The sequence below is a fragment of the Heterodontus francisci genome, chromosome 35 (genome assembly GCF_036365525.1).
Source record: "Heterodontus francisci isolate sHetFra1 chromosome 35, sHetFra1.hap1, whole genome shotgun sequence".
NCBI classification, from domain to species: domain Eukaryota; kingdom Metazoa; phylum Chordata; class Chondrichthyes; order Heterodontiformes; family Heterodontidae; genus Heterodontus; species Heterodontus francisci.
This window is the reverse complement of record NC_090405.1, coordinates 26,778,598-26,850,686: the sequence shown is the minus strand read 5'-3', so window position 1 is coordinate 26,850,686 and position 72,089 is coordinate 26,778,598. Positions and strand designations below refer to the sequence as shown.

At 45.6% G+C, this 72,089-nt stretch overlaps 4 non-coding genes across 4 annotated transcripts; 2 read left to right on the top strand and 2 right to left on the bottom strand.

Moving 5' to 3' along the window:
• The first annotated feature begins 13,077 nt into the window (after positions 1 to 13,077).
• trnat-agu (transfer RNA threonine (anticodon AGU)) lies at positions 13,078 to 13,151 on the top strand. The gene has a single exon. It is a non-coding gene; the product is annotated as a tRNA-Thr (tRNA).
• Positions 13,152 to 22,486: 9,335 nt separating this feature from the next.
• On the top strand, positions 22,487 to 22,575 carry trnar-ucg (transfer RNA arginine (anticodon UCG)). The gene is given in 2 exon segments: positions 22,487 to 22,523; positions 22,540 to 22,575. It is a non-coding gene; the product is annotated as a tRNA-Arg (tRNA).
• A 13,036-nt stretch (positions 22,576 to 35,611) lies between these two features.
• Positions 35,612 to 35,700, bottom strand: trnar-ucg (transfer RNA arginine (anticodon UCG)). The gene is given in 2 exon segments: positions 35,612 to 35,647; positions 35,664 to 35,700. It is a non-coding gene; the product is annotated as a tRNA-Arg (tRNA).
• A 25,339-nt stretch (positions 35,701 to 61,039) lies between these two features.
• Positions 61,040 to 61,111, bottom strand: trnat-ugu (transfer RNA threonine (anticodon UGU)). The gene has a single exon. It is a non-coding gene; the product is annotated as a tRNA-Thr (tRNA).
• Between the last annotated feature and the right edge of the window lie 10,978 nt (positions 61,112 to 72,089).

Below are 72,089 nucleotides of genomic sequence, written 5' to 3'. Positions count from 1 at the left end.
TGTATATTTTCTCTGCTGATGCCCCCTGAATATCTTTGAGAAAATGGTGATGAGGATGAGATAAAAGTCTGTAAATATAGGCAGCAAACAGCAGCAGGGACTGAAGTGAACAAGATCAGCCAGCTCCTGGTGACCTACCTGTTCGGATGGTGGAGAATTTGGGTGGATTGTGTAAAGCCTGGGCCACACACTGTCTCCTCAGTTGAATGAGATGTTGCAGGGTCTTAGTGTGCATCAGATTCAAAGTGATTATTTGGGACAATATGGCTGAACTCATGGGATATATCGGAAGGCTAGGAACATATGAAAGGGCTCGAGAACGATGTAGTTGATATATTGAAAGAATGGACATGTTTTTCAGAGCTAATAACATATTGGAATGTGAAGATGAAAATAAAGAGGTCAAGACTCAGAATGAGGCAATTCTTGAGGGCAAGAAAGCAATTTTGCGAATGGAAATTAGCCTGGAAGTGTATGACATGCTAACAAAGCTTCCTGCTCCTATCAAGGCAAAAGATGTGCCATTCAAAACAATCATCACCAAGTTGGAGGAACATTTCAACCCTCAGCCACTAGAGATCACGGCAAGCTAGAAATTTTGAACCAGAAAGCAGAAAACTGGTGAAACAGTTGGTGAGTACATTGTGGCACTGAAGAATTTATCACTACATTGCAACTTTGGCACATTCTTAGACTGTACATTATGAGACAGATTTGTGCTTATATTGGTGGATGAGAAAAGATACTAAACACACAAAATCCTACATTTGAGCTAACGTGTAAGATTGCTCTTTCCATGGAGATTGCATCAAAGAATGCTCGGGAATTTCATCCTGTGCCAGTGATAATAACACACTTCAGGGGAACTTCAAAAAACTAGTAAAATGGGCTTTCACATGGCAGATAAAATTTACACAGAAAATTGTGAAGAGATACAATTTGGGAGGAAGAATAAGGAGAGGCCATATAAATGAAATGGTACTATTCTAAAATGGGTGCAGGAACAAAGTGACAATGTACTCCAATCTTAGAAGGTTTGAAAAGGCTTCAAAGAGCAAACAGGACACTTGGCTTTATTAATAGAGGCATAGAGTAAAAGTAAATAAGTTATGATAAACCTTTATAAAATACTGGGTCTGAATGGCCTACTCCTGTACCTCCACAGAAAGCTTCCATTCCAGGTTTACACACACTTGTCAGGATCACTCTCCACAGATCCCACCACTCCAGGCTCGGACACCCTCTTCAGGATCACTCTCCATAGATCCCACCACTCCACGCATGGATATCTCCCTCACGATCAGATCACAGGTCCTTAGTCCTACCACATCCAGTCATGAATGGAGGTGGACAGATGAGATGAGGAGGCTCCAAAAACATCCCCATCCTCAATGATGCTGGAGCCAAAGCTGAAGCATTTCTAACAATCTTCTGTCAGAAATTGCTCAGTGGATGATTCATCTCGGCCTCCTGAGGTCCCCAGCATCACAGTTTCCAGTCTCCAGCCAATTCGATTCACTCCACATGATAGTCAGAAACAGCTGAAGTCACTCGATACAGCAAAGACTATGGGCCCTAACAACATCCCGGTTCCAGTACCGAAGATTTGTGCTCCAGAACTAGCTGCGCCCTCAGCCAAGCTGTTCCAGTAGAGCTACAACACAGGCATCTACTGGACAATGTGGAAAATTGCCCAGGTGTGCCCTGTCCGTAAAAAAAAGCAGGACAAATCCAATCTGACCAATTGCCGCCCCATCAGTCTACTACCAATCATCAGCAAAGTGATGGAAGATGTCACCAACAGTGCTATCAAGCACCAGACACTTAGAATTCCTTAGGAACTTTTTTCCAATTATTTCTGAGGACCTGCTCACCGATGCTCAGTTTGGGTTCCGCCAGGACCACTCAGTTCCTGACCTCATTATGGCCTTGGCCCAAATCTGGGCAAAAGAGCTGAATTCAGGAGGTGAGATGAGGTAACAGTGACTGCTCTTGCCAAGGGCATCAAGGAGCCCTTGCAAAATTGAAGTCAATGTCAATCAGGGAAAAACTCTCCACTTGTTGGAGTCATACCTAGCGCAAAGGAATCTGGCAGCTCAAAACTGGGCATCCATGAGGCACTGTGGGCCATCAGCAGCAGCAGAATTGTAGTTAAACACAATATGTTACCTCATAGCCTGACATATCCCTCACTCTACCATTACCATCAAGCCAAGGGAACAATAGTGGTTCAATGAAGTGTGCAGGAGGGCATGTCAGGAGCAGCACCAAGCAGACCTAAAAATGAGGTGTCAACCTGGTGAAGCTGCAACACAGGATTACTTGCATGTCAAACAGCGGAAGCAGCATGCAATAAGCAGCACTTACACAGTCATAACCTGCTCATCGATGCTCAGTTTGGGTTCCGCCAGAGCAACTCAGTTCCTGACCTTTATATGGCCTTGGCCCAAATATGGGTAAAAGAGCTGAATTCCGGAGGTGAGGTGAGGTAACAGTGACTGTTCTTGCCAAGGGCATCAAGGAGCCCTTGCAAAATTGAAGTCAATGTCAATCAGGAGGAAACTCTCCACTGGTTGGAGTCATACCTTGCGCAAAGGAATATGGTGATGGTTGTTGGTGGCCAATCATCTCAGTCCCAGAACATTGCTCAAGAGTTCCTCAGGGTCACGTCCTAGGCCCCAACCATCTTCAGCTGCTTCATCAGTGACCTTCCCTGTATCATAAGGTCAGAAGTGGGGATGTTCACTGATGATTGCAAAATGTTCAGTCGCATTAGCAACTCCTCAGATACTAAAGCAGTCCATGTCCACATTTGGAGAGACCGGGACAACATTGGGCTTGGGCTGATAAGTGGCAAGTAACATACATGCCACAAAAAGGTGGCTCTGTGGTGCAATGGATCGCATGTTGAACTTCGAAATGATGAGAAAAATTACCTTGATAGGTTGTGGGTTCGAATCCCACCAAAGTCAGATTTTAGGGTGGCGCAGTGGTTAACACCGCAGCCTCACAGCTCCAATGACCCGTGTTTGTTCCTGGGTACTGCCTGTGCTGAGTTTGCTGGTTCTCCCGGTGACCGTGTGGGTTTTTGCAAATCATGTGAGGATTCCTTTGCAGTAGAGAAACAAGCAGAATACAGAAAGTGCAGAGGAGAGCTGAAAAAGGAAATGAGATCAGCAAGAGAGTGTATGAGAACAGATTAGCAGGTCACATAACTGGGAACACTGAAGTCTTTTACCAACATATGGACAGTCAATGAAAGGGTGGGTCAATTAGAGATCCTGTGGAGGCAGAGGGTGTGGCTGAGGTACTAATTAAGTACATTTCATCTGTCATCACAAAATAAGTGGATGCTGCAAATGTCACAGTAAAGGAGGAGGTTGTGGAGAATTTGGAGGGGATGAAAATAGATAAAGAGGAGACAATTACAAGGTTAGCAGTGCTCACAGTGGAAAAGTCACCCGGTCTGGATGGGCTGCATCCTGGGTTGCTGAGGGAAGTAAAGGTGGAAATAGCGGAGACTCGAACCACAATCTTTCAATCCTCCTTGAATATGGGAATGATGCCAGAGGACTGGAGGATGCAGGTAAGCTTGGGTAGTTCGATCTCAGTTTAACTTGACCGTTTTTATAATGTATCCATTGTAATAACGAACAAGGTTAAGAAAGCTATTTTATAATTAACACATGACCAAAGGAGCCATTTTGTGTTCAGTACTAACGTTTATATCCTGTATAATTAATGAGTAGCTACCCATCATGAAACAGATGATTGTAAAAGTAATGAACCATGATTGAGTTATAATTAATGAATCAATAATCATTTTAGAGAGAATGGGTTTTCATTTAAAGTTAGTTCAATCTAATTACTGTGAGTTTCTGTGTCTTTGTGGGAAAGGGCAGTTTCAGCGAAATGTATTTAAACAATGGACCTTTCTCGGACCCCTGATAAAACCCATGGTATGGTACATCGTGACCTTCAGGAGTCTCGATTTAATGAATAGGCAACTTGTTTCAGATCAGATTGGGAGACAGTGTGAAACCACTCCATTGTACTCATGTCTGAGATTCTGAGGACAGGTGGCTCTTAGTGGAAGACATCATTAAGAACTAATTAAATGTACCGAGCAACAGATAGGAGCAATTATTATTTTACAAGGCGGTGTGATGGCCATCCAGGGGTTAAAAGTAGGGATCTTGTAAGGTTTCAGTGTGCAGGAACACTAGAAGATCTCAGGGGTAAAGGCTCAGATCATCATCCAAGTTCTCCACCTGACGAGGGATCTAGGCTGGACAAAGAGGACCGTGACACTCTGAGACCAAGCTCGACCAGTCCACACACCTGCTAGAGCTGTAAAGTTATATTGTCCAAGTTTGTTAAATATAATTTTACTTTCAATTATTAAGTACTATTTTACTCTCAATAAATGTTCAGGACTTATTAATCAATTATCCTGTTGCCTTAATTGGTTAAAGTCATACCCAAAGAGATTGTCCACAATAGACTTTCCAGAATTGAAAGATACATCTGCAAGGATTGCTAATTTTACAGCCCTGTTTAAAAAGGGAGATAAACCCAGGAACTACAGACCAGTTAGTCTAAAGTCGGTGGTGGGGAAAATTTTAGAGACAATTATCCAGGAGAAAATTAACTGTCACTTGGTAGAACATGGGCTAATAAATGACAGCCAGTACAGATTGGTTAACAGAAGATTGTGTCTGAAATAATTAATTCATTTCTTTGATGAAGTTTCACAGAGAGTTGACCAGGGTGGTGAGGTTGATGGTGTGTGTCTGGACTTCAAAATTGTGTTTGAAAAAGTACCATAAAATAGACTTGTTAACAAAATTGGAGCAGATGGGATTAAAGGGGCAGTGGCAGTGTAGATACAAAATTGGCTGAGGGGCAGAAAGCATAAAGTAGGGTGAATGCTTGTTTTTCAGAATGGAGGGACTAATACAGTAATGTCACTGTTGTTGTAGTGTGTGCAGTGTCTGACCCTGAGCTGTTTTAGGGTGGGGGCTGTTTGTGATGTTCCTGTGGGGTGTATTATCATCAGGGTATCTCTCTGAGCTGTCACAGGGATGGGGCAGTGTGTGATATCCTTGTGCATGTCATGCAGGCCCACTGGCTTGCGGTTCCATCCTGATGCCAAGAAACAGAGCCCCATCGATGGGCAAAAAGTCTCACTTCTCTTTGGGTGTCTTGAGAGAAAAGCAGGGTTAGGGAGTAAACCTGGATAGTAAATCCGGAGTGGAGTCCTGGAGGCGGTTACCTGTTACTTATCAGGCAGTTTTCCAGCAACTCCTGTCGCAGAGCTGGTACCAAACAGTACTGGTTTTTCCCTTTCCTTTGGACAATACTAGCAATGCTGAGAGGGGGTCCTGATGCTCAGGGTCTCCATACTATTTGCCCAGGAGAGGACACTCCAGCTTTGTGGTTAAACATTAACACAACATGGGAAGAAACAGTTACCGATTATAAGCTCTCATTCAATTGGTGTAGAGTATGAGCACCAGGGGTGACTTCCGACGGTGGGAGAGAACATCAGATCTCATTGGATAACTACCACCCACTCCAAGCTGGGCAGCCCCCAGTCAGTTAGTTGCTATCCTGCCACGACCTGCTTACTTCAATGGGTGCTTGGAGCTCAGAGAGTCATTTCTCAACAGGTGGATGGATAATCTATGCACCAGGCAAGACAAACTCAACACAGAAGACACCAGTCCTTCGCATCACAAGCTGGAATGTAAGGACCATGTGTCCTGGCCTCACCGACAATCTTCTGCAGGTTGAAGACACACACAAGACAGCTGTGATGGACAAAGAACTCACAAGACTCAATGTGGACATTGCTGTGCTGCAAGAAACTAGACTCGTTCAAAGTGGATCCCTCAAAGAGAAACACTACACCTTCTTCTGGCAGGGGAAAGCCCAAGAGGCAACTCGTGAGCATGGAGTGGGTTTCACAGTAAAAAACACGGCACTTGCGATGAGTGAACCACCCACAGTAGGCTCAGAGAGACTTCTTACTTTTCACTTGTCAATAAGTGTGGGCCCAGTTAATCTCATGTGCATCTATGTCCCGACACTCACCTCCACCCCAGATGTCAAGGATCAATTCTCTGTGACACTTGACACTGCCATCAGTAGAATTCCCAGCACTGAGGGACTGTACCTTCTAGGAGACTTCAACACAAGCTTGGATACTGACTATAGCTTGGCCAATGAGCATAGAGCACCAGGGGATTGGCAAGATCAACAAAAATGGACAGAGGTTTCTGGAGCTATGCTGTCACCATGGACTCTGTGCGATGAACAGCTACTTCCAGGTCAAGCTGTGCTACAAGGTGTCCTGGAGACATCCGAGATCACGCCACTGGCACCAGCTAGACCTTATCATCACCAGACATAACACCCTCAGCAGTGTCCTCATCACTCGCAGCTATCACAGCGCTGACTGCGACACTGATCACTCCCTGGTGTGTAACAAGGTCAGGCTTCAGACAAGGAAGCTTCATCCATCCATGAAGAAAGGTCATCCTCTGATCAACACTTGCCGAATCACTGATCCAGAAAGGACACAGGAGTTCCTCAACATCCTCGATCAGGCTCTTTCAAACAACAATGCTCAAGGCCTCAGTGCAGTGTCAAAGTGGAATCATCTGCACACCACCATCTATAACTCTGCACTCACTGTGTATGGGAAAAGAGATGGGAGGAATGCTGACTGGTTTGAGGCTTATTGGACTGAAATAGAGTCAGTTATTGCAACTAAGAGGAGAGCCCTCATGAACTACAAACCAGTCCCCAGCAAACAACATCTAGATGCTCTCAGAGCTGCCAGAAACAAGTCTCTGCAGACTGCTCGGCCCACCTCCTTCTGGAATGTGTCTTTGCAAAGCAGGTGTGGAAGTGATGCAGTGGTTTTTGTCGAGGTTCATCCCAAGCAGCTCGGTAACTCAGGAGTCTGTGCTCTACGGCTGTTCCCAGGGACGCACACTGAGACAAACATCAACTGCTGCTGGAACACTATCAATTTGGTGAAAGACGCCCTTTGGTCTGCCAGAAACTTGCTGGTCTTCCAGAGCAAAGAGTTGTCCACGACCGAATGTTGCAGACTGGCACATTCCAAGGTCCAGGACTACGTGCTGAGGGACGCACTAAAGCTTGGGGCAGCCGCAGCAAAGGCTCAATGGGGAAAGACAACTGTGTAAGGTCCCCCCACCAAGCTGAACTGAGGAGCTGGATCCATGGGAAACCACTTGAACTGTATTGGGAAAATTTTCATTTGCTGTAAAATGTAAAAATGTATATGGCATGACAAATGAAATGGAAGGGTTGTGAGGCAACTCATGATTGTATTGAAGGAAACTGATCTCCCTTGCGCTGTTTGCATTTTTTGACTTGGTGCTGTTTGAAACTGTTTGGTGATGTATTTTTTACAGATTTTTTATGAATAAAGTATATTTTGGAAATTTAGAAGAACTGCTCGGCACTGCACCAATCAATACTGGTTAAAACTCTGCAGCAGCATACAATCTGCTGCTGAATCCGGGGATGCTAGAGGGATGTATGAAGGAATTAAGAAAGCAATGAGAGCAGCAGTAACTAAATCAGCACCTTTGGAGACAAAGACAGGGACGATCATCACTGAACCTAACAAGCAGATGGAAAGGTGAGTGGAGCATTACCTTGAACTCTACATAACGGAGAACATTGTCATTGAAGTAGCTCTCAGCGCCATTCCAGACTTCCCTGTCATGGAGGAGCTGGACAGTGAGTCCACTATAATAGAGCTCAACAAGGCCATTGACCGTCTTGCCAATGGTAAAGCGCCGGGAAATGATGGTATTCCACCTGGAATCATCGAAAGTGCAAAAGCGGCACAGCTGTAGCATCTCCATGAACTTCTGTGTCTCTGTTGGAAGGAGAGATCTGCGCCTCTCAACATGCGTGATGCAAACATTGTCACCTTGTCCAAAAATAAGGGGGAATCGCAGTGACTGCAGAAATTACCAAGGCATCTCCTTGCTAAGTATTGTGGGGAAGGTCTTTGCTCACATTGCTCTGACCAGATTGCAGACCCTGACATCACACATCTATCCTGAGTCTCAGTGCAACTTCAGAGCTGGTAGATTGACAGTTGACATGGTTTTCACACTTCGGCAGTTACAGGAGAAGTACTGTGAACAGTACAGAGCACTCTACATTTTCTTTATAGACATCACCAAGGCCTTGGATCTTGTCAGCAAAGAAAGACTCTTCAAACTGCTATGGAAACAAGGCTGCCCTCCTGAACTCTTGGGCCTCATCGCTTCTTTCTACGAAAACATGCACAGTTCCGTCAGTTACAATGGAGCAACATCAGACGCTTTCACGATCAGCAGTGGGATAAAGCAGGTTGCGTCCTGGTGCCAACTCTCTTCGGATCATAGGAGGAGGCCATTCAGCCTGTCCAGCCTGCTCTGTCATTCAATGATCATGGCTGATCATCTACCTCAACACTGCTTTCCCATGCTATCCCCATATCCCTTGAAGTCATGAGTATCAAGATTTCTATCAATTTCTGTCTTGAACATGCTCAATGATTGAACTTCCACATACCCCTGGGGTAGAGAATTCCAAAGATTCACCACCCTCTGAATGAAGAAATTCCACCCATCTCAGTTTTAAATGGCCTATCCCTTATTCTGAGACTATGTCTCCTGGTTTTGGACTCACCAACCAGGGCAAACATCCTGTCTACATCCACACTGTCACACCCTGTAAGAATATTGCAAGTTTCAATGAGATCACCTCTCACTCTTCGAAACTTTAAGGAATACAGGCCCAGTTTCTTCATAAGACAATCCCACTATCCCAGGGATTCATCTGGTGACCCTCTGCTGCACTCCCTCTATGGCAAGTATATCCTTCCTTAGATAAGGAAGCCAAAACGGGACACAATACTCCAGCGCGGTCTCACCAAGGCTCTATACAATTGCAGCAAGGCATCTTTACTCCTGTACTCAAGACCCTTTGTGTGAAGGCCAACATACCATTTGCCTTCCTAATTGATTGCTGCACCTGCATGTGAGCTTTTAGTGTCTCATGAACAAGGACACCCAGGTCCCTTTGGACATTAACACTTCTTAAGCTCTCACCATTTAATAAATATTCTATCTTTCTGTTTATTCTACCAAAGTGGATAACTTCACATTTATTCACATTATATTCCATCTGTCATGTTCTTTCCCATTCACTTAGCCTCTCCAAGACCCCTGGAAACCTCCTTGTAACCTCCTCACAACTCACATCCTTTATAATTGGCATATTCTTCTCCATGCTGCTATTTTACAGTTTCAGTGACTCAGATGGGGGTGTCCACCTGCATACCAGAGCTGACGACAAGCTGTTCAACTTGGCAAGACTGCACGCCATGACCAAAGTGGGTAAGTTCCTAGTCCATGAGTTGCTGTTTGCTGATGACGCTGTGCTAACATCCCAAAATGAAGTTCACTTGCAGCATCTTGTATATCGCTTCTCCCTGGCCTGCAAGGAATTTGGACTGACGATCAGCATCAGGAAGATCAAAGTTATGGGCCAGGACGTAGAGACTCCACCTTCCATCAACATTGACAACCTCACTTTGGAGGTTGTCAACAGCTTCACATACCTTGGATCAACAATCACCAGCAATCTGTCCCTTGATACTGAAATCAGCACCAGGATTTCCAATGCTGCAGCTGTCATGTCAAAGTTGAGAAGACAAGTGTGAACCGACAGCAAACTGATCGAAAATATAAAGCTCTGCGTGTACCAGGCTTGTGTTCTCAGCACCCTCCTTTATAGTAGAGAAGCATCAACAACTTATGCAATTCAGGAAAAGCAGCTGAACAGCTTCCACCTCCACTGTCTCAGATGGATATTGGGCATCTCCTGGCAGGACAGAGAGCCGAATGTGGAAGTACACCAGCGTGCAGGGATCTGCAGCATGTTTGCCCTCTTGAGTCAGCGGTGACTCTGTTGACTGAGTGATGTGTGCTGAATGGATGACGGTCGCTTTGCCAAAGACACGCTCTTTGGTGAGCTTGCTATCAGCACGAGACCAACAGGTCACCCACGTCTGTGATACAAGGACATCTACAAAGCGAGATCTCAAGCTGACTGGGATTGGAGTCGATGCATGGGAAGTCCTTCCTGCTGACTGGAATTCCTGGAGAAAGGCATTCAGGAAGACCATGGGAAAAGCAGAGGACAAAAGAAATGACCATTTGGGGGGAAAGAGAGCCCAGAGGAAGGGAAAATTATCAGTCGACCTTGGGCCAATGATATTCATCTGTACCAGCTGCGGAAGGGATCATCACTCGCGAGTCGTCCTCTACAGCCACAACAAACGATGTTTAATACAGAAGTGACGTACACCCCGGGTGTAGCCCATCGTCTTCCGAGACGGACGATTGCCTATTACTATTACAACTACAGCTACAACTACATGAGCAAGTCAGAGGCTGGGAACTCTGCGGCGACTAACTCACCTCTTGACTCGCCAAAGCCTGCCCACCATCTACAATGCACAAGTCAGGAATGTGATGGAATACTCATGCCTGGATGAGTGCAGCTCCAACAACACTCAAGAGATTGACACCATCGGGTCAAAGCAGCCCACTTGATTGGCACCCCATCCACCACCTTAAACATTCATTCCCTCTAGCACCAGTGCAGAGTGGCAGCAGTGTGTAACATTTACAAGATGTACTGCAGCAACTTGCCAAGCCTCTTTCAACAGCACCTTCCAACCCACAAACTCAGCCACCTAGAAGGATAAAGGTAGCAGACGCATGGGAACATCACCACCTTCAAGTTCCCCTCCAAGTCACACACCATCCTGACTCGGCATTAGACTGCCATTCCTTCACTGTTGCAGGGTCAAAAACCAGGAACACCCTCCCAAAAAGCACTGTGGAGGTGCCAGAGGACTGAACAGTGGCAAATGTGACTTCCTATTTCAACAAAGGGTGTAAGGACAATCCAGGTAACTACAGGCCAGTTAGATTAACAGCAGTGGTGAGTAAGGTTTTAGGAACAATAATTAGGGAAAAAATCAACAGTCACTTGGAGAGATTTGAATTAATTGAGGAGAGTGAGCATGGATTAATAAATGGGAGTTCATGCTTGACTAACTGCATTTTTTGATGAACAAACAGGAAGATGATGAATTTTAAGACAGGATGGATGGTTGGATTAAGAATGGATGATCAGGTACCACATAAAAGGGTGGTTAACAAAATTGAGGTTCATGGAATAGGAGACTCCCCGTCCAATTGGATAGAAAATTGCCTTAAGGACAGAAAATAGCGAGTCGTAGTAAATGGTTCTTTGTCAGACTGGAGGATAGTCGACAGTGGGTGTTCTCCAATGGTCACTGCTCGAACCACTGCTTTTTCTGCTATATATAAATGACTAGGATCTTGGAATATAGTGTAGTATCTCAAAATATGCCGATAACACCAAACCTAGAAGAGTGGTAAACAGTAACTGCCTGCAACAGGACAGTGATAGGCTAGCAGAATGGGCAGACAGGTGGCAGATGGAATTTAATAGTGACTCGTGTGAGGTGATGCACTTTGGCAGAAGGAACAGGGAGAGGAAATATATACTTAATGGCACAGTTCTAAAGAGAGCTAAAAATACTATTCTTTGTAAGTGGCTTGTTGGTCTGGGGGTATGTTTTTCACTTTGGGTGTGTGATTGGATAGCATGTGAAAGGTCCTGTTTTCAAATCCTGCATGACTCCTACTTCATTTGTGTTTTTAGTTGAAGGTCATCGATTGGTTGCAGCCTTACAAAAAGCGGAGTTGACTTTCACACGGAGCCTGTTTGAGGACCAGAGAACTGGATTCCAATAGCCTGTTGACAAAATTGAAATGAACGAAATGTACAGATTGCCAAGTGTGTGTATGAAGGTGAAGCAGTAACTGAGAGCTGGATCCAAAAACAACACGACTGGGTTCTGGTATGGAATGGAATTCTTCAGTGTTTCTGTTGTTTGTCTTGGATTAACTCATCGATTTTTTGTTTTTCACTTTGCCGATGCGTTTGAATAATTGTGGATCCTTCTTCAGGGTATTTTCTTTCACCAGGTAGTTCTGCTCTCTGATGATGTTGATTGTAATCAGCTTCAACTCGCTGATAGTTTTGGAAGTGAGCAGATTTCCTTTGCTTGAGTCTACGACATGTAACTCAATCTGACATGTGGATCCATGGGAGGATTTGAAAGCCACCCCAGCGTCGGAGCATACAGTTGCATCCATCCAATAAGAGACTGAGTAGAAGTGATAGTTCAGTCAGTCAAACATGAGACGTTTAATCTCAGGGTTGTGAGTTTGAGTACCATTCTGTTTCTCCATTTTTTTAGGCTTCATTAGCAGAGAGTACAAGGAGTGTTTGAAATGAAATTCAACAACAGTATGAGAAAGCCTCACTTTGATTCGGGAATCTTATCTCTCTGCAGCATCTCGCTGTGAAAAATTGAACTTTATCTCATTTCATTCTCAGCTCAGGGACAGTGCGGCTCAGTGGGACTTCTGGCTGACTCCCGCTTCACAATCCATCAGTGCTGAGAAAGCAATGGGGAATATTACTCACATGTTGTGTTCTGTAACCTTTCAGAAACAATTGAATTATGTATTTTCTTCCAAAACATTCATTCTCAGTCCTGGGAAAAATAGAGTATATGATTGACTGTATCGGTAAGTGGGAAAAGTTAAAATATGTTGTGACCAGTGGAGAAATGGGATGAGAATAAATAGTAGCAAAATACTGCAGATGCTGGAAATCTGAAATAAAAACAAGAAATGCTGGAACCACTCAGCAGGTCTGGCAGCATCTGTGGAAAGAGAAGCAGAGTTAACGTTTCAGGTCAATGACCCTTCTTTGGAAGTTCCGAAGAAGGGTCACTGACCCGAAACGTTAACTCTGCTTCTCTTTCCACAGATGCTGCCAGACCTGCTGAGTGGTTCCAGCATTTCTTGTTTTTATTTGAGAATAAATAGTGCCCTTCTCCAATTTCAACTGCACAAACACTTTCAATCTGGCTCAGTAGTTTAGTTGGTTACAGCACCTGTCTAGTAAACAGGAGATCCTGGGTTCAACTCCCAGCAGAGCCTTATTGCAGTGTGCTTTAGAAGTTTCCTAATCAATAATTTTATCGATGTCTTGTGAACTTTGACTTAGAATTCAAATTAGATAATGAATTTCAGTCACAGGAGAAAACAGCCATTGTGAAAGATGTGAGTTTGGAATGGCTGTTCCTCCTTGCACAGAAATTCAGTGCTGATATTTCAAAGGCAACTTCTTTCATAGAAGTTTGTTCACAGATGCATTCAACCTGGAAAACAGCACGACATTAATCTCACTGAAGGAAAGTGTGACCACGTTGTCTGTTTCAGAGTGTTTCTGTCGTTATGTGTTGCTTTCAACCGTGACTGGGACATGACGCAAGCGAGAGGGTTGAGCCGAGGTTTGGAATATTTGTCAGTCAGGAACAAGAAAAATCAAAGGAAGCAAATAAGAAAACCTGTGTCTCATGTGGTTACCGAGAGACGGTGAGAAGATATTAAACTTTGTTCTATTCAATACAGCTGTGATTAACTTTGACCTTTTCTGCCTTTTGCAAACAGTATTTGAAGTGTTTCGGTAACAGTGTTCAGTGGGGTCTGGGTGAGCAGCTGCGGAGTGTAACAGGGTCAGGACTGGATGCAGGAAGTTCTCTGACAGTCTCTCTCTCTCTCTCTCTCTGATGGGTTTGAGTTGATTTTCAACTGGCAGCTGTTGGTGTTTCAATAAATGAAAGAAGTTCCCTCCACCCATTTTTTGGACAGACAGTGTATTCCAAGGATGTAAAGGGTTAATGCTGAAGACAGTGGGATCAACCCCTCCCACTGTCAGAGTGATGATGTAACAGTCACATGAGATGAGGTTTGGGAGAAGAGAGAGCAGCACCAAGGATGCTAGCTCAGGAGGCTTGATGAGTGTGCATATAGTATTGTGTAAATTAGAAAAGAGTTCTTAGTTCTTTCAGCTGGAGATGTGTCCAGAAAATATCGAGAAACTCACAATTTTATTATTCAGGAGTCGAAACACAGATATTAATTCCAAGTGACAGTTCTGGGTTCATTTAACAAAACAAAGGTAGAGAATAATATGACTCACTGATTGAAATCCCCCAGTGAGGAGACAGTTAAACAGGTGATCTGTTGGGGCATCCTTCAATCCAAGGTTTCGGCAGCATTTAATCTCTCTTTTTGGTGAAATTCTTTGTTATTTGCATCTTCTTTTTAATCCAGCTTTGATGGGTGGGTGAAAAAACTCAAAAAAACTGAACAGTTCCATCCTTTCTTTTCTTCCTTCTTCCCTTCTTTCCATCAGTTTCGTTTTTCTGTCCCAGATCAATATCATGATGAGAATCCCAATTTAATCTGCTGTTTTATCCATTCCAATCAAAATTCAACATTCCAATCAAATCTATTTGTTATTCCACAGTGTCTCTCCATGTGTTTTACTCTGTTGTATTCTCTCACAGTCTGTTTGATGATCAATGTTACATCTCACTCTCTGTTCTGGTGAAGATCAGAAGCAGTGATATCTGTTTTCACCACCCACCAAGTCGGCCTGAAGCTGTGCCTCGCCGATCATGTGGAGTTAGGAACATAGGAGCAGGAGTCGGCCATTCAGCCCATTGAGCCTGCCCCACCATTCAATATGATCATGGCTGATCATCCACTTCAATACCCTTTTCCCCACACTTTCCTCATATTCCCTTATGTCATTTGTATTTAGAAATCTGTCAATCTCTGCTTTAAACATATTCAATGACTGAGCTTCCACAGCCCTCTGGGGTAAAGAATTCCAAAGATTCACAACCCTCTGAGTAACAACATTTCTCCTCATCTCTGTCCTGTGTCCTTGGGGGTGCTTTTGCTAACGCTGTTGGGGAGGGTTTAAAATAATGTGGCAGGGGGATGGGAACCAAATGAGGAGGTCAGTGGACAGTAAGGAGGTAGTAACTAAAGCCTGTAAGGAACTAGATAATGAAGTCAGCGTGACTAAGGGGAAGAGTAGGCAGGAAGCAGATGATGAACGCAAAGGGACTGGTGGTCTGAGGTGCATTTGTTTTAATGCAAGAAGTGTAGTAGGAAAGGCAGATGAACTTAGGGCTTGGATTAGTACCTGGGAGTATGATGTTATTGCTATTACTGAGACTTGGTTGAGGAAAGGGCACGTTTGGCAACTAAATATCCCAGGATATCGATGTTTCTGGCGGGATAGAGAGGGAGGTAAAAGGGGTGGAGGAGTTGCATTACTGGTCAAAGAGGATATCACAGCTGTGCTGAAGGAGGGCACTATGGACGACTCGAGCAGTGAGGCAATATGGGCAGAATTCAGAAATAGGAAGGGTGCGGTAACAGTGTTGGGGCTGTACGACAGGCCTCCCAACAGCAAGCATGAGATAGAGGTACAAATATGTAAACAGACTATGGAAAGATGTAGGAGCAACAGGGTGGTGGTGATAGGAGATTTTAATTTTCCCAACATTGACTGGGATTCACTTAGTGTTAGAGGTCCAGATGGAGCAGAATTTGTAAGGAGCATCCAGGAGGGTTTTCTAGAGCAGTATGTAAATAGTCCAACTCGGGAAGGGGCCGTACTGGACCTGGTGTTGGGGAATGAGCCCGGCCAGGTGGTTGAAGTTTCAGTAGGGGACTACTTTGGGAATAGTGATCACAATTCCGTCAGTTTTAGAATACTCATGGACAAAGATGAGAGTGGTCCTAAAGGAAGAGTGCTAAATTGGAGGAAGGCCAACTATACCAAAATTCGGCAGGAGCTGGGGAATGTAGATTGGGAGCAGCTGTTTGAAGATAAATCCACATTTGATATGTGGGAGGCTTTTAAAGAGAGGTTGATTAGCGTGCAGGAGAGACATGTTCCTGTGAAAATGAGGGATAGAAATGGCAAGATTAGGGAACCATGGATGACAGGTGAAATTGTGAAACTAGCTAAGAGGAAAAAGGAAGCATACATAAGGTCTAGGCGGCTGAAGAAAGACAAAGCTTTGGAAGAATATCGGGAATGTAGGACCAATCTGAAACGAGGAATTAAGAGGGCTAAAAGGGGTCATGAATATCTTTAGCAAACAGGGTTAAGGAAAATCCCAAAGCCTTTTATTCATATATAAGGGGCAAGAGGGTAACTAGAGAAAGGATTGGCCCACTCAAGGACAAAGGAGGAAAATTATGCGTGGAGTCAGAGAAAATGGGTGAGATTCTAAACGAGTACTTTGCATCGGTATTCACCGAGGAGAGGGACATTACGGATGTTGAGGTCAGGGATAGATGTTTGATTACTCTTGGTCAAGTCGGCATAAGGAGGGAGGAAGTGTTGGGTATTCCAAAAGGCATTAAGGTGGACAAGTCCCCAGGTCCGGATGGGATCTATCCCAGGTTACTGAGGGAAGCGAGAGAGGAAATAGCTGGGGCCTTAACAGATATCTTTGCAGCGTCCTTAAACACGGGTGAGGTCCCGGAGGACTGGAGAATTGCTAATGTTGTCCCCTTGTTTAAGAAGGGTAGCAGGGATAATCCAGGTAATTATAGACCGGTGAGCCTGACGTCAGTGGTAGGGAAGCTGCTGGAGAAGATACTTAGGGATAGGATCTATTCCCATTTGGAAGAAAATGGGCTTATCAGTGATAGGCAACATGGTTTTGTGCAGGGAAGGTCATGTCTTACCAACTTAATAAAATTCTTTGAGGAAGTGACAAAGTTGATTGATGAGGGAAGGGCTGTCATATACATGGACTTCAGTAAGGCGTTTGATAAGGTTCCCCATGGTAGGTTGATGGAGAAATTGAAGTCGCATGGGGTCCAGGGTGTACTAGCTAGATGGATAAAGAACTGGCTGGGCAACAGGAGACAGAGAGTAGCAGTGGAAGGGAGTTTCTCAAAATGGAGACATGTGACCAGTGGTGTTCCACAGGGATCCGTGCTGGGACCACTGTTGTTTGTGATATACATAAATGATTTGGAGGAAAGTATAGGTGGTCTGATTAGCAAGTTTGCAGACGACACTAAGATTGGTGGAGTAGCAGATAGTGAAGGGGACTGTCAGAGAATACAGCAGAATATAGATAGATTGGAGAGTTGGGCAGAGAAATGTCAGATGGAGTTCAATCCAGGCAAATGCGAGGTGATGCATTTTGGAAGATCCAATTCAAGAGTGAACTATACAGTAAATGGAAAAGTCCTGGGGAAAATTGATGTACAAAGAGATTTGGGTGTTCAGGTCCATTGTTCCCTGAAGGTGGCAACGCAGGTCAATAGAGTGGTCAAGAAGGCATACGGCATGCTTTCCTTCATCGGACGGGGTATTGAGTACAAGAGTTGGCAGGTCATGTTACAGTTGTATAAGACTTTGGTTCGGCCACATTTGGAATACTGCGTGCAGTTCTGGTCGCCATATTACCAAAAGGATGTAGATGCTTTGGAGAGGGTGCAGAGGAGGTTCACCAGGATGTTGCCTGGTATGGAGGGCGCTAGCTATGAAGAGAGGTTGAGTAGATTAGGATTATTTTCATTAGAAAGACGGAGGTTGAGGGGGGACCTGATTGAGGTGCACAAAATCATGAGAGGTATAGACAGGGTGGATAGCAAGAAGCTTTTTCCCAGAGTGGGGGATTCAATTACGAGGGGTCACGAGTTCAAAGTGAGAGGGGAAAAGTTTAGGGGGGATATGCGTGGAAAGTTCTTTACGCAGAGGGTGGTGGGTGCCTGGAACGCGTTGCCAGCGGAGGTGGTAGACGCGGGCACGATAGCGTTTTTTAAGATGTATCTAGACAGATACGTGAATGGGCAGGAAGCAAAGAGATACAGACCCTTAGAAAATAGGCGACAGGTTTAGATAGAGGATCTGGATCGGCGCAGGCTTGGAGGGCCGAAGGGCCTGTTCCTGTGCTGTAATTTTCTTTGTTCTTTGTTCTAAGTGGTTTCCCCCTTATTTTGAAATTGCATCACCTGGTTCTCGACTCCCCAACCAGGAGAAACATCTCAGCTGCATCTACCCTGACTGTCCTTTAAGTATTTTGTGGGTTTCAATGGGATCACCTCTCATTCTTTGAAACTCTAGAGAATACAGCCCGTTTCCCCAATCTCTCTTCATAGGACAGTCCCACCATCCCAGGAACAAGTCTGATGAACCTTTGTTGCACTCCCTCTGTGGCAATAATATCCTTCCTAAGGTAAGGGGACCAAAACTGCACACAGTACTCCAAGTGCGGTCTAACCAAGGTTCTTTACAATTGAAGCAAGAATTCACTATTCCTGTACTCAAATCCTCTTGTGATAAAGGCTAACATACCAATAGCCTTCTTAATTGCTTGCTGCACCTGCATGTTAGCTTTCAGTGACTTATTGTCATGGACACCCATGTCACCCTTATATTCCGTACCTCAGCTAGTAAAGGAAAGGATTCCATATATCTGCTGAACCAGCTTATTGACCTGTCCTGCTACTTCAGGGATCTGTGGACATTCACTCCAACGTCCCTCACTTCCTCTACACCGTTCAGTGTTCTCCCGTTAATTGTGTATTCCTTTGCCTTTTTTTACGTCTGTTCTCGCTGTTCCCTGCTCTCCGAGTGAACTCTTGCTCCCTCTCTCTCCTGGGCTCTTTATGCTCCACTTCGCTTTCACTGTTTCCCGCTCTCTTAATGTATCAATATTTGTTTGCCTTGCGTTTAATTTAAAATATGGATTAACTGTATTTTACAGTTGTAGGTTTTATTTGGTAGTCCTGTACAAGTTGTGGATTGGTATTTAATATTTAGCTCTGTGAAAACGAGGGGCGGCACAGTGGCGCAGTGGTTAGCACCGCAGCCTCACAGCTCCAGGGACCCGGGTTCGATTCCGGGTACTGCCTGTGTGGAGTTTGCAAGTTCTCCCTGTGTCTGCGTGGGTTTTCTTCGGGTGCTCCGGTTTCCTCCCACAAGCCAAAAGACTTGCAGGTTGATAGGTAAATTGGCCATTATAAATTGTCACTAGTATAGGTAGGTGGTAGGGAAATATAGAGACAGGTGGGGATTAGATTAGATTAGATTAGAGATACAGCACTGAAACAGGCCCTTCGGCCCACCGAGTCTGTGCCGAACATCAACCACCCATTTATACTAATCCTACACGAATCCGATATTCCCAACAAACATCCCCACCTGTCCCAATATTTCCCTACCACCTACCTATCCGCCCGGATGTTTGGTAGGAATATGGGATTAGTGTAGGGTTAGTATAAATGGGTGGTTGATGGTCGGCACAGACTCGGTGGGCCGAAGGGCCTGTTTCAGTGCTGTATCTCTAATCTAATCTAATAACTTTCAATCTTATACATGGGCTGGTCTGCAAGCTCCAAGTCCTTCATTTTGTAGTAATGGAATTGATACTGTATCTTTCAGTCTTAATCTCTGTGGGATTTTTGAACTGGTATGTAATGCATAGCTCGGTCTCACGTCTGATGTACATTATTGGGATTCAAAGGATGATAGGAAATAGGGGCATTAGGCCATTCAGCCCATCGAGCCTGCTCCAACATTCAAACAGATCGTGGATGATCATCTACCTCTACGCCATTTTTCCCTGCTATCTCCATATCCCTTGATCTTGTTAGTATTTAGAAATCTATCGATTTATGTCTTGAATATGTTCAATGATTGAGGCTCCACAGCCCTCTGGGATAAAGAATTCCACAGAGTTCCCACCCTCTGAGTAAAGAAATTCCTGCTCATCTCAGTCTCAAATGGCCTGTCCTTATTCTGAGACTGTATCTCCTTGTTCTAGAATGACCAGACAGAGGAAACATCCTCTCCATATCTACCCTGTCACGCCCTGTAAGAATTTTGTAAGTTTCAATGAGATCACCTTTCATTCTTCGAAACTCCAGAGAATTTCGGCCCAGTTTCTGCAGTCTCTCATCATAAGACAATCCCACCATCCCAGGGGATTAGTCTGGTGAATCTCCGTTGCACTCTCTCCATGACAAGTCTATCCTTCCTTAGATAAGGAAACCAAAATTGTACAGAATATTCCAGGTGCAGTCTCATTTAGACTTTATACAATGAAGCAATACATGATTAACCATGTACTCAAATCCCCTTTCAATGAAGACAACATACCATTTGCATTCTTAATTGCTTTCTGCACCTGCACACTAGCTTTTCGTGTCTCATGAACAAGGACACCCAGGTCCCTTTGGACATCAACACTTCCCAACCTCTCACCATTTAAGAAATACTCTGTCTTTCTGTTTATTCTACCAAAGTGGAGAACTTCACACTTATTTACATTATATTCCATCTGCCATGTTCTTGCCCATTCACTTACCCCGTCCAAATCCCCTTGAAGCCTCCTTGCATTCATTCTGTTCATTTCAATCAGGCAAATTTTGTCTGTTCAATTTCAAGTTTTATATTTAAAATGTGGCCATGGTGACAGAGTTTATTTAGATCTGATAGTGAGTTTGTTTTTGGACTGTGATTGATGTATCAACCTATCACCTGTATTGAATTGGAGTGAAATAGAAACAACTTCTGTCTCTCCCGCTGTTGTTTGACTGTTGGATTGAAAATGTGTCTCTTGACTTTGGGATCAGTGTCTGTCTGACTACTTCTTTTGTTTGTTCCAGTGGAACTGATGAGCTGGCAGTATCTCTGTGCTTTGGGAGTGATCCTGTACCTACTGTGTGTTGGAACGAGCTCGCTGCACTTTTCCTTGTGTCCAAGAATCACCACATCCATTCAGGTTCCTTCATGTATTTTCCTGCAGGAATGAAAGAACTGGTGAGGTAGAAGATACAAAAGCGATCAATGTAATCGTCCCAATAATAATCATTATGAACAATCACAAAATGAAAACCAGGAACACAAACAGTGTCAGTGTCTGACTCCACTGCAGTACTGTAACATTCAGCTTCTGTTTACCAGGTGTTTGCAGTGGTTTTACAACAAGTTTGTGACATTCAGAAAGAACACAAGCCCTGCACTGCTCAATGACTGGGACTGTCCGATAGAGCAGTGACCTTTACACAGTCACATTTCTATTTCAACGGAAAACAAGCAGCCACTATTGAAAATGTGCCTTTCACACTTCTCACCTGGTGTCTGCAATAAATGCTCTTTGTCTAACTGTCCACATCGTTATTTTGCGGCTATTTTTCCGCCACTGTTCACGATCCAACAAACAGTGAGAGACTGGAACTAAAGCAGGAAAATTCCCTCTCCTTTGGGTGGTGAAATTGTCAGTGATTTTCAATAGTGATTTCTTCCCATTGTGTCTCCCTGAGCCTGTACAGACACTGTCCGAGAATGAACTCTCCCTTCCCCGTGTCCCCGGCTCACTCCATGTTCCGGGAGCAGCTCCTGCTCCACAGTGTCTGTTCCAAACACTCCCCGACTCCCCCTCAACTTCCCACCACTCAATGCTAATCTCTGAGCACATCTGCGGACACGCTCCCAAAGCAGTGGCTGCTGGAAGCAGATGCTGTTTGTTCCCTTCCCCCGGGCCCGGGAAGTCTCCATTAGCAGCTGATTTAAAGCATCTTCCCCTGATTGAGTGAATGGCCTCACAGACTGGGTTGGGGAAAGGCTGCGCATGCACTCCACTCCTCATTGTGACGTCACACTGGGGGCGGGGCTGCATCGCGCATGCGCAGATCCCTGCTGCAATTCAGCACTCAAACATCAATGGGAACTTTCCCCATTTCACCCTCATCAAAGTCCCAAAGAAAGTGAAGAGGGGCTTGGACTGGAGGGAGGGAGGGGCGGGGTAGGGGGAACCTAGAACCCAGAAAGCTGCCCACTTGCCCCATTTAGATGCTCAATTTGCGGTCATTCCCTGCAGGGGGTTTGTTATTATTGAGCCCCTCCTGGTAAAACAATCCGATAGAAAGAGGGGAGAAAGGAGGGAGCCGGTGTGCTTGCTGGGACCTTGCAGAATTCATTTCAGCAGCAAAAGTCCCGGGTTATATTAACCCGAGTGAAACACGCTGTCAGTGAGAGGGAAACCGAACGGCCCTTTTCATCTTTGCATTGGAAACAAAGTAGAGCCGGAAGTGCGGCGAGCAGAGCAGACACACAAGCTCAATGACAGGAGAGCTCGGCCGTGCCTGAGTTTCAGCTCCCGGCTCTTACATTTCCTCATCCACACTGTCTTTACTGTGGATGTTCAGGGGTTCCTTGTCGGATCTGAGGACTGTATCCATTAAACATTCTGAGCCAGGAGATCCACACACTCTCTGTTATCAAGATTTATGGGCAGGAATGTTTCAAAACTTTGTCTATTAAATCATTGTATTATTCACAGAACGAATGAGGCAATCGGTTCATTATTCAGGCCTTGAACTTGGTTTGGGTAGACCGAAAACTGAGAGGTTCAGCACCTCTCCGTTCTTTCACTATTGGCCGTGTGGCCTAATGGATAAGGTGTCTGACTTCGGTGTATTTAACGAGGTTATCAGAAGATTGCAGGTTCGAATCCTGCCATGGTCATTTTGGGCGATCACTGTTTCGCACCACAGCCTCACAGCTCCAGCGACCCGTGTTCAGTTCTGGCTAATGTCTGTGCGCAGTTTGAGTTCTCCCTGTGACTGCGTGTGTTTCCTCGCACAGCCAAAGACTTGCAGATTGATTGGTAAATTGACCGTTGTGAATTGCCCCGAGTGTTTGTCGGTGGTGGGGGATGTGGTCGAGAATATGGCATTGATGTAGGATTAGTATAAATGGGTGGTTGTTGGTCGGCACAGACTTGATGGGCCGAAGGGCCTGTTATAGTGCTGCATCTATTAATAAATAACTTATTTTTTTGATGAAATAACAGAAAAGGTTGATGAAGGGAAAGCAATGGATGTTGTCTATATGGATTTTCAGAAAGCGTTTGACAAACTACCGCATAAAATGCTGGGTAACAAAACTGAGGCTCTTGGAATAGGAGGATCAGTATCTGCTTAGATTAAAAAATGTGGGAAACATCAAAAAAAGTGAGTTGTGATATTTGGTTGTTTTTCAGAATGGAAGATGGTGAACAGTGATGTCCACAAGGGTCAGTGTCAGGACCACCATATATAGAAATGACTTGAATATTGGAATCACAGAATCACAGAATTGTTACTGCACAGAAGGAGGCCATTTGGCCCATCGTGTCTGCACTGACTCTCCAAATGAGCAATTCACCTCATATCACTTCCCCGTCTTCTCCCCATAATCCTGCACATTCTTCCTTTTCAGATAACAGTCTAATTCCCCTTTGAATTCTTCAATTGAACCTGCCTCCATCACATTCTCAGGCAGTTCATACTTTAACCACTCGCTGTGTGAAAAAGTTTTTCCTCATGTCGCTTTTGCTTCTTTTACCAATTACTTTAAATCTGTGCCCTTTCATTCTCGATCCTTTCACAAGTGGGAACAGTTTCTCCCTCTCCACTCTGTCCACACCCCTCATCATTTTGAATACCACTATGAAATCTCCTCTTAGCCTTCTTTTCTCCAAGGAAAACAATCCTAACTTCTCCAATCAATCTTCATAACTGAAGTTCCTCATCCCTGGAACCATTCTCATGAATCTTTTCCGTAATCTCTCCAATGCCTTCACATCTTTCCTAAAGTGTGGCACCCAGAACTGGACGCAGTACTTCAGCTGAGTCTAGTGTCTTGTACAAGTTCAACATGACCTCCTTGTTCTTGTACTCTATGCCTCTGTTACTAAAGCCGAGGATACTGTATGCTTTATTAACCACTCTCTCAACCAATGACTTATACCCCCAGGTCCCTCTGCTCCTGGACCCCCTTTAGAATTGTACCCTTTATTCTATATTGTCTCTCCATGTTCTTCCTACCAAAATGAATCAATTCACATTTCTCGGCATTGAACTTCACCTGTCATCTGTCCTCCCATTCCACCAACTTGTCTATGTCCTTTTGAAGTTCTACACTATCATCCTTACAGTTCACAATGCTTCCAATTTTCGTATCATCCATAAACTTTGAAATTCTGCCCTGTACACCAAGGTCTAGGTCATTAATATATATCAGGAAAGGCAAGGGTCCCAACACTAACTCCTGGGGAACTCCACTACAAACCTTCCTCTAGCCCGAAGAACATCCATTGATCACTACTCTTTGTTTCCTGTCACTCAGCCAATTCCATGTCCATGTTACTACTGTCCCTTTTATTCCATGAGTTATAACTTTGTTCACAAGTCTGTTGTGTTGCACTGTATCAAACTCCTTTTGAAAGTCAATAAAAGCAAAATACTGCAGATGCTAGAAAGCTGAAATATAAACAAAAAGTGCTGGAAATACTCAGCAGGTCTGGCAGCATCTGTGGAGAGAGAAACAGAGTTAATGTTTCAGGTCAGTGACCTTTCAGATGCTGCCAGACCTTTTGAAAGTCCATGTACACCACATCAACAGCATTGCCCTCATCATCCCTCTCTGTTACCTCATTAAAAAACTCCAGCAGGACAGTTAAACATGATTTTCCCTGAAGAAGTCCATGCTGGCTTTCTTGAATTAACCCACATTTGTCCATGGGACTATTAATTTTGTCCCGAATTATTCTTTCGAGAAGTTTTCCCACCACCAAAATTGAACTGACTGGGGAGTGAGACGAGGTGAGTTGCTCTGACAGAGAGCCAGCACGGGTTTGACAGGCCGAACGACCTCCTTCTGTGCTGTAGCCATTCTATGATTGTATGATTCTAGCGACAACTGTTGGTGGAGAGGCAGTGATGCAGGAATGGGTTGACAGAAAGGGGAAAGTCTGGGCTGGTGTGTGTTCGGGTTTGTGAATAAAGGTGATTTGGAAGCTGTGTTCCAAATTGAAGTGTTTACTGGAAGGAAGAAGTTGATGTAAATAAAGAGTAAAACGTGTTAAGATGAAGCGTGGTGTGAATGTGGATAGCAGTAAATATTGTGTTGGTGAATTATTTGTGTTAATAAACTTCCACTGCGCCCTCTGCTGCAGGCTGCTGTTTATATCCAGCTGTGTATTAGTGCTGTGTGTTCGCGAGAAAAATGTTTGTTTCAACGCTGTTTATAAAGCAATAGCATTGCACTCAAACAGTCCCAGACATAGCAACACACGTACAAAAGCAAAATACTGCGGATGCTGGAAATCTGAAACATAAACAGAAAATGCTTGAAATAGTCAGCAGGTCTGGCAGCATCTGTGGAGAGAGAAACAAAGTTAATGTGAGCTAAGGAAACAGACCTGAACTGTTAACTGTTTCTCTCTGCACAGATGCTGCCAGACCAACTGAGCATTTCCAGCATTTTCTGTTTTTATTACAGCAACACAGGTGTTGGGAGGCTCAACCTGGCTACACAATGTTACAAGGACGCTGAGTAACACCATCGACAACGGGACAGAGAGAAAAACACACAGAAAACCAAGAATAGACTGTGAGGAAGCAAAAGTGAGGGACAGAGAGAGAGACATGACTGAGATGGCGAAACAAGGCATTTGTATGATTGTAATAAAAGCAAAATACTGCGGATGCTGGAAATCTGAAACAAAAACAAGAAATGCTGGAATCACTCAGCAGGTCTGGCAGCATCTGTGGAAAGAGAAGCAGAGTTAACGTTTCGGGTCAGTGACCCTTCTTCGGAACTGACAAATATTAGAAAAGTCACAGATTATAAACAAGTGAGGTGGGGGTGGCGCAAGAGATAACAAAGGAGAAGGTGCAGATTGGACCGGGCCACATCGCTGACCAAAAGGTCACGGAGAAAAGGCAAACAATATGTTAATGGTGTGTTGAAAGACAAAGCATTAGTACAGATTAGGTGTGAATACACTGAATATTGAACAGCAGCAAGTGCAAACCTGAAGAAAAACAACCTGAAAAAAACAGTGGGTAAGCAAACTGAACAAACTAAGATGAAATGAAATAAATGCAAAAAAAGATTGTAAAAAATGTAAAAAGGAATGTAAAAAAAAGGAAGAAAAAATAACTAAAAATGAAAGTAAAATGGGGGGCTGTCATGCTCTGAAATTGTTGAACTCAATGTTCAGTCCGGCAGGCTGTAGTGTGCCTAATCGGTAGATGAGATGCTGTTCCTCGAGCTTGCGTTGATGTTCACTGGAACACTGCAGCAATCCCAGGACAGAGATGTGAGCATGAGAGCAGGGGGTAGTGTTGAAATGGCAAGCAACCGGAAGCTCAGGGTCCTGCTTGCGGACTGAGCGGAGATGTTCCGCAAAGCGGTCACCCAGTCTGCGCTTGGTCTCCCCAATGTATTTGTATGATTGTGTTCTCCCTGTTATCTGAAGGTATTTCCTGTTGTGTAAATATGTTTACTGTTGTGTAAAGATGTCCCCTGTTGTTGTGTAAAGGTTTTCCCTGTTATTGTTTTATTTTCTGTTCCTGACCGCCTCCTCACTGTGACCATTTGTCCTGGTTGTATTGTGGCCAACATCACCATCTGGTGGTGGAGACGAGGCTCTGCAGGAAGGGGTTGACAAAGTGGGAGAGACTCGGCTGGTCCGTGTTTGCAGTTTGTGCAGCTTGTGTTCGTGTGAGCAAAAGTGAGTTGTTACTGATTGATGTGTTCACTAGAAGAAAAAAGCTGATTGCAAGGAGTGCCTTAGGAAGCATTTTGTTATGATGTTTTAAAAGTGAACTGTTTGTGTTACTACCGAACATAAATAGCAGAGAATGGTTTCGATCCATTGACTTCTGGGTTATGGGCCCAGCACGCTTCTGCTGCGCCACTCTGTTAACTACTGTTTTAAATTTTATCTGCCTGTTAGTGAAATATGTTCATTTCCCCAATATTTTTATAAAAATAGGATTGTCTTCTGAATGCTCAAGAATCCCAGACTCAGCAACACACGTGCTGACGGACTCACCCTCATTGCACAATGACACAAGGACACTGAGTAACAGCACCGACAATGAGGGAGGCAGAGAAAGACACACAGAAAACCAGGAAGATATTATCAGGACCCAGAAGGGAACAGACAGAGAAAGACACACAGAAAACCAGCAAGAGACAGCAAGAGACCAATGATTTATGTAATCGTGTTCTCTATTGTGTAAAGATGTCCCCTGTGTTTTTAAAATATTTTTCCTGCTGTGTAATATGTTCTCTGTTGTGTAACTATATTCGCTGTTGTGTCAAGATGTTCTCTGTTATTGTGTAAAATGGTTCCCTGTTGGGTAAAGATCTTCTCAGTTGTGTAAATATGATCCGTCTTGTGTAAAAGTGTTCCGGGTTGTTTAAATATGTTCCCTGCTCTGTAATGTAGAGCTGAGTCTGCACTAATGGAATTGCTGCAGTATCTTCCAGTCTGATACTGTATGAGGGCTGGAATGTGATCCAACGCACAGTATATACAAATTAAATTGCTATTGTATCTTTTAGTTTCACAATCCGGGGGAGTTTTAAACTGAAATCTCAGTTTGTATCTCAGGTTATGCTATCTTTCAGATTCTCTCAATCTGATATCACACTTGAGATTTAGACTTAAGAAAGGATGTACTGGCATTGGAGGAGTTCAAAAGAGATTCACTCAGCTGATTCCTGAGATGAAGGGGTTGACTTATCAAGAATGGCTAAACAGGTTATTCATTCGAGTTCAGAAGAATGAGGGGTGATCTTTTTGAAACGAACAAGATTCTGAGGGTGCTTAACAGGGTGAAGAAGGGTCTCTGACCTGAAACATTAACTCTGCTTCTCTCTTCACAGATGCTGCCAGACCTGCTGAGTATTTCCAGCATTTCTTGTTTTTATTAACAGGGTCGATGTTGAGAAGATGTTTCCACGAGTGGGGGAATCTCAAACTAGGCGACATAGTTACAGAATAAGGGGACACTCATTTAAAACTGAGATGCAAAGGAATTTCTTCTCTCAGAGGGTAGTGAATGTCTGGAATTATCTACCCCAGACAGTTGTGGAGACGAGATCACTGAAAGTATTTAAAGAGGAAGTAGATAGATTTTTGAAATATTGGAGAGTTGAGGGCTATGAAGAGCTGGCATGAAAGAGGAATTGAGGTCTGGGGCAGATCAGCCCTGATCTTACTGAATGGCAGGGCAGGCTTGAGGGGCCGAATGGCCTACTCCTGCTCCTATTTCTTATGTTATGTTATATCTAATGTATATGTCAGGATGCACTATGGGAATTAATACTGAAACTTATAAACTCATAACGTGTGTCAATATTGGGCTGATATTTAACTTGAATCTCAGAGTACATTATTGTGGTTAATTCTGTAACTTTGAAAAGGGAACTCTGTGCCATAATGAAAACAAGATATGCTGGAAATACTCAGCAGGTCAGGCAGCATCTGTATAGAGAGAAGCAGAGTTAACGTTTCAGGTCAGTGACCTTTCATCAGATGAGAAACTGATCAATCCACTGTTACAATAACTCCATCTCTGACTCCCTCCTGACAGTAACTAATCCTTTCACAGAGACTGTGGGTGGTTCTGAAAAGAGCCTTTGGGTTATGAAATGACATTTTTCCACTTTACTTTTTCTGGGAGTTCAGAGCGCTGAGAATGATTCTCACTGACATGTACAGGGCAACAGACCGACTGATTTGGCATAACGGTGTAACTAATGTTTGGGCTAACTCATGGCATCAGGTCAAACATGGGCAAGGAAACCTCATGCTGATTATCACCTACCACCCCCTCCCAACCAACCCCTCTCCCCGCCCCTCAGCTGATGAGTCAGTACTCCTCTATGTTGATCACCACTTGGAGGGAGCACTGAGGTGGAACAGGGCGCAGAATGTAGTCTGGCTGGGGGATGTCAATGTCCATCACCATGAGTGGCTCGGTAGCACCACTACTGACCATGCTGGCCGAGTCCTAAAGGACATAGCTGCTCGATTGGGTCTGCAGTAGGTGGTGAGGGAACTAACAAGAGGGAAAAACATACTTGACCTCATCCTCACCAATCTGCCTGCCGCAGATGCATCTGTCCATGACAGTATTGGTAGGAGTGACCACTGCACAATCCTTGTGGAGATGAAGTCCCGTCTTCACATTGAGGATACCCTCTATCGTGTTGTGTGCCACTACCACTGTGCTAAATGGGATAGATTTTGAACAGATCTAGCAATGTATAACTGGGCATCCATGAAGTGCTGTGGACCATTAGCAGCAGCAGAATTGTACTCAACCCCAATCTGTCACCTCATGGCCCGGCATATTCCCCCACTCTAACATTACCAACAAGCTGGGGATCAACCCTAATTCAATGAAGAGTGCAGGAGGGCATGCCAGGAGCAGCACCAGGCATACCTTGAAATGAGCCGTCAGCCTGATGAAGCTACAGCCCAGGACTACTTTCATGCCAAACAGCAGAAGCAGCATGTAATAGACAGGGCTAAGTGATCCCACAACCAACGGATCAGATCTACACCCTGCCACATCCAATGATGAATGGTGGTGGACAATTAAACAACCAACAGGAGGAGGTGGCTCCACAAATACCCCCAACCTCAATGATGGGGGAGCCCAGCACATCAGTGCAAAAGACAAGGATGAAGAATTTGCAACAATCTTCAACCAGAAGTGCCGAGTGGATTATCCATCTCGGCAACCTTCTGAAGTCCCCAGCATCACAGATGCCAGTCTTCAGCCAATTCAGTTCACTCCAGGTGATATCAAGAAACGAATGAAGGCATTGGATACAGCAAAGGCTACAGGCCCTGGCAATATTCCGGCAATGGTACTGAAGACCTGTGTTCCAGAACTTGCCGCGCCCCTAGCCAAGCTGTTCCAGTACAGCTACAACACTGGCATCTACTCGGCAATGTGGAAAATTGCCCAGGTATGTCCTGTACACAAATAGCAGGACAAATCCAACCCGGCCAATTGCTGCCGCATCAATCTACTCTCAATCATCAGTATAGTGATGGAAGATGTCATTGACAGTGCTATCAAGTGGCACTTGCTTCACAATAACCTGTTCAGTGACACTCAGTTGGGTTCCGCCAGGGCCATTCAGCTCCTGACGTCATTACAGCCTTGGTTCAAACAAGGACAAAAGAGCTGAACTCAAGAGGTGAGGTGAGAGTGTCTGCCCTTGACATCAAGGTAGCATTTGACTGAGTATGGCATCAAGGAGCCAGAGCAAAACTGGAGTCAATGGGAATCAAGAGGAAAACTCTCCACTGGTTGGAATCGTACCTAGCACAAAGGAAAATGGTGGTGATTGTTGGAGGTCAATCATCTCAGCTCCAGGACATTACTGCTGGAGTTCCTCAGGGTAGTATCCTCGGCTCAACCTTCTTCACTACTTCATCAGTGACCTTCCTTCAATCATAAGGTCAGAAGTGGGGATGTTCGCTGATGATTGCAAAATTTAGCACCATTCACGACTCCTCAGAAGCAGTCCATGTAGAAATCCAGCAAGACCTGGACAATATCCAGGCTTGGGCTGATAAGTGGCAAGTAACATTCATGCCACACAAGTACCAGGCAATGAACATCTCCAACAAGAGAGAATCTAACCATCTCCCATTGACATTCAACAGCATTACGATCGCTGAATCCCCCATTATCAACTTCCTGGGGGTTCCCATTGACCAGAAACTGAACTGGAGTAGCCTTATAAATAGTGTGACTACATGAGCTGGTCAGAGGGTAGGAATCATGCGGTGAGTAACTCACCTCCTGACTCCCCAAGCCTGTCCACCATTTACAAGGCACAAGTCTGGAGTGTGATGGAATACTATCCACTTGCCCGGATGGGTGCAGCTCCAACAACATTCAAGAAGCTCGACACCATCCAGGACAAAACAACATGCTTGATTGGCACCCCGTCCACAACATTCACTCCCTCCACCACTGACGTACAGTGGCAGCAGTGTGTACCATCTACAAGATGCACTGCAACAATGCACCAAGGCTACTCAGGCAGCACCTTCCAAACCTGCATCCTCTGCTGCCTAGAAGGACAAGGGCAGCAGATGCATGGGAATACCACCACCTGAAAGTTCTCCTCCAAGCTACACATCATCCTGACTTGGAACTATATCGCCATTCAGCAGGGCAATCCACAAGAATACCAATTTAAGGGACAACAACAACTTTCTTCTGTATGAGAAGAGAGTGCTGATTGTTTGGCAAGTGAACTCTGATTGGGCGAGGCATTGCCATTCAGAATGCACCAGTTTATGGTAACTGACAGATAACTGCCCAGTTTTGTTTGAAATTTAAACCAGGCAGCTTGACTCTGATTGGTCAAGGCATTGCCTTGTGGAATGAGCCAGTGAATGGCTGTCACTTATTTTGTTTAGCTGAAACTGGCACAATGTGTGTGCATGTTCTTTCTGTCTGCAAAGAACAGGGCCCTGTGTATTAATATATGTAGTTTACAGTACACACCAGTGCACCACACTGCGAGCCCTACTGACAGTCTGAAATCGGTTGTCAGTGTAATTCTTAGCACACTGAGAATTATTTAGCAAATGTTGTCCTATTGTGGAATCACATCTCATGTTGGATACTGTGTTTTGAGTTTTGCAAGCACGGGTTGGTTGGGTAGGGCCCATTGCGAACAGTGGAAGGGACATGTTATTTGATACAATCCGCCAGTTTTGGGATGTACGGTCTAGAAACCTAGCATCACACTGGTATTGAAATTCATATATCACGTTACTTATTTGTGTGATAGGCAGGACGTCTCTTTTGCTTGACAGCAGCATCCTGTTAGTGGTGAACACCACACTTGTTGCTCCTGCATAGTAACAGCAGGAAACAGCGAGCTTCACCTGTTACTCAAATATTGGGGATATATTACCTTTCCAGGGTAATTTGAGGGAGACTGGGCACTTTTCAGGGCTCAAAATGACGTCCTTCAGCCCGTTTATAAGTTTGTGTGATATACAGATAGAAATGATCTGATCAGTGTAACCATTGTAATGCAGGATGTCTTTGATTCGCCCGATTTCAGCATCAAGCTTGCATCGTGAGCAAATGGCTCAGCCCTATTTATGAGGTTTTCGATAAGACTCCGTGGTTACGGAGGGATGGAGGGAGGTGGTTACGGAGGGAGGGAGGTGGTTACGGAGGGAGGGAGGGAGGTGATTACAGAGGGAGGGAGGTGGTTACGGAGGGAGGGAGGGAGGTGGTTACGGAGGGAGGGAGGTGGTTACGGAGGGAGGGAGGGAGGTGGTTACGGAGGGAGGAAGGAGGTTGGGACAGGTGAGAACACATAAGGATTTAGAAACAAGGATGAGTATTTTGAAATAAAAACAAGAAATGCTGGAACCACTTAGCAGGTCTGAGGATTTTGAGGTTGAGTTGTTGCTGGACCAGGAGCCAATGTCGGTCAGTGATTGGTTGCCGAGAAGGCCAATCTTATAGCTCGTGGAACTGTAAGAATCCCAACGCGTGCATTGACCTGGGAAGGTAGGTTTGCGGTAGAACGTGGTAGAAAACCCCTTAGCAGATTTCTCAACTAGTACATCAAGGAAAGGGAGCTCATTTGACAGCTCCATTCCAAAGGTGAATTTGAGTGTAGGATGGAGCCCATGAAGACGTGCAAGGAAATTATTTCATGCAGCTGCGGATTCAAATATAGCAAACGTATCATCTACATATTGGAAATATGCAAGAGGTCGGAGGTTAGGTGTCATTCCCTTAAAAACAGGTTTGTCATGGAATCCAACAAAGATGTTTGTGAGAGCTGGGCCTAGAGGGGATCCCATGGCAACACCAGCGATACATGGTGTCAATAAAAGTGAACTCAACTGTGCAAGTTGCCGAGTTCATAAGTTCAATGAATACGGATTCACACAATGGTGACGGGTCTAGATCGCCATGATATAGCACTGCAGTGCAAATATCTATGGCTTCCTGAAGTGGTACATTGGTGAATAGGCTAGCAATGTCAAATGACATATGGACACGGCATTGCTATCGATATGCAAGTCCTGTATGGTCTTCACAAATGTGAAGGAATCCTTCACTGTGTTTGTGGAGAACTTGCTCAAAAACTGGTTGTAACAATTTGCCCAATCATTTGGCAAATTCATTTCAGGTTACTATTTACATTACTTCAAATAAAGAAAACACAACGACACAAAGAACTGAGCACAACGCTGAAAGTTTCACAGCAAATAGTCAAATGGGAAAAGGATGAAATACAGAAAGAAAAAGCCTAAAATACTGAAAACACTCAGCCAGTCCGGAAACAACTGTGGAGAAGAGAGGCTCGGGTTAGTGGTCCAGTTCTGTGACCCTTCTATAGACCTGAAACATTGCTCCTACCTTCCTCTCTACACAGATACTGCTGGAACTGCTGAGTGTTTCCAGAATCTTCTGTTATTATTCAGATTTCCAGTGTGTGCAGTATTTCTCTTTTTGAAAATAAAATATTCCCTGAGAGGAATGGAACTTTACATAAAAAATAGGAGTAGGCCATTCGGCCCATTGAAATAGCTCTGCCATTCAATAAGATCACAGCTGATTTCCTACATCAACTCCATCTTACCACACTAGCACAGATCCTTGATTCCCTTAGCATCCAAAAACCTATCGATCTCTCTCTTGGATATACCCAATGATTGAGCATTTCCATCTCTAGAGTCACAGAGAGATACAGCATTGAAACAGGCCCTTCGGCCCACCAAGTCTGTGCCGACCAACAACCACCCATTTATACGAATCCTACATTCATCCCATATTCCCTACCACATTCCCACCATTCTCCTACCACCTATCTACACTAGGGGCAATTTACAATGGTCAATTTACCTATCAACCTGCAAGTCTTTGGCTGTGGGAGGAAACTGGAGCACCCGGCGGAAACCCACGTGGTCACAAAGAGAACTTGCAAACTCTGCACAGGCAATACCCTGAACGGAACCGAGGTCACTGGAGCTGTGAGGCTGCGGTGCTAACCACTGTGCGTAGAGAATTCCAAAGATTCACAATACTTTGAGTGAAAAAAAATTCTCTGCTTCTCAGTCCTAAATGATTGAGCCGTTTATACTGAGATTGTGATCCCTAGTTCTAGATTCCCCAGCCAGAGGAAACATCCTCCCAGCATTTACCCTGTTAAATCCCTTAAGATTTTTAGGTGCCAGTAAGATTACCTCTGACTCTTCTCAATTCTGAGGAATATCGGCCTCGTCTACTCAATCTCTTCTCATAGGACAATCCCCTCTTCCCAGGAAGCAATCGAGTGACACTTTGATACACTTCCTTTAAGGCAAGTATATCCTTCCTTAAATAAGGGGACCAAAACTGTACACAGTGCTCCAGGTGTGATCTCACTGAGGCTCTGTCTAATTGCAGTCAAACTTCTTTGTTCTTATAAAAACTTTTCACAATGTTGAACACAACTATTAACTACCCCATTAACATCTCTGCTCTAAGAACAAGGACCCCAGCTTCACACACCCCAGACCCCTATTCTTTCCACATTAGCTGAATTCCTGCATCTCTGATACATTCTAGTAAATCTCCTCTGCACCCTCTCTAAGGCCTTGACATTCCTGCTAAAGTGTGGATCATGGAATTAGACACAATGCTCCAGCTGAGGCCCATAACCAGTGAGATTTATAAAGGTTCAGCCTCAATTCCTTGTCTGTGTCCCGTACTCCCATTTCTGGTTTCTGACTCAATGTCGGCTCTGAGCTGTTGAAACTGCCTGAAGAAACATTTCCACCCAACAAAGCGCTCGGAATGTGAGAAGGGACAAAGTGAGTGACCAAGTACATCAACTCCAAGTAAAACTCCACCATGTAGTGAAAACACTCGAAACACAACGGCTCTTTTAAGAGCCACCCACAATCTCTCTGAAAAAGCTGCACCAACATCTCTCTAGAATTGGTTTATTTCATTGGTTTTAATGCTCAGTAACTCTCTGGAACTTTCTCACTGTCTTTGTGTTTTCTGTTTCAATCTGGTTTGGAGATTCTGGGAAGATGAGTTTCACTGCCTGGGAGGATCTTTGTGGTTTTCCTGCAGAAACACAAAACAAAGTCTCTTTTCAGAGTCACCCACCGCATCATAGGGACAGCAGTGACCTGGGAACGGGAGCTGGGGTGTGTTTTATGCCGGAAATATCAGTTAATGATTTATGTTGTGCTCTCGTTATATTCCAATCTCTGAATTGAGCCTTTCCACCGCACCAGGGTTATGGGGAGAGTTTTCATCGTTTCTTTTCCAAACGTACAGACGATGTTATAAAGTTGATGATTTACCCAGATGGTGGATTCTCCCCTCACAGTGAAAAGTAACATCACACCTTCACATCTGCCCATTGTTTTATAATTGAGTAATTAGTCAAATGGAATTATTTGTGATGTTATTTCCCCCGAGACGGTGTTTCCTGCAGTGAAACTGATCAGTTTCAGCTCAGTCATTCAGGGACCTGGAATTCCTGCAGTTTGAGCCCGCTGCAACCCCAGCCCACTTCTGATTGGTCACCCTCTTCTCATAAAGTCAGTGACAGCACATGAGGAGGCCATTCGCCCCATTAAGTCCATGTCGGGTTTCCAATCTGTTCAGTCCCCGACTCGATCCCCAAAGCCCTGCATAATCCCTTTGGGTCAAAATGACCACGGCAGGACTCGAACCTGCAATTTTCTGATAGCATCATAAAATATATCGAAGTCAGACGCCTTATCCATTAGGCCACACGGCCCTTAGCTTACATGAATGATTCAATCAGAGAACCTCGAAGCACAAAATACAAAAAATCATTGGTTGAACCTGTCAACCTGGCACAATATTTGAATTTGTGAAAGCCGCCAATTTCACTGTGGAAAAGAAGTGATCGACTGGAAAAGTACATAAAAATCTATTTTCCCGTAGCGGTTTAAATAAACTTTTAAAACACAATTCTGCTTTTACCGACTCAAATTGCTGGTGCTATTTTATGAACAGCTTTATTTTGCCAATTTTTGTCAACTTCTCATCTGTAACTGACAGTAAAAGACTCCGTTCAGCAATCTTTCACACGACAAATAACTCAAACTCGGTGTGGAAGTAATAAATTACAGACTATTGGTAATTCCCCTTCACACAGGCTTCAGGGGGACAGTGAGAAGCCACTGAAATAGTTGCTTCATCCTTTTAAAAGGTTCCCATTCTGTCCTGTTACTGATGTGTTGGAATCAGATTTGTATTTAACAAGATATTTCTGTGAAAACAAAATCCTCAACAGACCAGCTGGGAATCTGGGAATCACTATGGTAAAATAAAAGGCTTTTGATTGAGAAGACGGGACCGTCTCACCAGCAGCCGGGTTACATTCCCCTCACATCCTTATACAGTGAGCAGCTCTTTCCCTCGAGAAATAGACAGCAGCAGTTGGAAGTTCAGTAAAAGGATCGGTTCATTGAGACAAGTTTCTGACTGACAGGTGGTGCTGAATATTAATACAAAAAGGTCCTGGAATGGGAAACAAGTGTCCAGAGTGGGGTCTGAAATCAGGACAGGGAAATGGCCAGCACTGACACAGATCATTTCATTATTACATTGATATCTGACTGTCTATAAGGAGAAGCGAGTTAAACACATGATGGTGAAAGGAATGGAAGATGACGCTGGTTGTTCTAGATGAAGAGGGATAGACAGAGGTGTGGGTAGAGCAGACTTCAGACAGTAATCATCCCTTTCAGATACTGTGGGTGGATCTGAAATGAGCCTTTGGGATAGGGAAAAAAGCTCTTTGTTTAAAAACCCTCAAATAGCTACCTTGTAATTGGTCAGGTTACTAATGTTTTAGTTAGTGTAATTTATGAATAATTACTTATTAGAAAGTGCTGTTTGGACAGAGTGTAAAGCTGTGAGTTGATGTGTGAGGGACTTCACTGACTAGGGGAAGGAGGTGCTCTTTGGTCTCTTCTCTTCTGCCTTTTCAGCCTCCATGATACAGGGGAAGAAGCTGATCGGTGAGTAACTGGTAAATTATTCTACTTATTACACGAGCAATAATGAGTTTGTAAAGCTAAGTAATGGCAGGGCAGCTCGAAAAGTAAAAGTTCGAAATTGGGGGAAGGCAAATTTTACAAAACTGAGAGGTGATTTGGTGGATGTGGACTGGATACAACTACTTGAAGGAAACCCAAAGATGTTTTATCAGTCCATTAAGAGCAAGAGGATAACTAAGGAAAGGGTATGGCCTATCAGAGATGTACAAGGGAACTTCTGTGTGGATCCAGAAGATGTGGGCAGGGTTCTTAATGAGTTTTTTGTCTCTGCCTTCACAAAGGAGAGGGATGATGCAGACATTGTAGTAAAAGAAGAGGAGTGTGAAATATTAGATACGATAAGCATAATGAGAGTGGAAGTACTAGAGGATCTGACATCCTTGAAAATGAATAAATCACCAGGGCCAGATGGTTTGCATCTGAGGTTGTTAAAGGAAGCCAAGGAGTAAATAGTGGATGTGCTGAGGATCATCTTCAAATCCTCACTGGATATGGGGGAGGTGCCGGAGGATTGGAGCTCTGCGAACGTTGTACTATTATTTTAAAAGGATGTGGTAAGTCTGACCTCAGTGGTGGGTAAATTATTCGAATCAATTCTGAGGGACAGGATAAACTACCACTTAGAAAGGCACGGATTAATCAGGGATAGTCAGCATGGATTTGTTAAGGGAAGGTCATGTCTCACTAACTTGATTGAGTTTTTTGAGGAAGTAACAAGGAACATTGATGAGGATAGTGCGGTGGATGTGGTTTACATGGATTTTAGTAAGGCATTTGATAAGGTCCCACATGGCAGTCTGGTCAATAAAATGAAAGCCCATGGGATACAGGGGAATGTGGCAGGTTGGATCCAAAATTGACTCAGTGACAGGAAACAAAGGATAGTAGTCAACGGATGTTTTTGCAAATGGAAAGCGGTTTTTAGTGGCGTTCCACAGGGCTCAGTGTTGGGTCCCTTGCTGTTTGTGGTGTATATTACCACACGGGCAGCACAGTGGCGCAGCGGTTAGCACCGCAGCCTCACAGCTCCAGCGACCTGGGTTCAATTCTGGGTACTGCCTGTGTGGAGTATGCAAGTTCTCCCTGTGTCTGCGTGTGTTTCCTCCGGGTGCTCCAGTTTCCTCCCACATGCCAAAGACTTGCTGGTTGATAGGTTAATTGGCCATTATAAATTGTCCCCAGTATAGGTAGGTGGTAGGGAAATAGAGGGACAGGTGGGGATGTGGTAGGAATATGGAATTAGTGTAGGATTAGCATAACATGGATGGTTGATGGTCGGCACAGACTCGGTGGGCAGAAGGGCCTGTTTCAGTGCTGTAACTCTTCAAAAAAAAAATTAATTATTTGGAATTAAATGTGGGAGCTATGATTGGGAAATTTGCTGATGACACAAAAATTGGCCGTGTAATTGATAGTGAGGAGGATGGCTGTAGACTTAAGAATGATATGAATGGATTAATTGAGTGGGCGGAAAAGTGGCAAATGGAATTCAATCTGGAGAATTGTGAGGTAATGCATTTGGGGAGGGCAAACAAAGCAAGGGAATACACAATAAACGGGAAGATATTGAGATGGGTAGAAGAAGTGAGAGACTTTGGAGTGCATGTCCACAGGTCCCTGAAAGTGACAGGATAGGTAGATAGAGTGGTGAAGAAGGCATATGGAATGCTTTCCTTTCTTGGTCGACAAAAGCAGGGATGTAATGCGAGAACTGTTTAAAACGGTGGTTTGGCCACAGCTGGAGTATTGCGTACAGTTCTGGTCATCACATTACAGAAAGGACATAATTGCTGTGGAGAGAGTACAGAGGAGATTTACAAGAATGATACTGTGGGTGGCTCTGAAAAGAACCTTTGGGTATTTGATAAAATCCTGGCAGATTGCCTTGGTTTTGGTGCCCGGAGCGCTGGTTTTCTTGGGCAGCAGAATGCCTAGATATTAGGCAGCACCCAGCCCGGAGTGATGGTCACCCCTCCCAGCAGCTTGGTGAGCTCCTCGTCATTCTGGACAGCCAGCTGTAGGTGTCTGAGGATGTTGCGGGTCTTCCTGTTGTCCTGGGCCGCGTTACTGGCCAACTCGAGGATTTCAGCGGTCAGATACTCCAGCACAGCAGCCAGATAGACCGGGGCTCCGGCACCCACACGCTCAGCATAGTTGCCCTTTCTCAGGAGCCTGTGAACACGGCCCACCGGGAACTGCAGTCCAGCCCGGGAGGAGCGAGACTTGGCCTTGGACCGAGCTTTCCCGCCGGTCTTTCCTCTTCCAGACTTTTCTTTTCCAAAAATATACTTGAGGACATTCCGTGCAGACCACTGCCTGATGGATTGGTGGTCAAAGGTGTTTTTCCACACAAACATTTCCACGAACGCACAGTCCAACTGGATGGAGCGTTCCGTGACACTGTGACCAGATCCATCCTTCGCAACACCGGGGTCAGATAGAACCTCAGCACATAGTAACAGTTGGTGTTTGCATACTGGGGCTCTACGCACAGCTTGATGCAGCCACATACTAAGGCGGCCATCAGGTTGAGGGCGACGTTGAGTACATTTTTTCGCCTTTATCCAGAGGTTTGAACATCGTGTCCCTCCAGACCCGGTCCATTTTGCGTCTTCAGATAAAGCGGGAAATGGCTCGGGTGATCGCCACAGCACAGGAGTGGGGTATGGGCCAGACCTGTGCCACTTACAGCAACAACGTGAGCACCTTGCACCTGATGACCAGGTTCTTACCCATAATAGAGAGAGATCGCTGCTCCCACTTGCTCAGTTTATGTTGTACCCTGGCTACTCGCTCCTCCCAGGTTTTGGTGCACGTCCCGGCCCTTACAAAGCATATCCCCAGCACCTTCAGGTAGTCTGACCTGACGGTGAAGGGGACAAAGGATCGGTGAGCCCAGTTTCCAAGGAACATGGCCTCGCTCTTGCCATGGTTAACATTGGCTCCCGAATCCAGTTCGAACTGGTCGCAGATGCTCATCAGTCTGTGAATGGACAGCGGATCCGATCAGAATACTGCAACATCATCCATGTACAGGGAGGCTTTGACCTGAGTGACTCCACTGCCTGGGATTGTCACCCCTCTTATGCCCGCATCCTTCCAAATAGACTCAGCAAAGGGTTCGATACAGCAAACACACAAGGCAGGGGAAAGAGGACAGCTCTGTCTGACTCCAGATTTGATTGGAAACTTTCTGATTCCCACCCAATTTTTTGGACTGTACTACTGATGTTTGTGTAGAGCAGTTTGATCCAATTGCAGATTCCCTCCCCAAACCCCATTATGGAAAGCACGTCCATCATGTATGTGTGCGATATCCTGTCAAAAGCCTTCTCCTGGTCCAGGCTGATGAGGCAGGTGTCCACCCTCCTGTCCCGTACATAGGCGATCGTATCCCTGAGTAGCACGACACTATCAGAGATCTTCCTGCTGGGTACAGTACAGGTCTGATCAGGGTGAATCACCAACTGCAGAGCAGTCTTGACTCAACTGGCGATGACTTTGGACAGAATTTTGTAGTCTACATTAAGCAGTGAGATGGGCCGCCAATTTCTGATTTCTGCCCTCTCCCCCTTCTGCTTGTAGATGAGGATGATGATGCTTTTCCTCATGGATTCTGACATGCTGCCGGCCAGGAGCATACTCTCGTACACTTCCAGCAGGTCTGGGCTGACCCAGTCCCACAGGGCCGAATACAACTCAACTGGTAAGCCGTCGCTTCCGGGAGTTTTCTTCGTCTCAAAAGACTTGATGGCCTTTGTTAGCTTGTCCAGAGTTAGCGGTTTGTCCAGATTCTCCTGCATGCTGTCATCTAAGACCTCTGTGATAGATGACAGGAAGGACTGGGAGGCCATGCTGTCCATAGACTTCACGTCTTACAGCCCAGCATTCAAGGATTTGCTAATCCTTAGTATGTCGGAGTGTGAAGTTGTGACCGAGCCATCCTCTTCCTTCAGGCTGCTGATCACAGAGCTCTCTCTGTGTACCTTTTGGAAGAAGAAACGCAAGCACGTCTCATCCTGCTCAATGGAGCAGACTCTGGACCGGAAGATGATCTTGGAGGCCTCCGTGGCAAAGAGCGAGGCCTGCTGGCTCTTCACCTCTTGGAGCACCTCCTTGACCTCGACACCCATCGACTGCAGCCGGAGCAGATTTTGCATTCTTTTCTGGAGTGCGGACATTTCCCTCTGTCTCTCTCACCCTCTGAACACCTTTGGAGATAAAGAACCTCTTGATATTCACCATGATCGCTTCCCACCAGTGCACCGGATACTCAAAGAGGGTCTCACTGTTCTCCAACTTTTTCAATCTCTTTTGAGTTCCACAATGTTCTCTGGGGTTAGCAGTGTAGCATTGAGCTTCCATGTCCCCCTGCTAACCCGCTGGTCATCCTGTAAGTGACAGTCAGCCAGTAAGAGGCAGTGGTCGGAGAAGAACACCGGCTTGACGTCGGTGGATCTGACCGTGAAAGCAGGGGACACATACAGGAAGTCAATCCTGGAACGGGCAGACCCGTCCGATCTTGACCAGGTGTATCTACGCTGCGCTCCGTCTGCAGGTTTGCTGAAGACATTGTGCAGTTTGGCATTTTATACTGTTTCCTTTAAGAATCTGGGCGGAGCGTCCAGTTTTCTGTCGTCACTGCCAGATCGTCCAGCTGCATCAATGATGCAGTTGAAGTCACCTCCAAGAATGACCGGCCTGGATGTCGCCAGCAGCAGTGTGAGTTGCTGGAGGATGGTCAGCCACTCACTGTATTGGACCGGGGCATATACGTTGCTTAACTGGAGCGGAGCATTGTTGTACATTACATCTGCTACGAGAAGGCGACCGCCCACCAGCATCTTAACTTCAGAGATGGTTAAATTGCCTCCCCACAGCAGAATACCCAGGCCGGAGGAACAGGAATCATTTCCCCGGACCAGATCGATGACCCATGGGATCACCATCGTGACCATTGCCTGTAAGTGCTGCGGTGCAGGATTCCACACTCCTGACGAAACAGTACGCCAGCTTTGACCTTTGCGAAGTCATCCAAGGTTGAAACACATCACGTGGTGGATTTAACACAATGCATGTGAATCGAAGCAATCTTTATATCCACTATAAAGTTGGGTGTTGCTTACCACACCAGGTGTCCTTGCTAGTCCCAGTCCTTGAGTATGTTCCTGCATACCCATCGTGTCCGCAAGCTGTTTCACATTCGTTGAGCCCAGAAACCCCTCATGGTTATTCATGAGGGTTTTGTTCCACTGGGGTGACATCGGCAGGTGGGGGACGGGTCTTGTAGGCAGCAAGGCTTGGGTTGTCCTCTGCTGTTGGTGTCTTTCCCCTCGGTCCCTCCTCAAAGACATCACTGTTCCTGACTTCCTGGAGCTGGAGCTGGAGTGCGCAGGACACTTCGCTGCTCTCGGTCTCCCGGAGCTGGGGTGCACTGAGCATCTCACTGGGTTCCATGCTTTTGGTTTGGGGTGCGCTGGGCGTGTCACAGCTTCCAGTGCCCCGGAGCTGGGGGGCTTTATCTTCCAGCTCCTTTGAGTTCTGCTGCTTCTTTTGGAGGTGCCATCGTTCCGGCCCTTCCTCGTGCAGTGAGGAGGAGCTGCTGAAGTCTGTCTCAGACGGTAGCCTCCTCTTGCTACTGGTTTGGGTGGTGACCTGTTCTTTTTTTGGAGCTTTTTTCTTTGTGGTCTTCCTTTGTACCACCTGCCACTGACCTGTTTGTCCATCTGCTGCCTCCTCCTCCATTAATTCTGTCTGTGGAGGAGGAGTTTCCAGGCACGGAGTAGGTGTTGGGTCACTGGTTGCAGCTGCCTCCCCTTTCTTCTCTTTCTCAGATAGACTTTCATCGCTGTGGGGAGGATTGCTTGTTTCCCTCCCAGCACCAGACGTGTTCACCGTTCCTTAACCCGGTCTTTCCTTGGTCCTTGCTGCCTGAGCATAACTGAGGCAGCGTTTGGGGCAGGTTTTGTAGAGGTGGCCTGCCCCACCTCACAGGTTGCAGTACTTACAATGTTTACAGTCCTTGGTGTGATGGCCTTCCTTCTTGCAGTTCTTGCAGACGACTGTGCTGCAGTTAGCTGCCACGTGACCAGATTTGCCGCAGGTACGACAAACTCTGGGCTGCTCCGCGTAGACCATGAAGCCTCGACTTCCCCCGAAAGTGAAGCTGGAGGGAGGATGGATGATGGCTCCGTTGGCATCGACCTTCAAGGTCACCTTGACCTGACGCTTGCTGGTCCAAATCCAAATGGGTCCTTGACATCAGTGCTGCCGCCGGCCACCTCGACGTACCTGGTGAGGAAGGTGAGTACATCCACGACAGGAACATGGAGGTTGTAGAGGTGGATTCTCACCACCCACTCACGTTGCGATGGCAGTGTGAAGAGCAGCTCCACTGTGAGGATCGACAGCGGCGCCTGGTTTCCCTTCTCCTTAAACACCTTCAGGAACTTGATGCATCCGCCACGTACTTGAACATCACGTCAAAATATCCACAGCTGGGGAAGTCCTGCAGGCAGAAGATGTTCGCAGCTTGGAATCCACAGCAATCAATAAGGATTTTCTTAATGAAGAAGGTACGATCAACCGGTGCATCTCCATCATTATCCTTCACTACCACCCGAACAGTGTTACACACTCCCTGCCCTGAAGTTACAGAATTGGTTACAGCCATTTTACTCAAAAACCTACCTGAGACAGGATCATGGTCTCTCCCCTGCTCCTCTTCCAGACATTTCCACAATCTCACAAATACTTTCACAAAGAGTAAGGAATTCCTCCCGCACTTCCCTGCTTTACCTTCTGGAGGAATGCAGTCCGGCTACTTCTGATTGGTTACTGTCTGCTGAATCTCATTGGCTGGTTCATGTCACCAATCAGGGAGCTGCTATTTTGCCGATCATCAAAGGGCAATGAGAAAATGGGGCGGAGATTGGCAGCGGCAAATTGTCAGAGCTGAAACCCATTCACAAATTTGAAAAGCCCGCAAAAATATTTGTGAAACAAGGAACAGCTGAAATATAATAAATAATATCGTCTAAAGAGTAAAATGTATTTCACTCTCTCCTCATATTGTGTTTCTCCTCATTGTCCGTCACAGATACCAGACTTACTTTCCTTCCGGGAGCGGAGCAGAGAGGAGTGGACCTGTGGGGAGAACGCCGAGAGCAGAACCAATAAATTGAGCCCAAGGATCGCGGCCCAGTCACTCACCTTCCGGGAGAGGTCTGGACCTGTGAGGAGAACACCGACAGTGGAGCCGATACATTGAGCCTGAGGATCGCGGCCCAGTCATTCACCTTCCGGGAGAGGAGCGGACCTGTGGGGAGAACATCGAGAGTGGAGCCGATAAATTGAGCCTGAGGATCGCGGCCTAGTCACTCACCTTCCGGGAGAGGAGCGGAGAGCAGTCCAGGCACGCCGGAGTTTGAAAACAAAGTGAGCAGTGATGTCACAGGAAGGCTGCAAGGTGATTGGTTGGTGAGTATCTGCTGTTAGGGAGTTACTCTAAATAGCTGGGTAAGTAACTAAAAGTAAAGGGAAAGGTCTACAGTTTTTTCAATAAAGGAGGTCGTGTTTTTTGGGGGAGAATCAAGGTCCCTAGTGTAAATAATTTAATTTTGGGGTAATTTAAGGGGATAAATTAAGGGTAAGTCATGGCAGGGCAGCTCAGCAATGTGGAGTGATCCTCCTGTGCAATGTGGGAAGTCAGGGACACTTCCAGTGTCCAGGGCGAACACGTGTGCAGGAAGTGTCTCCAGCTGCAGCTACTCGAAATCCACGTTTCGGATCTGGAGCGGCGGCTGGAGATACTGTGGAGCATCCGCGAGGCTGAGATCATCGTGGATAGCACGTATAGGGAGGTGGTCACACCGCAGGTAAAGACTGCTCAGGTAGAAAGGGAATGGGTGACCACCAGGCAGAGTAGAAGAACTAGGCAGGTAGTGAAGGAGTCCCCTGGATCCATCTCGCTTTCTAACAGATTTTCCACTTTGAATACTGTTGGAGGAGATAGCTTTTCAGGGGAATGCAGCAAGAACCAAGTCTGTGGCACCACAGGTGGATCAGCTGCACAAGCGGGGAGGAAAAGGAGTAGAAGAGCTATAGTGATAGGGGATTCTATCATAAGAGGTACAGATGGGCATTTCTGTGGCTGCAAACGTGACTCCAGGATGGTATGTTGCCTCCCTGGTGCTAGGGTCAAGGATGTCACAGAGTGGCTGCAGGACAAGGGGGAGGGTGAACAGTCAGAGGTCATGGTACACATTGGCACCAATGACATAGGTAGAAAGAGGGATGAGGTCCTGCAACCAGAATTTAGGGAGCTAGATAGCAGATTAAAAAGCAGGACCTCAAAGGTTGTAATCTCTGGATTACTCCCAATGCCACATGCTAATGAGTATAGGAGTAAGAGGGGAGAGCAGATGAATGCTTGGCTGAGGATATGGTGCAGGAGGGAGGGCCTTAGTTTCCTCGACCACTGGGTCTGTTTCTGGCAAAGGTGGGACCTACCTGTACAAGTTGGACGGGTTGCACCTGAACTGGAACGGGACCAACATACTTGCTGAGAGGTTTGCCAGTGCTGTTTTGGGGGGTAGGGGGGGTTTAAATTAATTTGGCAGGGGGGTCGGATACAGAGTGGAGGTACAGTAGGGGGTTAAACACAGTCAAATTTAAAAGAGAAACTGAGTCAGTCTGGAAGGCAGAGCAAATATAGACCTGTTATGGCACAAGTGAAAAATGCAAGGCTGGATTGCATCTATTTTAATGCAAGGAGTCTTACTAATAAGGCAGATGAATTGAGGGCGATGATTAGCACATGGGATTATGATCTTATTCCTATCACAGAGACATGGTTGAGGGAGGGGCTGGACTGGCAGCTCAGTATTCCAGGGTACAGAATCTACAGGCAAGACAGGTGAGGGAGTAAAAGAGGAGGTGGCATTGCACTGTTGATCAAGGAGTCAATTACTGCAGTAAGGAAGGATGATATCTTAGAAATTCCTCAAATGAGGCCATATGGGAAGAACTTAAAAACAAAAAGGGGACAATCACTTGGCTGGGAGTGTACTACAGGCCTCTAAACAGACAGGAAGGGATAGAGGAGAAAATATGTAGGCAAATCTCAGAGAGGTGGAAGAATCTTCTTCTTTGGCCTCCTTGTCTCGAGAGACAATGGGTAAGCACCTGGAGGTGGTCAGTGGTTTGTGAAGCAGCGCCTGGAGTGGCTATAAAGGCCAATTCCAGAGTGATAGACTCTTCCACAGGTTCTGCAGATAAAATTGGTTGTCAGGGCTGTTACACAGTTGGCTCTCCCCTTGCGCTTCTGTCTTTTTTCCTGCCAACTGCGAAGTCTCTTCGACTCGCCACACTTTAGCCCCACCTTTATGGCTGCCCGCCAGCTCTGGCGATCACTGGCAACTGACTCCCACGACTTGTCATCAATGTCACAGGACTTCATATCGCGTTTGCCGACGTCTTTTAAGCGGAGACATGGACGGCCGGTGGGTCTGATACCAGTGATGAGCTCGCTATACAATGTGTCCTTGGGGATCCTGCCATCTTCCATGTGGCTCACATGGCCAAGCCATCTCAAGTGCCACTGGCTCAGTAGGGTGTATATGCTGGGGATGTGTTGGAGATACGGTCCTGCCACCTGATGCCAAGGATTCTCCGGAGGCTGCGAAGATGGAATGAATTGAGACGTCGCTCTTGGCTGACATACGTTGTCCAGGCCTCGCTGCCGTAGAGCAAGGTACTGAGGACACAGGCTTGATACACTTGGACTTTTGTGTTCCGTGTCAGTGCGCCATTTTCCCACACTCTCTTGGCCAGTCTGGACATAGCAGTGGAAGCCTTTCCCATGCACTTGTTGATTTCTGCATCGAGAGACAGGTTACTGGTGATAGTCGAGCCTAGGTAGGTGAACTCTTGAACCACTTCCAGAGCGTGGTCGCCGATATTGATGGATGGAGCATTTCTGACGTCCTGTCCCATGATGTTCTTTTTCTTGAGGCTTATGGTTAGGCCATATTCGTTGCAGGCAGCTGCAAACCTGTCGATGAGACTCTGCAACCACTCTTCAGTGTGAGATATTAATGCAGCATCGTCAGCAAAGAGGAGTTCCATGATGAGGACTTTCCGTACTTTGGTCTTCGCTCTTAGACGGGCAACCTGCCACCTGATCTTGTGTGGAGGAAAATTCCTGCTTCTGAAGGGTTGAACGCATGTGAGAGCAGCAGGGAGAAGAAGATCCCAAACAATGTAGGTGCGAGAACACAGCCCTGTTTCATGCCACTCAGGATAGGAAAGGGGTCTGATGAGGTGCCGTTATGCTAAATTGTGCCTTTCATATTGTCATGGAATGAGGTAATGATACTTAGTAGCTTTGGTGGACATCCAATCTTTTCTAGTAGTCTGAAGAGATCACGTCTGCTGACGAGGTCAAAGGCTTTGGTGAGATCTATGAAAGCAACGTAGAGGGGCATCTGTTGTTCACGGCATTTCTCCTGTAGCTGGTAAAGGGAGAACAGCATGTCAATGTTGGATCTCTCTGCTCGAAAGCTACACTGTGCCTCAGGGTAGACACGCTCAGCCAGCTTCTGGAGCCCGTTTAAAGCAACTCGAGTGAAGACTTTCCCCACTATCCTGAACAGGGAGATTCCACGGTAATTGTTGCAGTCACCGCGGTCACCCTTGTTCTTATAGAGGGTGATGATATTGCCATTGCGCATGTCCTGTGGTACTGCTCCCTCGTCCCAGCACAGGCAAAGCAGTTCGTAGAGTGCTGGAAGTATAGCAGGCTTGGTACTCTTGATTATTTCAGGGTCATGCTGTGCTTCCCAGGTGCTTTTCTGCTGGCTAGAGAATGAATGGCATCACTGAGTTCCGATTTTGTTGGCTGTACGTCCAGCTCATCCATGACTGGTAGAGACTGGGCTGCATTGAGGGGGGTCTCAGTGACAACATTTTCCCTGGAGTACAGTTCTAGGTAGTGCTCCACCCAGCAGTCCATTTACTTCCGTTGGTCAGTGATTGTGTCCCCTGATTTAGATTTGAGGGGCACGATCTTCTTGATGGTTGGCCCAAAAGCTCTCTTAATGCCATCATACATTCCTCTGATGTTTCTGGTGTCAGAGGCCAGCTGATGTTAACTCGCTCGGGGCTTTCTTGTAGTTCAACAGTGCAATGCGCTTAGCGGCTATGACAGGTTCCAGCTCTTCAAAGTGTGATTTAAACCAGTCTGCATTCTGCTTCACACGTTTGCCATAGGTGATCATAGCTGAGTCATAGATGGCATCTCTGATGTGGGCCCACTTGGTCTCTGCATCCCCTGTAGGAGTGTTTTGAAGGACTTTATCAAGTGAATTTAGAAACTTACGTCACAGCTGTGGATAAGAAATTCTGCTAGTGTTGCTGTGCAGGCGGCCCTTCCGCTTAGAGTGATGCAGCTTCTTTGGTTTGAGTCTAACCTTGCTGCATACCACACACTGCACACCACACAGATCCTTGTCCACTCAACACAGTATTAGACTGGCAGTGAAGTAAGCTTGTATGCAGCTTGCTGTGAAATGGCATAAGACTGACATCTCTTGGTGTGAAATAGAACTGCAAGAGGGAAATTGATTGATAATAAAAAGCTCGGTGGGACTGTAAGCTGTGAGGGGGATACAAAGGGCCGGAATTTCTTTGGTTCACTCCCCCCGAGATTCCGGCCCTGCTCCAATTCTGGTCTTTTGAGCATCGCTGATTTTTATTGCTCCACCGCTGGCAGCTGTGACATCAGCTGTCCAGGCCCGAAGCCTGAGATTTCCCTCCCTGAACTCTCCGCCTCTCGACCTCTCTTCCCTCCTTTAAAACACTCATGGAAGCCTATTTCTGTGACCAAGCTTTTGGCCATCTGCTCTAATACGGTCTTGTGTGGCTTGGGGTCCAAATTTACTTTCCGACACTCCTGTGAAGTGCCATGGAACGCTGTATTACGTTAAAGGTGCTCTATAAATTTACACACAAGTTGTTGTTGTTTTTGGTCTGGAATGTATTGCCCGAGAGGATGGTGGAAGGAGACTCAATCGTAAGGTTGAAAAGGGAATTTTGATAAATAGTTGAAAGGAAATGAAAGAGCTGCCACAGGCACGATGGGCCGCCCTGGTTGTAGATGTCGTCGTCGTCATCCTTCCTTCTATGTGAGCGCAAAAGCAGACCCCCAACTATCACAAATTCTGCAGTTGAGTATCCCACATTTGAAGACATCGCAGGCATCAGCAAACCCACAGTACAATAGGTTAGCCTCATCCTGGGAGAACTTTTTTTTTTATTTCCAAAATATACTTTATTCATAAAAATCTGTAAAAATTACATTCCCAAACAGTTTAAAACAGCATCAAGTCAAAAAATACAAACAGTGCAAAGGTGATCAGTTACCTTCTATACAATCATGAGTTGCCTCACAACTCTTCCATTTCATTGTCATTTTACATTTAAAGCACACAGAATTTTCCCGATACAGTTCGAGGGGTTTCCCATGGATCCAGCCCCCCAGTTCAGCTTGGTGGGGGGACCTTACACTGTGGTCTTTCCCCATTGAGCCTTTGCTGCGGCTGCCCCAAGCTTAAGTGCACCCCTAAGCACGTAGTCCTGGACCTTGAAACGTGCCAGTCTGCAACATTTGGTCGTGGACAACTCTTTGCACTGGAAGACCAGCAAGTTTCAGGCAGACCAAAGGGTGTCTTTCACTGAATTGATAGTCCTCCAGGAACAGTTGATGTTTGTAGCAGTGTGCATCCCTGGGAACAGTCTACAGAATCCTGTGTTACCAAGCTGCTTGGAATAAATCATGACAAAAACCACTGCATTGCTCTGCCTGTTTTTTTTTTAATTTCCAAAATATACTTTATTCATAAAAATCTGTAAAAATTACATTGCCAAACAGTTTCCAAACAGCACCAAAAAATACAAACATTGCAAGGGAGATCAGTTTCCTTTAATACTGTCATGAGTTTCTTCCCAACCCTTCCATTTCACAATTGTCATGTCAATTACAGTTTTACATTTACAGCAGTTGAGAATATTAACAATACAGTTTGAGGAGTTTGCCTGCCTGTTTTGTTTTTATTATAGTTTTTTCTATGCTAGGTAGATATGCTGTAAACTGCCCCACACTGACACCTGACATCACACACCACCTCTTACGGTTTCAATACACAGTTGTATAAATCATCTTGTCACACTATTCAGAATCTGATGCTAAGTTGACATGGTAATTCTCCGCAGCTATTGCACTGTATCATTTATTGGACCTTTCAAGAAAATACTGCATGTATCCAGGGCCTGCAATGCTCATGTGCATATTACCCTTAAAAGGATATCAACATGCTCCACCCCGCCGCTCAGTTGCCTTCCTTCAGGCCACCAGGAAGTAATTGTTTGCCTTCTCTTCCTTTGAAACACCATTCCGAATCTGATACTTTGGAAAAAGCAATGGAGCAGCTCTGTAACACAGGAGTCTGTGCTCTACGGGATGTTCCCAGGGACGCACACTGAGATAAACATCAACTGCTGCTGGAGGACTATCAATTCGGTGAAAGACGCCCTTTGGTCTGCCCTAAACTTGCTGGTCTTCCAGCGCAAAGAGTTGTCCACGACCGAATGTTGCGGACTGGCACATTCCAAGGTCCAGGACTACGTGCTGAGGGACGCACTAAAGCTTGGGGCAGCTGCAGCAAAGGCTCAATGGGGAAAGACCATTGTGTAAGGTCCCCCCACCAAGCTGAACGGAGGGGCTGGATCCATGGGAAATCTCTCGAACCGTATCAGGAAAATTTTCATGTGATGTAAAATGTACATAGCATGAAAAATGAAACGGAAGGGTTGTGAAGCAACTCACTCCTGTATTGAAGGAAACTGACCTCCTTTGCATTGTTTGTATATTTTGACTTGGTGCTGTTTGGAACTGTTTTGTCATGTATTTTTTCCAGATTTTTATGAATAAAGTATATTTTGGAAAGAAAAAAAAATCCTCTACATATTGAGCTAAAAAGTTCTCCTGTATACATTTTAAGAACTCCACTCCATCTGAGCCCTTAACACGATGACTATCCCAATTAATGTTGAACATTGAGTTCAATAATTTCAGAGCATGACCGGCCCCCCATTTTACTTTAATTTTTAGTTATTTTTTCTTTTTTACATTTTTTACATTTTTTTTGTATGTTTATTTTTTTTCATCTTAGTTTGTTCAGTTTGCTTACCCACTGTTTTTAATGTTTATACTTGCTGTTCAATTTTCAGTCCGTTAACACCCGATCTGTACTAATGCTTTGTCTTTCAACACACCATTAACATATTGTTTGCCTTTGCTCCATATCCTTCTGGTCAGCTATTCTGTGACCTTGTCCTATCTACACCTCCTTTGTTATCTCTTGCCCCACCCCACGCTTTACTTGCTTATAATCTTTTACATTTCTAATATTTGCCAGTTCTGAAGAAGGGTCACTGACCTGAAACGTTAACTCTGCTTCTCTCTCCACAGATGCTGCCAGACCTGCTGAGTATTTCCAGCATTTCTTGTTTTTATTTCAGATTTCCAGCATCTGCAGTATTTTGCATTTATTTTATGTATAACCACGGTGTACCTATAACCACGTGAAAGGTTTATTTGGAGCAGAATGATGTTTTTCATCAGAATAAATATTTGAAACCATGAAGTGTAGCCCTTTATCCCCACAATAAAAACATGGCTCTTATTTTCTAGACTTAACGATTTTTAGGTTGGCGACCACAATGAGATGGTGAAGAACCACATTCTGTTCTGGAGCTGAGGGTTGCAGACCCCTGGTCTAAGCAGAATGAAGCAGTTTGAGAACTGAACCTGACTTCACAATGGACCACAAGGGGACTAAAGAGATCACGGTCAATATTCCCTCCAATCTATCAGACCATGAACGTTCCCATGCAGGCTGCACATTTTTATTAAGGTTATTAAGATAAAGGTTCTTTCTCTTCAAAGGTGTTCAGAGGGCGAAAGAGAGACAGAGGGAAATGTCCCGACTCCAGAAAAGAATGCAAAATCTGCTCTGGCTGCAGTCGATGGGGGTCGAGGTCAAGGAGGACTTCCAAGAGGTGAAGAACCAGCAGGCCTCGCTCTTTGCCACGGAGGCCTCCAAGATCATCTTCCGGTCCAGAGTCCTCTCCATTGAGCAGGATGAGACGTGCTCGCGTTCCTTCTCCCAAAAGAGAGAGCTCTGTTATCAGCAGCTTGAAGGAACAGGATGGCTCAGTAAGGTCTTCGCAGTCTGACATAGCAGCACAGTGGCGCAGTGGTTAGCACCGCAGCCTCACAGCTCCAATGACACGGGTTCAATTCTGGAGACTGCCTGTGTGGAGTTTGCAAGTTCTCCCTGTGTCTGTGTGGGTTTTCTCCGGGTGCTCCGGTTTCCTCCCACAAGCCAAAAGACTTGCAGGCTGGTAGGTAAATTTGCCATTATAAATTGCCCCTAGTATAGGTAGGTGGTAGGGAAATATAGGAACAGGTGGGGATGTGGTAGGAATATGGGATTAGTATAAATGGGTGGTTGATGGTCGGCACAGACTTGGTGGGCCGAAGGGCCTGCTTCAGTGCTGTATCTCTAAAAAAAAAATTAAAGATTAGCGAATCCTTTTATGCTGGGCTGTAAGACGCAAAGCCCACAGACAGCACGGCTTCCCAGTTCTTCCTGTCATCGGTCACGGAGGTCTTAGAAGACAGCATGAGGGAGAGACTGGACAAGCCGCTAACTCTGGACGAGCTGACAAAGGCCATCAGGTCCATCGAGATGAGTACATCTCTCGGAAGTGACGGCTTACCGGTCGAGTTGTATTCGGCCCTGTGGGACTGGGTCGGCCCAGACCTGCTGGAAGTATACGAGAGTATGCTCCTGGCCGGCAGCATGTCAGAATCCATGAGGAAAGGCATCATCACCCTCATCTACAAGCGGAAATGGGTGAGGGCGGAAATCAGAAATTGGCGGCCCATCTCACTGCTTAATGTAGATTACATGATTCTGTCCAAAGTCATCGCCAGTCGAGTCAAGTCTGGTCTGGAGTTGGTGATTCACCCTGACCAGACCTGCACTGTACTCAGCAGGAAGATCTCTGATAGTCTCACACTACTCAGGGATATGGACATCTGCCTCATCAGCTTGGACCAGGAGAAGATTTTTGACGGGATATTGCACACATTCATGATGGACGTGCTCTCCAAAATGGGGTTTGGGGAGGGAATATGCAATTGGTTCAAACTGCTTTACACAAACATCAGTAGTGCTGTCTCAATCAATGGGTGGGAATCATAAAGTTTCCTGATCCAATATGGAGTCAGACAAGGCTGTCCTCTCTCCCCTGTCTTGTCTGATTGCTGTATCGAACCTTTTGCTGAGTCCATTAGGAAGGATGCAGGCATAAGAGGGGTGACAATCCCAGTCAGTGGACGCACTCAGGTAAAAGCCTCCCTGTACATGGACAATGTCGCTGTCTTCTGCTCGGATCCACCATCCCCTCGCAGACAGATGAGCATCTGTGACCAGTTCGAACCAAAGTCAACTATGGCAAGAGTGAGGCCATGTTCTTTGGGAACCGGGCCGACCGATCCTTTGTCCCCTTCACCATCAGGTCAGACTACCTGAAGGTGCTGGGAAGGGCCGGGGCCTGCTCCAAAACCTGGAAGGAGCGAGTGGCCAGGGTACACAATAAACTGAGTGTGTGCGAGCAGCGATCTCTCTCCATTGTGGGTAAGAAAATGGCCATCAGGTGCGAGGCACTCTCGTTGTTGCTGTACGTGGCGCAGGTCTGGCCCATACCCCACTCCTGCACTGTGGCAGTCACCCGAGCCATTTTCCGCTTTATCTGGAGATCTAAAATGGACCAGGGCGGGAGGGACACGATGTTCAAACCTCTGGACAAGGGCGGGAAAAATGTACCCAACGTCGCCCTCATCCTGATGACCACCTTCGTGTGCAGCTGCATCAAGCTGTGTGTAGAGCCCCAGTACACAAACACCAAGTGTCACTATGTGCTGAGGTTTTATCTGTCCCCGGTGTTGCGAAGGATGGGTCTGGTCACATTGCCGTGGATCGCTTCATCCAGTTGGACTGTGCCGTACCAGCTATCCTTCGTGGGAATGTTTCTGCGGGAAAACACCTTTGACCACCAATCCATCAGGCAGTGGTCTGCACGGAACGTCCTCAAGGCCCTACGGGAAAAGGAGATGGTGGATCCAGTCGGATGGTTCCCTGAGCAGACTGCCAAAGTCATTTGGCAAAATGCCTCATCACCAGAACTTTCAAACAAGCACCAAGATGTAGCTTGGCTGGTGGTAAGAAGAGCCCTTCCTGTCGGATCCTTCCTGCATGCCCGGAGTCTCGCCCCCTCCACACACGGCCCTCGAGGTGGCTGTGGTGGGGAAGAGACAGTTGCCCACCTCCTTCTGGAATGTGTCTTTGAAAAGCAGGTGTGGAAAGAGATGCAGTGGTTTTTGTCGAGGTTCATCCCAAGCAGCTCTGTAACACAGGAGTCTGTGCTCTACGGGCTGTTCCCAGGGATGCACACCGAGATAAACATTAAATGCTGCTGGAGGACCATCAATTTGGTGATAGACACTCTTTGGTCTGCCCGAAAACTGCTGGTCTTGCAGCGCAAAGAGTTGTCCACGACCGAGTTTTGCAGACTGGCACATTCCAAGGTCCAGGACTACGTGCTGAGGGACACACTAAAGCTTGGGGTAGCCACTGCAAAGACTCAATGGGGAAAGACCACTGTGTAAGGTCCCCCCGCCATAGTGAACTGAGCAGCTGGACCCATGGGAAACCCCTCGTGCTGTTACACCAGATATGGGTTTGCTGTAAAATGTCCATGTCAGGTAAAATGGAATGGAAGGGTTGTGAGGCAACTCACTCCTGTATTGAAGAAAACTGATTTCCTTTGCACTTTTTGGAATGTCAACTTGGTGCTGTTTTGAACTGTTGTATAATGCATTTTTTACAGATTTATATGAATGAAGCATATTTTTAGGAATAAAAACCTGGGGATTCATATGCATAGTCCTTTGAAGGTGGCAGGACACATTGAGAAAATAGTTAGCAAAGCATATCGGATCTTGGCCTTCATAAATAGAGGTTTTGAGGACAAAAGTAGGGAAGTTATGCTGAACCTGTATAAATTTCTAGTTGGGCCACAACCAGAGAATTGCATCCAGTTCTAGTCAACACACGTTTGGAGGGATGTGAGTGTCCTTGAGAGGGTGGAGGAGATTTACCAGAATGGTTCCAGACATGAGGGATTTTAGCTGTAAGGTTAGGTTGGAGAAGCTGGGGTTGTTCTCCCTGCAGCAAAGGAGATTGAGGGGAGATTTGATAGACATGTACAAGATTATAATAAATATGACAGGTTTAGATAACTTACAGGGCTATGGGGATAGAGCGGGGGAATGGGACTGAATGGATTGATTTACATGGGCTTGACGGGCAAAATGACTTCCTGTACTGTAGTGACTCCAGGACTCAATGACTCTCTCTCCTTCTCTCTCTCTCTCTCTTTCTCTCTGTCTATCGCTTTACCTCTCTCTGCCTCTCTCTCTCTATCTGTCTTTAGCTGGTCCTCTAACTTTCTATCGCACTCTCTCTCTTTTTTTCACACTCTCTCTCTCTCCATTACACACATATTTGTCAATCACATGTCACAGAAGGAAGCGTAATGAAGGAATGGCTGCACCCTTGAAAATGTTTCCAGCAGAATAGTTAAATGTTTAAAGTTTCTGTAGGGAGTTTGACCTGAGATGGTGAGAGACAAGGACGTGAGGTTATTAAAGTCTTCACCAAATGTAATAGGGAATAATTTTCTTCACTGGTGAACCCAAAGGAACAAATATGGCACAAGAATAAGAAAAGTCAGAGGATTGAGAAACATCCAATGGTTCTTCACATATACAAGTCAGCAGACCCACAGAAATACAGTAGGTTGAGAGTTCAGATCCAGTGATAGACTGGACAAATATCGAGCCAGTGCTTTTTTCTTTATAAACCCAACATCTGTCCACTTGGCTATTGCACCTCGTCTTGATGTATCTGATAATACTGATACTATTTGTATTCCACGGTTGCTTTGAAATCACAAGCAATATAAATGGATTGGGAATGTCAATGGTCAGGAACCATTAATGGATTGGGAAAGTCAATGGACTGGAAAATATCAGTGGATTGGGAAATTCTATGGACTGAGTTATATCAATGGATTGGGACAGTTCAGTACATTGTGAAACATCAATGGATTAGGAAACAGGAATTAAAGGGACAGATGGAGTTCAACCTGGAAAAGTGTGAAGTGATTCATTTTGGAAGGTCGAATTTGAATGCAGAATACAGGCTTAAAGACAGGATTCTTGGTAGTGTGGAGGAACAGAGGGATCTTGGGGTCCATGTCCATAGATCGCTCAAAGTTGCCACCCAAGTTGATAGGGTTGTTAAGAAGGCGTATGGTGTGTTGGCTTTCATTAACAGGGGGATTGAGTTTAAGAGCCGCGAGGTTATGCTGCAGCTCTATAAAGCCCTGGTTAGACCACACTTGGAATTTTGTGTTCAGTTCTGGTCGCCTCATTATAGGAAGGATGTGGAAGCTTTAGAGAGGGTGCAGAGGAGATTTACCAGGATGCTGCCTGGACTGGAGGGTATGTTTTACGAAGAAAGGTTGAGGGTGCTAGGGCTTTTCTCATTGGAACGAAGAAGGATGAGAGGTGACTTGATAGAGGGGTACAAGATGATGAGAGGCATAGAGTGGATAGCCAGAGACTTTTTCCCAGGGCGGAAAGGGCTATCACCAGGAGGCATAATTTTAAGGTGATGGAGGAAGGTTTCGGGGAGATGTCAGAGGTAGGTTCTTTACACAGAGAGTGGATCTCTAGCAGAGCAAGACTACACCTTCTTCTGGCAGGGCAGGGATCCTGAAGAACCAAGACAGCATGGAGTGGGCCTCGCCATCAGAAACTCCTTGCTCAGCATGATCGAGCCTCCCTCAAATGGCTCGGAATGCATACTGTCCATCCGACTGCTCACCACCTCTGATCCAGTACACCTATTCAGCATCTATGCTCCAACACTCTGCTCCCCACATGAAGCGAAAGACCAGTTCTACGAGCAACTCCATAACATCATTAGCAGCATCCCCAACACCGAACACCTATTTCTGCTGGGGGACTTTAATGCCAGGGTTGGGGCCTACCATGACTCATGGCCCTCCTGCCTTGGGCGCTATGGCGTTGGAACGATGAATGAGAATGGGCAGAGACTGCTTGAGTTGTGTACCTATCATAACCTCTGCATCACCAACTCGTTCTTTCACACTAAACCCTGTCACCAGGTTTCATGGAGGCACCCAAGATCGCGTCGTTGGCACCAGCTAGACCTCATTGTCACAAGGCGAGCCGCCTTAAACAGTGTTCAAATCACACGCAGCTTCCACAGTGCGGACTGCGACACCGACCACTCCCTGGTGTGCAGCAAGGTTAGACTCAGACCAAAGAAGTTGCATCATTCCAAGCAGAAGGGCCACCCGCGCATCAACACGAGCAGAATTTCTCACCCACAGCTGTTACAAAAATTTCTAAATTCACTTGTAACAGCCCTTCAAAACACTCCCACAGGGGATGCTGAGACCAAGTGGGCCCACATCAGAGACGCCATCTCTGAGTCAGCTTTGACCACCTACGGCAAAAGTGCGAAGAGAAATGCAGACTGGTTTCAATCTCATAATGAAGAGCTGGAACCTGTCATAGCCGCTAAGCGCATTGCACTGTTGAACTACAAGAAAGCCCCCAGCGATTTAACATCCGCAGCACTTAAAGCAGCCAGAAGCACTGCACAAAGAACAGCCAGGCGCTGCACAAACGACTACTGGCAACAGCTATGCAGTCATCTTCAGCTGGCCTCAGACACCGGAAACATCAGAGGAATGTATGATGGCATGAAGAGAGCTCTTGGGCCAACCATCAAGAAGATCGCCCCCCCCTCAAATCTAAATCTGGGGACATAATCACTGACCAACATAAACAAATGGACCGCTGGTTGAGCACTACCTAGAACTGTACTGCAGGGAGAATGCTGTCACTGAGACTGCCCTCAATGCAGCCCAGCCTCTACCAGTCATGGATGAGCTGGACATACAGCCAACCAAATCGGAACTCAGTGATGCCATTGATTCTCCAGCCAGCGGAAAAGCCCCTGGGAAGGACAGCATTACCCCTGAAATAATCAAGAGTGCCAAGCCTGCTATACTCTCAGCACTACATGAACTGCTATGTCTGTGTTGGGACGAGGGAGCAGTACCTCAGGACATGCGCGATGCCAATATCATCACCCTCTATAAAAACAAAGGTGACCGCGGTGACTGCAACAACTACCGTGGAATCTCCCTGCTCAGCATAGTGGGGAAAGTCTTTGCTTGAGTCGCTCTAACCAGGCTCCAGAAGCTGGCCGAGCGCGTCTACCCTGAGGCACAGTGTGGCTTTCGTGCAGAGAGATCGACCGTTGACATGCTGTTCTCCCTTCGTCAGATACAGGAGAAATGCCATGAACAACAGATGCCCCTCTACATTGCTTTCATTGATCTCACCAAAGCCTTTGACCTCGTCAGCAGACATGGTCTCTTCAGACTACTAGAAGAGATTGGATGCCCACCAAAACTACTAAGTATCATCACCTCATTCCATGACAATATGAAAGGCACAATTCAACATGGTGGCTCCTCATCAGAGCCCTTTCCTATCCTGAGTGGCGTGAAACAGGGCTGTGTTCTCGCACCCACACTTTTTGGGATTTTCTTCTCCCTGCTGCTTTCACATGCGTTCAAGTCCTCTGAAGAAGGAATTTTCCTCCACACAAGATCAGGGGGCAGGTTGTTCAACCTTGCCCGTCTAAGAGCGAAGTCCAAAGTACGGAAAGTCCTCATCAGGGAACTCCTCTTTGCTGACGATGCTGCTTTAACATCTCACACTGAAGAGTGCCTGCAGAGTCTCATCGACAGGTTTGCGGCTGCCTGCAATGAATTTGGCCTAACCATCAGCTTCAAGAAAACGAACATCATGGGGCAGGGCGTCAGTAATGCTCCATCCATCAATATTGGCGACCACGCTCTGGAAGTGGTTCAAGAATTCACCTACCTAGGCTCAACTATCACCAGCAACCTGTCTCTAGATGCAGAAATCAACAAGCGCATGGGTGAGGCTTCCACTGCTATGTCCAGACTGGCCAAGAGAGTGTGGGAAAATGGCGCACTGACGTGGAACACAAAAGTCCGAGTGTATCAGGCCTGTGTCCTCAGTACCTTGCTCTATGGCAGTGAAGCCTGGACAACGTATGCCAGCCAAGAGCGACGTCTCAATTCATTCCATCTTCGCTGCCTCCGGAGAATACTTGGCATCAGGTGGCAGGACCGTATCTCCAACACAGAAGCCCTTGAGGCGGCCAACATCCCCAGCTTGTACACACTACTGAGTCAGCGGCGCTTGAGATGGCTTGGCCATATGAGCCGCATGGAAGATGGCAGGATCCCCAAAGACACATTGTACAGCGAGCTCGCCACTGGTATCAGACCCACCGGCCGTCCATGTCTCCGCTTTAAAGACATCTGCAAACGCGACATGAAATCCTGTGACATTGATCACAAGTCGTGGGAGTCAGTTGCCAGCGTTCGCCAGAGCTGGCGGGCAGCCATAAAGACAGGGCTAAAATGTGGCAAGTCGAAGAGACTTAGTAGTTGGCAGGAAAAAAGACAGAGGCGCAAGGGGAGAGCCAACTGTGCAACAGCCCCGACAAACAAATTTCTCTGCAGCACCTGTGGAAGAGCCTGTCACTCTAGAATTGGCCTTTATAGCCACTCCAGGCGCTGCTTCACAAACCACTGACCACCTCCAGGCGCGTATCCATTGTCTCTCGAGATAAGGAGGCCCAAAAGAAGGTGGGTGCGTGGAATGCACTGCCAGCGGTGGTAGTGGAAGCAGATACATTAGGGACATTTAAGTGACTCTTGGATAGGTACATGGATGATAGTAGAATGAAGGGTATGTAGGTAGTTTGATCTTAGAGTCGGTTAAAGGTTCGGCACAACATCGTGGGCCGACGGGCCTGTACTGTGCTGTACTGTTCTATGTTCTAGATGAAAGGATGGCAAACATCAATGGATTAGAATGTGGAGAGGCAGGAAAAAATGATGCCATTTTAAGTAGGGGGCCGGGGGTTAGTAGAAACAGACCAGGGCTATTTTACTCTCTATCTCACTCCTTTCTTCTATCTGGCTCATTATCACATCCTCTCTCTTTCAGAGCAGTGGGAATCACTGGAACCCACACTTGTTGCTCAGGTTTTTGGTTCCAGGAAAATACAAGATCCACATCAGAATGACAGGAAAGATAAATGTGATTCATAGCCAATCATATTCCTTTTGGTGATGTGTGCTCAGCCTTGTTATATCAGCAAAGGCAGCAGGAAATGCAAATCCTGAAGAGTTTTGATAGAGTGAAGAAGGAGAAAATGTTGCCAGTGACAGAAGGGTCAGTAACCAGAGGAAACACATTTAAAGTAATTGACAAAAGAATTCGAGTTGTGATGAGGAGATTGTTTTTTCCGCAGTGTGTTGTTCTGGTCTGGAATGCAATCCTGAAAGGTCAGTGGAAGCAGATTCAATGTTAACTCAAAATGGAATTGGATATATACCTGACATGGAAAATATAACAGGGCAATGGGGGAAAGGACAGGAGTGTGGGATGTGGGATTAATAGAATAGCTCTGTTAAATATCAAGCAAATGCACAGTAATAAGGTTCAGTGCTTGGACCTCAGATATTTTCACTCTATCAATGGCAGAGAAGGTTCGAGGGACCATGTAGCTACTCCTCATGTTCTTCCCAGTGTCCAGGATAAAGTATAACATGACACTGATTTCCAGATGGTCAAAACAATCAGGGGAAAGCAAACGCAATGGGCATCCTTCAGGAAAACATCACATTTAAAGTGAGGAACTAATCATAAGGCACGGACAGGGATTGAACCCATGATCTTCAGTTTACAAGATTGACGCCTTACCACTTGGCCACCATGCCTTTTGTTAATTGATATCTGAGGCTCCAGAGGAGGATTTGTGATTCTTTTTCAATTTGGTTGAAACAGCATCGAGAAACATGCACAGAAATAAAGAGGGATTGTGGAATGGGGAACAGATCAGCCTCATTTCCATCATCAGCATCATGAAATCTTCATTCAGACGTTCCATTCCCATCCTCAGCTTTTCTCACATCTGTACAATAATATAAGAGTGGACATTGGGTTGTTACTGGGCAGATTATATAAATAGACTATGTGCATCATCACAGGAAGTGATGTAATATAATCTGTACGGCACCTCATGGAGAGTTGTAGATGAAATCTTCAATGCAAGGTGTGTAGAGTAAACTCAGGTTATTTTAACCGTCAGATTCTTATAAATTCTGTACTAAGCCTTGACAGATATCAGAATATTATATGGGGGCCACAGTAAACCAAAGCGAAGATGGAGAAATCTTTGCCTGTACCTTTGAAAAGGTCACTGGACTGAACCAAGCCGAGGAGTGGCCGAGATGGTTCCAGAGGTTTGCAAGGTATCGTACTGCATCGGGTCTCGTGCAGAAGCCAGACATGGAGCAGGTCAGTACGCTATTGTCTGCCATGGAGGGAGTGTGTATGCAACATCCTCATGAAGAACAGAAGGTTACATGTGAAGAAGTTATTAAGGCACTCAAGACCTATTTTAATTGAGGAAAAAAATGTCATCGTGGAGCCAAAGTTAAAACGCTGCATTTGATGACAACGCAACCACCAGGTGACGCTGTACTAGCACATGCGCAAATGCAGCCTCTTCCACTGAAACGTCACTGTCTGTGACATTCAGGCAGCTGCCAGGATTAAAGATGGAGCTCCTCAATTTATCACAGAAAACAACTTCGACCCAAAAATCCCCTCAAAGGTTGCCATCGCCGCCTCCGTCCCTCCCCAACAGTCCCCCGCTCCTTCTTATGCATTCGCCAGTTATATAGTACCAAGTCATCTTAATTCACCTAAAGTGAATTACTTTCGGAGCAGTGACTGTCATTTCATAAGCAAATACGGCACATATCTACACAATGGACATGTTTTGATTGATACTCGGAGAACGTTGCGCTGTTTGAAGTCTCATCAGAAGGACAGCACCTCTGACAGTGCTGCACACCCTCTGTAATTCAGTGAGGTTTCATAGAGTCATAGAGTTATACAGCACAGAAACAGGCCCTTCGGCCATCATGTCCGTGCCGGCCATCAAGTACCTATCTATTCTAATTCCATTTTCCAGCACGTGGCCGTAGCCTTGTATTCTGTGGCGTTTTGAGTGCTCATCTAGATACTTCTTAAATGTTGTGAGGGTTCCTGCCTCTACCACTCCTTCAGGCAATGTGTTCCAGATTCCAACCACCCTCGAGGTGAAACATTTTTTCCTCAAATCCCCTCTAAACAGTGCCATCCCATTCTCCGGACGATCATTCCCCGCTTCCCCCCATCCCACTCTCTGACTGCTCACTCCCCGCTTCCCCCACCACCACCCACATCCTGCTCTCTGGCCACTCACACTCCAGGCCATGGGCTCTGCCGCTTCCCTCCTCTCGGCCACTCACTCCAACATTGCCCCATCACCCCTCGACGCTCGCCTTGCTTTATCGGGTGGTGCGGTGAAGAATGATCGAATGTTGGAGCGAGAGGCCGAGAGGAGGGAAGCAGCATGGCTTAGAGCTAGTGTCTGGAGTGACGTGGGGGGGAAGCGGGGCGTGAGTGGACGGAGAGAGGGCAGTGCGGGGGTGGGGGGGTAGCAAGCGGCCGGAGGGCGGGGGAGCGGGGTAGTGAGGAGCGGGCAGTGAGCGGCCTGGAGTGAGTGGCTGAGAGGAGGTAGAGAGTTTTCCCGCGCATCCGACACTTCGTCCTGGAAGACGTAGGCTGAGCATGCGCAGCATCTCAGAGCGCAGGAGACTGTTTGTGCATGTGCGCAGCTTGGAGCGCTCTGATGACGTCGACTGGCTGCTGCATTGTCAGGAATCACTTTGAATTTAATAAGCGTACAAAACAGAAAGGGGAGAGTATTCATTCATTTATCAATGACTTGTACAAACTCACGGAGGATTGTGAATACCGCAACTTAAGGGAAGAGCTGAATGGAGACAGGATTGTGTTCGGGGTATTGGACAACACCCTTTCAGATCATCTACAGTCCAGGGCTGGTCTCACATTAATGAAAGAGTTTCAATTGAGCAGACAAGCAGAGGTTAGAAAGTTTAACCAATCCGTTGTCCGAGGGGACAGGGAGAGTCTGATCTCGAGAGTTGCAGACTCAATTGAATTTGTTAAGAAAACAAAAGGAAAAATTAGTGGTAAAAGACAAGAAAGACGGGAAGAGCATCTAGTGGTAGCTGCAACCAATTGCAGTACGTGTGGCAGAGAGAGACACAAGTGGGAAAACTGCCTCACCAAAGAAGCTGAGTGTTTTTCCTGCAGAAAGATGGGACACTTTCAGTCAGTGTGTGGCAGTAAAATACCAGCACTGAATATAATGAAAGGGAAATCCCCAGAGAGCAAAAACATTAATGAAGTACAGGATATCCAAAGTGTGGAAATACATTTTTTAGGTGAAATCCAGGAAATAAAGTGAGAGTTGCTGGACGTCAGAAATTCTGAAATATTTTAAGACAGAGGTAGAAAGATTCTTGATAAACAAGGGGGTGAAAGGTTATCGGGGGCAGGTGGGAATGTGGAGTTGAGGTTGCAATCAGATCAGCCATGATCTTATTGAATGGTGGAGCAGACTCGAGGGGCCGAGTGGTCTACTCCTGCTCCTAATTGGTATGTTTGTATGTAAGAAAACATGTTCTAGATACAATGAGAACTATCATTTGTTTGGAAATGGATTTGAACCCCCTTTTATCAAAAGGTGATAGAGCTTTAATTTTTCTACAATTAACAGGCAAATCCTTGTGGAGTTGAGATTGACAGAAACAATGGGCTGGATTCTATAGATCCCTCGACGTCGAGATCTGTGGTGGGGGTGGGGTGGGAGCCGCCTGAAGATGGCCCCGGATGAGGCCCGCCATGGACCTCAACGCCGGCAGGGTCTGGCTCGATATTGCCTGCAACGGCGAGGCGTTGTGGGGGGACCCCCACCGCTCGGCAACGGGACCACAAACCTGCATTAATTATTATCCCATCACTTCCTGATATCCAGCTGCGATCTTCAGCCCGGTGACCGGCACTGCCGTGCCTTCGGAGCCCCATCCGGGGAAATGAGGTGCAACACTGGTGGGGAGGGGGGAGAAGGTAAGTTTCTCAGTGTGGGGGAGGGGGGACGGAGTCAAATTAATGTCATGGGTGTAGGGGATGGTGGGAAGGGTTATAGTTTACAGTTTGTGCAGTTTTGGGCGGAAGGTCAGATGGTAAAGGTAGGTTTTGGGAGGGAAGGGCAAATAATTAATTTAACTGTTATTGGGGGGATGGGAGAGAGGCAAAAGCAATGTATTTATTTCATTTCATTTAATCTTCCTTTAAATATTTTCCAGTAGGACTAACAGCCCTTTAAAAATGGCTGACACTCCAGTCCAGTACGAAGGCAGTGCTGCACTATCAGAAATGCTGTTTTTCAGGTGAAACAGAAAACTGAGGATCCCTCTGCCCTCTCAGGTGGATGTTAAAGGTACCATGGCACTATTTCAGAGAATAGAAGGGGAATTATTTCTGGGGTGCTGGTCATTGTTTAACCCTGAATCAACATCACTTAAAAACAGATTATCTCGTTTTTATCACATTGTTGTTTCTGGGAGCTTGCTGTGCGCACATTGGCCACCATGTTTCCTACATGACTACAGTGACTACACTTGGAAAGTCCTTCATTGGCTGTAAAAGGCTTTGAAACGTCCTGTGGTCGTGAAATGCAAGTCTTGCTTTTTCCATTGTTATCAGTGTCATTGTGATCAAAAGATAGGATTCGTGAACACAAAGTTTAAATCAATTTCGATTAAAATAATGTAAAAGCATCTATATTCTTGCACTGTACTTAATAATCTCCATCTTCCTATCCTTACAGAGTGCAATGTCGTCGACCCTGAAATTGATTCCAGAATCTCATAGAATCTTAGACTCATAGAAAGTTTAAGGCACAGAAAGAGGCCACTTGGCCCTCAGACAATTTCAGCCCAGTTCTGATGAAAGGTCACAGACCACAAACGTTAACTCTGTTTCTCTCTCCACAGATGCTGCCAGACCTGCTGAGTATTTCCAGCATTTTCTGTTTTTATTTCAGATTTCCAGCATCTGCAGTATTTTGCTTCTGTGTTAATTTGAAAGTTAAAACTGAACCACCTGTTTACAATTCACACTGGGGTCTCCCATGAAATGATTCTGTATAATATTGATATAATGAATACAGATTCCGACACAGAGCTTCCTGTGGGGAATTGGGGATATGAAAACCAGCAGACTCTGCAGGGATTTCCACTGGGAGCACAAATTCACAAAATCTACCTTTTATATATCGATTCATTTTAATTGTCCTTCTGGAAAATTATTTTGCAACAATTTAAACATCAACCCACAGCTCCATGACTGGGTCAATTATGAGGTCATCCTCTGACAAGTCATGTGACAGCTGGAGCCACAAGACATCAGAACCAGATTTGTGACTGGATTAAAACCCGGAATCCTGTCCCAATAGCTTTTCAAATAAAGCTGTTGCTGTTTGAAAACACAGCAGTTAAACTTTCTGCCTGACCATGAGGGGAGCTGGGGAGAAATTTACAAAACTCAATCCTTCAACAAAATAGTTCAAAAATCATTCATATCGAAATCATGTGAGGATTTATATGCAGGAGAGAAACAAGCAGATACAGAAAGTACAGAGGAGAGCTGAAAAAGGAAATGAGATCAGCAAGAGAATGTATGAGAAAAGATTAGCAGGTCACATAACTGGGAATACTGAAGGCTTTTACCAAAATATGGACAGTCAATGAAAGGGTGGGTCAATTAGGAGATCCTGTGGAGACAGAGGGTGTGGCTGAGGCACTAATTAAGTATCACAAAATAAGCGGATGCTGCAAATGTCACAGTAAAGGAGGAGGAAATGAAGAAATTGGACAGGATGAAAATAGATAAAGAGGAGACAATTACAAGGTTGGCAGCTCTCACAGTGGAAAAGTCACCCAGTTTGAATGGGCTGCATCCTGGGTTGCTGAGGGAAGTAAGGGTGGAAATATCAGAGACTCGAACCACAATCTTTCAATCCTCCTTAAATATGGGAATGTTGCCAGAGGACTGGAGGATGCAGGTAAGCTTGGGTAGTTCGATCTCAGTTTAATTTGACCATTTTTATAATATATCCATTGTAATAACTAACAAGGTCAAGAAAGCCATTTTATAATTAACACATGACCAAAGGAGCCATTTTGTGTTCAGTACTAATGTGCCGTGTAGAGGACACTATTTGTGCTTAAACATTAGCACAACACGGGAAGAAACGGTTACCGATTATAAGCTCTCACTCAATTGGTGCAGAGTATGAGCGCCAGGGGTTACTTCTGACAGTTGAAGAGATCATCGCATCTCATTGGATAGCTACCACCCACTCCAAGCTGGGTAGCCTCCAATCAGTTAGGTGCTGTCCTGCCACGACCTGCTTGCTTCAATGGGTGCTTGGAGCTTAGAGAGTCATCTCTCAACAGGCGGATCGATAATCAATGCACCAAGAAAAACAAGCTCAACAAAGAAGACACCAGTCCTTCGCATCGCAAGCTGGAATGTAAGGACCATGTGTCCTGGCCTTACTGACACCCTTCTGCAGGTTGATGACACACACAAGACAGCTGTGATTGACAAGGAACTCACAAGGCTCAATGTGGACATTGCTGTGCTGCAAGAAACTAGACTCGTTCAAAGTGGATCCCTCAAAGAGAAACATTACATCTTCTTCTGGCAGGGGAAAGCCCAAGAGGCAACTCGTGAGCATGGAGTGGTTTTCACAGTAAAAAACACGCCACTTGAGATGAGTGAACCACCCACAGTAGGCTCAGAGAGACTTCTTACTCTTCACTTGTCAACAAGCGTGGGCCCAGTTAATCTCATGTGCATCTATGTCCCGACACTCACCTCCACCCCAGATGTCAAGGATCAATTCTATGTGACACTTGATACTGCCATCAGTAGAATTCCCAGCACTGAGGGACTGTACCTTCTAGGAGACTTCAACACAAGCTTGGGTACTGACTACACAGCTTTGCCAATGTGCATAGAGCACCAGGGAATTGGCAAGATGAATGAAAATGGACAGAGGTTGCTGGAGCTATGCTGTCACCATGGATTCTGTGTGATGAACAGCTACTTCCAGGTCAAGCTGTGCCACAGGGTGTCCTGGAGACATCTGAGATCACGCCACTGGCACCAGCTAGACCTTACCATCACCAGACATACCACCCTCAGCAGTGTCCTCATCACTCACAGCTATCACAGCGCTGACTGTGACACTGACCACTCCCTGGTGTGTAACAAGGTCAGGCTTCAGCCAAGGAAGCTTCATCCATCCAAGAAGAACGTCGTCCTCAGATCAACACTTGACGACCCACTGATCCAGAAAGGACCCAGGAGTTCCTCAACATCCTCGATCAGGCTCTTTCAGACAACAATGCTCAAGGTCTCAGTGCGGTGTCAAAGTGGAATCATCTGTTAACAAGCAGATGGAAAGGTGAGTGGAGCATTACCTTAAACTCTACATAACGGAGAATATTGTCATTGAAGTGGCTCTCAGTGCCATTCCAGACTTCCCTGTCATGGAGGAGCTGGACAGTGACCCCACCATAGTGGAGCTCAACAAAGCCATTGACCATCTTGCCAGTGGTAAAGCCCCGGGAAATGATGGTATTCCACCTGGAATCATCAAAAGTGGAAAAGCGGCTCTACTGCAGTATCTCCATGAACTTCTGTGTCTCTGTTGGAAGGAAAGATCTGCACCTCAAAACATGCGTGATGCAAACATTGTCACCTTGTACAACAATAAGGGGGAATCGCAGTGACTGCAGCAATTAGCGAGGCATCTCCTTGCTAAGTATTGTGGGGAAGGTCTTTGCTCGCATTGCTCTGACCAGATTGCAGACCCTGGCATCACACATCTATCCTGAGTCTCAGTGCAGCTTCAGAGCTGGTAGATCGACAGTCGACATGATTGTCTCACTTCGGCAGTTACAGGAGAAGTACTGTGAACAGTACAGACCACTCTACATTGTCTTTACATATGAACATACGAATTAGGAGCAGGAGTGGGCCACTCGTCCCTTCGAGCCTGCTTCACCATTCAATAAGCTCATGGCTGAACTGATTACTCCACATTTCCATCTACCTCCGATAACCTTTCACCCCCTTGCAGATAAAGAATCTATCCATCTCTCCCTTAAAAATATTCAAAGACTCTGCTTCCACCGCCTTTTGAGGAAGAAAATTCCAAAGACTCACGACCCTCTGAGGGGGAAAATTGCTCCTCATCTCTGTCTTAAATGGGTGACCCCTTATTTTTAAACAGTGACCCCTAGCTCTAGATTCTCCCACAAGGGGAAACATCCTTTCCACATCCACCCTGTCAAAACCCCTCAGGATCTTGTATGTTTCAATCATGTCGCCTCTTTCTCTTCTAACCTCTAGTGGATACGAACCTAGCCTGTCCAATCTTTCCTCGTAAGACAGCCCACCCATTCCATATATTAGTCTAGTAAACCTTCTCTGTACTACCTCCAATGTATTTACATCCTTCCATAAATAAGGAGACCAGTACTGTACTCAGTGTTGCAGAAGAGGTCTCACCAATGCCCTATATAGCTGAAGCATAACCTCCCTACTATTGTATTCAATTCCCCTGGCGATAAATGATAACATTCTATTAGCTTTCCTAATTACGTGCTGTACCTGCAGACTAACCTTTTGCGATTCGTGCACTAGGACACCCAGATCCCCTGCAACTCATATCTCTGCAATCTCTCACCATTTAGATAATATGCTTTTTTATTCTTCCTGCCAAAGTGGACAATTTCCCACTTTCCCACATTATACTCCATTTGCCAGGTCTTTGCCCAGTCACTTAACCTATCTATATCCCTTTGTAGCCCCCTTATGTCCTCTTCACAACCTACTTTCCGACCTATCTTTGTCATCAGCAAATTTAGCAACCATACTTTTGGTCCCTTCATCAAAGTCATTTCGAGAATTGTAGAATGTTGAGGCCCCAGCACAGATCCCTGTGGACCACTCGTTACTTCTTGCCAACCAGAAAATGACCCATTTATGCTGACTCTCTGTTTCCTGTTCGCTAGCCAATCTTCTATCCATGCCAATATGTTACCCCTGACACCATGAGCTTTTATTTTCTGCAATAACCTTTGATATGTCACCTTATCCTTCTGGAAATCGAAATACAATACATCCACCGGTTCCCCTTTATCCACAGCACATGTAACTCCCTCAAAGAACTCCAAAAAATTGGTTAAACATGATTTCCCTTTCACAAAACCATGTTGACTCTGCCTGATTACCTTTATTTTTGCCCTGCTATAACATTTTCAGTAATCGCTCCTAACATTTTCCCTAAGACAGATGTTAAGCTAACTGGCCTGTCGTTTCCTGCTTTCTGTCTCCCTCCCTTTTTGAATAAATGAATTACATTCGCTACTTTCCAATCTAACAGAACCTTCCCGAAGCGAGGGAAATTTGGAAAATTAAAACCAGCGCATCAACTATCTCACTAGCCACTTCAGGACCTGGCGACTTGTCAGCCCGCAGCTCCAACAATTTGTTTAGTACCACTTCCCTGGTGATTGTAATTTTCTTGAGTTCCTCCCTCCCTTCCATTTCCTGACTTACAGCTAATACTGGGATGTTATTTGTATCCTCAATAGTGAAGACCAATCCAAAGTATCTGTTCAATTCATCTGTCATCTCTTAATTATCCATTATTAATTCCCCAGACACACTTTCCATCGGACAAACACTCACTTTGTTAACTCTTTTCTTTTTAAAATATCTATCTAAACTCTTACTAGTTGTCTTTATATTTCTTGCTAGCTTTCTCTCGTACTCTAATTTTACCTTCCTTCTCAATCTTTTAGTCATTCTTTGCTGTTTTTTATATTCTGTCCAATCTTCTGACCTGCCTCCCATCTTTGCACAATTGTAGGCTTTTTCTTTAAGTTTGATAGTATCTTTAACTGTTTTCATTAAAAATGGATGGTGAGTCCCACCTTTGGAATTTTTCTTTCTCGTTGTAATGTATCTATTCTGTGTATTCTGAAATTTTCCTCAAATGTCTGCCACTGCATCTCTATTGACCTATCCCTTAACCTAATTTGCCAGTTCACTTTAGCTAGCTCTGCTTTCATGCCCTTATAATTGCCCTTATTTAAGTTTAAAATACTAGTCTGGGACCCACTCTCCTCTCCCTCAAACTGAATGTAAATTTCAATCATATTATGATCGCTACTACCTCGGGGCACCTTAACTATGAGGTCATTAATTAATCCTATCTCATTGCACAATGCCAGGTCTAGTATAGCCTGCTCTCAGGTTGGCTCCAGAACTTATTTTTCCAAGAAATTATCCCAAAAACATTCTATGGACTCCTCATCTAGGCTACCTCTGCCCATCAGAATTTTCCAGTCTATATGGAGATCAAAATCCCCCATAATTATTGCTGTACCTTTCTGACAAGCTGTCATTATTTCTTTTTTTATACCCCATCCTGCAGTGTGGTTAATGTTAGGTGGCCTGTACACCACTCCCACAAGTGACTTCTTGCCTGTATTATTTCTCATCTCAACTCAAACTGCTTCTACATCGTGATCTCCTGAACTTAGGTCATCCCTCCCTATTGCGCTAATACCATCATTAATTAACAGAGTTACCCCACCACCTTTTCCAAGCTTCCTGTCCTTCCTAAATGCCATGTAACCTCCAATATTCACATCCCAATCGATGTCGCCCTGCAGCCAGATCTCTGTAATAACTATCAGATCGTACTTATTTATTCTATTTGTGCTCTCAGTTCATCTGTTTTGTTTCGAATGCTCCATGCATTCAGATACAGAGCATTTAGTTTTGTCCTTTTATTATTTTTGTAACCTCTAGCCTTATCTGTTGATTTACTCTTAGATTTGTCTGCTCTGTCCCTTCCTGTCACAGTCTGTTTATCATTTCCCATATTTATACCTTTCTCTCTTGCCTTGTCTCTCCTCCTTGATTCACCATATCTTCCCAAATTTGATCCCTTGCCCCCACTATTCAGTTTAAAACTGTCTCTACTTCCCTCGTTATGTGGCTCACGAGAACAATGGCACCAGCACGGTTCAGGTGTAGACCGTCCCAACGGTACAGCCACCTCTTTCCCCAGTACTGGTGCCAATGCCCCACGAACCAGAACCCACTACTACCACACCAGTCTTTGAGCCACGCATTAATTTTTCTAATCTTATTTTTCCTATGCCAATTTGCACATGGCTCAGGTAATAATCCAGAGATGATTAACTTTGAGGTTCTGCTACTTAATTTGCTGCCTAGTTCCTCATACTGACTTTGCAGAACCTCTATCCTTGTCCTGCCTATGTCATTGGTACCGACATGGACCACGACGACTGGATCCTCCCCCTCCCATTGTATGTTTCTCTCCAGCCCTGAGCAGACGTCCTGAATCCTGGCACCGGCAGGCAACACAGCCGTCTGGATTCTTGCTCTTTGCTGCAGAGAGCAGAGTCAATCCACCTTACTATACTGTCTCCTACTACCACTACATTCCTTTTTTCTCACTCTTTGAGCCGCAAACACTTACGACAGATGTGTTTGCCCTGGATCACACTGGCATCCAGGAGCTCCCACATGCTGCAGCTGTGACACATCACCTGTCCTGTCATCCTTAACGTGTTTCAATTAACTACTTAATTATTTTATTCAATTGTTTATTTTATTGTATATTTTATTAAGCTTATACTAGTTTGTTTACTATTTTAAACA